This window comes from Ruditapes philippinarum, unplaced genomic scaffold (assembly GCF_026571515.1).
Source record: "Ruditapes philippinarum isolate M1 unplaced genomic scaffold, ASM2657151v2 ctg3697_1_1_1_1, whole genome shotgun sequence".
NCBI lineage: Eukaryota > Metazoa > Mollusca > Bivalvia > Venerida > Veneridae > Ruditapes > Ruditapes philippinarum.
In genome coordinates, this window is record NW_026863274.1 from 24,509 (window position 1) to 96,597 (window position 72,089).

General features: G+C 32.0%; 2 protein-coding genes across 9 annotated transcripts; one reads left to right on the plus strand and one right to left on the minus strand.

The window, feature by feature from the left end:
• Positions 1–14,030: 14,030 nt before the first annotated feature.
• Positions 14,031–56,545, minus strand: LOC132721674 (NAD(+) hydrolase SARM1-like). Of its 8 annotated transcripts, none has more exons than XM_060706018.1 (11): positions 56,464–56,544; positions 41,650–43,214; positions 41,164–41,340; positions 39,491–39,615; positions 36,633–36,868; positions 30,040–30,084; positions 24,565–24,691; positions 23,740–23,929; positions 22,946–23,067; positions 18,897–19,146; positions 16,201–16,357 (listed from the first exon to the last, which is right to left on the minus strand). In XM_060706018.1, the coding sequence occupies exons 2-11, from the start codon at positions 43,189–43,191 to the stop codon at positions 16,346–16,348; spliced, it is 2,826 nt and encodes a 941-aa protein (XP_060562001.1). In that variant the 5' UTR covers positions 43,192–43,214; positions 56,464–56,544; the 3' UTR covers positions 16,201–16,345. The 8 variants fall into 8 exon arrangements, with proteins under 8 accessions (XP_060562003.1, XP_060562001.1, XP_060562002.1 ...); XM_060706019.1 differs by lacking the exon at positions 30,040–30,084 and adding an exon at positions 28,110–28,136 and having other exon boundaries at positions 16,223–16,357; positions 18,848–19,146; positions 56,464–56,545; XM_060706017.1 differs by having other exon boundaries at positions 16,223–16,357; positions 18,856–19,146; positions 56,464–56,545.
• On the plus strand, positions 45,892–50,628 carry LOC132721676 (UPF0390 protein zgc136864-like). The gene is made up of 3 exons (XM_060706024.1): positions 45,892–46,241; positions 49,470–49,525; positions 50,472–50,628. Exons 1-3 carry the CDS (start codon positions 46,151–46,153, stop codon positions 50,613–50,615), a joined length of 291 nt encoding a protein of 96 aa, XP_060562007.1. The 5' UTR covers positions 45,892–46,150; the 3' UTR covers positions 50,616–50,628.
• Positions 56,546–72,089: the final 15,544 nt, after the last annotated feature.

Sequence of the window (72,089 nt, forward strand, 5' to 3'; positions counted from 1 at the left end):
ATATTAAATGTTAAAATCGGTAATATCTCAATAAAAATGCTTTTTGGAACTTACAATATTGACAAATATTTATTTGAACATCATATTTATAATACAAAACCATTAAAATTTGTGTAACAGGATCCTTAACTCAATGTAATATTTCCTGGATGTAGTAACACGTCAATTGCATACTGATAATATGGTCAGTGCACAGAACGTGCAAAACATCCATACGGCCACAATGTCTGTAGCATTCAGACAAAAAGAAAAAGACAAAGCATATTGAAAACAACGCAACGCGGTATTCTAGCTCAATATCGCTTGGTTCGCTTTTCTTTTTAGCCCATATTCGATCTGTTTTACACCTGCAGACACGTATTTTACAATTAAAATTTCAGTTTATTTCATGTATTAAGTACTCTATTGTTCAAAGTAAATTCCACCATAAAAATATAAACAACTGCGATTGAAGATTAGATAGTACTTTTCTGTATTCTGCGTTTATGGTAACTCATGTTAATTCTTTAAAATATCTTTATCATTATATTTACGATATTTCAAAATGATATTCAAAACAAGAGGAACTGATAAAGTTGAAATCGTGATGTTCAAAACGTGTAGCAATTTATTAAATAAAAATCGTGAATCTGTAAAGTTGAAATCGTGAAAGTTAAATTTGTGAAATCATGTAGATGGAATTTGGAATTCGCGATTGTGAAGTTGAAATGTCCCCACCGGACTTTCGTAAATGTTCCCACCGGTCTTTCGTATACCGTATATATAAAATTATTTGTTGTTTATTTCGTGATTCGTGGATTAAAGAAATGCTGTTATAGTTATTGATATGTCCACACAGTATATAAATTTTATGTTTATATATCTCTTACAAATAATATAATACTTGCAAATGTTAAAAAAAACAACAATGATATTTCATTCATTCATTCATTCATTCATTCATTCATTCATTCATTCATTCATTCATTCATTCATTCATTTATTTATTTATTTATTTAATCATTTATTTATTTAATCATTTATTTATTTATTTATTTAATCTTTTGTTTTAATCATTTTTTTTTCCAGGAAACATAAAGGGTTGCGTTTTTGTACACATTATTTGCTTGAATATGGAAAAGAAATCTTATGAATTATGAAATAGCCACGTGCTTTATTGCGATAATCGAAGTCAACACTGATTAAGGACGGATATGGATCATAAACGCAGCAGGGTATAACGAGTGTCGTTTTTTTTCCAATTAAGTAAATTTGTGCATTTTTTGTTGAATGTATCAACGGTAATTTTCGCTGTTAATCATATAAGAAATAAGGAATTAAATTGGAGCCCATAACTTGGTCTCTATGTGAAACGTTTTCCTTTATCAAAGAAGTAAAACATTGAAATTCTGACGTCAATATTTGTAAGATTAACCTGTCTGATTTTGTTCCAGCTATTATAAAGACTCTAAACTGACATATTAAAATGAAACTGACATATATGTCGTATAATTTTCCAATGTTTTTGCAGCGTCGTGTTGTTATTTTTTATCTGGCAGAATTCGTCATTTAAAACAAGAAACAAGTAAGTTCTATCTGCAGTACCCTGCCTCCAGATCCAACAATGTAATTTGAAGGTGTTCAAGCTAGAAACAGACGGAAATCACCGTGGTGTATGTACATGTATTGTTGATAGATGATGTCAAATTATTCTTGGAAATTATCTTCATCTTCATCACTCGTGTTTCTGCATAATTAATGACTTTAACAGCGTTTATGACTTCAAAGTTTAAATAAGGAAACATATCCGTACTATGTAAATTAAATATTTGCACCCTGGTTATAATTAAATATGTTTTGACAGATATCTTGGAAACAGTTTTTGATTTAGAAATTTTCAGTTTCAAAAATGAAAATTGTCGCAGTTTTTTTTTAAATCTAGTTAAGAACATAATAAATAATATATTGATAGTAAAATCACCTTTGACATTTAACTTTGCACAGATAATCAAAATATTCTTATACTGAAAAAGTTTTATTTCAATTATGAAATCCGCTGATGATTCAAATTTTAATTTTGTGTATAAAAATATGTCATATGCTGACCGAAACTCGAACCAGGGACTGAGCTATCCGGCCGCTTACACATCTTCTCCTCTAAATATTGAACAGTTCTGAACCGTGACATACTCTACTGCTATACTGAAATTCACATCCTCTGCTATACTGAAATTCACAGAGTTACAGACAAATGCGAATTAAACTCTGAGCTACATGCATTCACGGTGCCCCGTTGGGCTCAAAAAGTCACAGGGTAAGAAAAAAGCGGATCCTGACTGGCACTCAAACACGAGACCCTCGAAATAACGTTCCGGGGCTCTCCAGTCAATAACACATGAAAAACAAAACGAAAAACTTTTAAAAATGAAAATGTAGTAATGGGTTTATGCTAAGTATGTAACATTATTTTCCATAACTTGAAGAAATTAATTTAAAACTAAATTTAAAGGTATAGGTTTTTCGGGACCAGAAATGAACGTTATTCTCTGAACCACATGAACCTAACATAGATTTACTGAGTAAAATGGCCTTTTGTGAAGTTAATATTCTTGAAGAAGCATCAATCTCCAGACGGACATGTATATACTGGTGGCGTTCATTTTAAACTTAAACAAAATAGCCTCTGGTATTCATTTGAAACTTAAATTAAATAACATCATTTTTTTTTAAAGAAAGCAGAAAATATTCACATGATACATGTCTCTTGGTCTCTACCCAAGCCGCGTAAAATTCTGGCATAGAATTTTGCTGCCCTAGTTTTTGAATTTATATATTTCTTGGTAGACTGATGTTTGATCCTTTTTGAATTCCCTTTTCATGTCCGTAGCACCCAGTGCTTTCAGCACTTTGATTATATTGCATAGCATTTGGCACTATGTTATAAGTGGTGGGGTAAGGGAAACAGTTGTATTTCAACAAAATATATAAAAATATTACCTCTTTCTTAGAGATTTCCACAAAATAGCAATTGTCTTTGTACGTCTGCGTCAGTTAATTCAAAGCAGAAGAATGGGCCATTTTCCGAAGGCTACTGATTGTTTGAGGTGACAAGCGTATTAAAGTTGCTATACATGCTACATATGTATTTCAACACGCGTTTTTAAAACGGAAAAAATAAACCCAAACTCAATAAGATTTAAGTTTTTAATTAGAAAATTATCCATCAATCAGTTAATATATACAATCTTATGTGCACTATAAATTCAGACACTTGGAGTGTAGACCCCCGCCCTTCCCCGCCCCTAAATATTAAAAACTAAAGTATTATTTATTACAAGAACTAGTTTTAATTCTTTTGCATATATAAGTATGAGACTGTTAATTGTCTAACACGTGGACAAGTTTGAACAGAATTTCATAACGTTTTAAAAAAAATCATTTTTTTTACCAACGCTTCAATTTCCTGAAATTATGATATTTTATGGAATCTTTTAAACGTTGTCAAAATATTGGAAAACAAGTTTTATTTTCAAGGCATTTGACCAGGTCGTAATAATATGCAAAAATATTTTGACGTTCGGTTTGCAAATGGTGCATACAAGTGCGGATCAAGAAGGGTGCCACGCACATAACCCCAAGTGTCTGTGCTAGACATTCGGGCTGATTTATTTGTAACGTTTAGTGTTTATTTTTGTTAATTAGACGCGGGAAAATCATACTTGATCTCCGCGTCTGATAGGAATGAAACAATTTAAATATGGTCGTATTTGAACTGTTATAGTATGTCAAATAGTGTTGTTAGTTGTTTAAAAGGAATTCAAAAGAAAGTTTTACATTGGGTTTTAGCTCGACTATTCGCAGAATAATCGAGCTAATGCAGTCAGTCAACCATTTGTCGGCGTCCCTGTGGTTAAGTTTTTGCGTGTAAGCTGGTGTCTCCATAACTACTGAAGGGAATGGATTGAAACTCCACAACCTTGTTTTCTATGATAATCTATCATGATTGGCACAAGTCCCATAACTCTGATTTGCTTGTCTGCATATTTATGCCCCCTTTTCGACTTATAAATTCTTGGATAAGTTTTTGCAGGTAAGCTGGTATCTCCATAACTACTGAAGGCAATGGATTGAAACTTCACAAACTTGTTCTCTGTGATTATCTTACATGATTAGCACAAGTCCCATGACTGGTTTGCTTTTTTGCATATTTATGCCCCTTTTTCAAGTTAGAAAATCTTGGTGTAAGCTGGTATCTCTATAACTACTGACGGGTTTGTGCTTTTTTTTGTGACAATCTTATGCATTCATAATAATCAAGCAGTGATTTACTCGATAAAACTCTTAGTAACAAGCCTTTGTACCTTTTCGGACAATTTTATGTATTCATATAGGTAAGCATTATACACCCTTGTAACAACTTTTTCGGAAAGTCGAACGTCGCTGACCTCTGACAGCTCTTGTTAACATTTCAATTTGATCTATTTGTATTTTGGTTAAACCAACATTTCCTTTCTTCCAAATTCCGGCAAACTATCCTCCAAGTCGCTTCGTCTTTATTCTCTCGCAAGTATGAATATACTAATTCTATTTAATATCAATCAGTAATCCACTCTGAAGCATAAATTCTATTTGTATACTAGTATTTGATAAAATTTTTGATAGAAAATATTTATATAATTTTATATATTTATGAGTGTACTGAACATGATGGCCCTTCGATACATATTAAAGAGGTCCTAATAATGCAAAAAAAATCGCATTTTTTGTCAGTTTTTATAAATAATAGCAACAAGTGCGAAACATTAAAATATATAAATTCTTTAGCGATAGGATTTCTTAGATTGAAGAACATAGATTTTTAATAACAGATTGCATACATGTAATAAGGTCATGTATCTGTTTATACAGGAAGACCAAGAAAATATAAATGTCATGTTCCAATCCAGATCTGTCTTCCATTAATGTCAAACCCCTTGCGGGAACGTAGACATGTCAGCGCGTCATAATCGCAAGGAAGTTAAAGAGTTGTTTAAAAAAAAGGAATAAAAGAAGAATATTAAGACTGTTTAAAACAGGGGGGCTGGAAAACTAGAATGAGACATGTTCAAAGAAAGCTATGGCTGCACTGAACTGCTCTTGGATAGGAGTAGGGTAACTGCAGTGGGTAGGTGGTTTCTTTGATCCATCGGGCTGCTCTTCTTTGGACAGTTTCACTTTGAACTATTTGTATTTTGGTGTAGGGAGACCATACTTTAAATATTTCAAGCTGGGGTCTGACTAACGTCTGGTAAGCAATGGTCTTAATGGATTGGGATTTATTCTTTATGTTTCTGCGTAGGAGTCCTAAGGTTAGGTTTGCTTTCTTGGATATCCTGTTTATGTGGGCGTCCCATGTAAGGTTTGCTTATGTAGGCTACCGATTCTAATTGGACTCCAAGGTAATACTTATTGTGTTGGGATAGGATGTTCATTTTTGGGACGTGAATAACTTGACACTTGGAGGGGTTAAATTCCATATATCCCACTCCCACTTTTCTAACCGATTTAGGTCATTTTGAAGGGTGACTGATTGGTTTGCACATGTCAGAGCAATCTTTATTGCAGTATCGTGACCAGGGAATTAATGTTTTGTGGGAGGGCATTTAAACAGACGAGAAACAGGAGGGTCCTATAACTGAGCCTTGGGGGACACCTGGGGATACTGGGATAGGATTAGAGCAGCTGCCATTTAGCACAACAGACTGCAGCCTGTTATCTAGGAAACGTTTGACCCATATTCAAGTTTGACCTCTGATTCCATAGTCGTGTATTTTCAGCAGTACTTTCTCATGACTGATGAATATCAACGATGACCGAGAACCAACTGATCATTGGGTAAACAGTTAATGCTTCTAACTTCTATCATAACATGTTCCGTTTAGACATGTTTCATATCTTTGATACTCTCGCGGAGAGGATCCCTATAGGGTGAAACACAGCTTTCAATGCTAACATTTAAACATATTCCTATACAAAGGGCAAAAACTCCAAAATTAGGCAAAGCAGAGTTATGTTTTTTTGCACTGCACTTCTATTCCATGAGATTATAATTTAAGAGTAATGTCCCGGATAAAGTTCAAAGTGTCAAAATGAACAAAGGGCAATAACTCCAAAAGTAGGCAAGACAGTGTTACAGTTCTTGTGCACTGCAAACTTACTCAATGAGATCTATCTACCTGCAAAGTTTCATGTTGATATCTCTTATACATTTAGAGTTATGTCCCGGACAAAGTCCAAAGTGTAAAAATAAAACAAAGGGGGATAATTCAAAAAATTAGGCAAGGCAGAGTTACGGTTCTTGTGCACTGCACACCTACTCAATGAGATCTATCTACCTACAAAGTTTCATGTTGATACCTATTATAGTTTTAGAGTTATGTCCTGGACAAATTTCAAAGTTTAAAATAAACAAAGGGGGATAATTCAAAAATTAGGCAAGACAGAGTTACGGTTCTTGTGCACTGCACACCTACTCAATGAGATCTACCTACCAACAAAGTTTCATGTTGATACCTCTTATTCTTTTAGAGTTACGTCCCGGACCAAATTTCAAAGTGTAAAATAAACAAAGGGGGACAATTCAAAAATTAGGCAAGGCAGAGTTACGGTTCTTGTGCACTGCACACCTACTCAATGAGATCTATCTACCTACAAAGTTTCATGTTGATACCTCTTATACTTATAGAGTTCTGTCCCGGACAAAGTTCAAAGTGTAAAATAAACAAAGGGGATAATTCAAAAATTAGACAAGCAGAGTTACGGTTCTTGTGCACTGCACACCTACTCAATGAGATCTATCTACCTACAAAATTTCATGTTGATACCTCTTATACTTTTAGAGTTATGTCCCGGACAAAGTTCAAAGTGTAAAATAAACAAAGGGGAATAATTCAAAAATTAGGCAAAGCAGAGTTACGGTTCTTGTGCACTGCACACCTACTCAATGAGAACTATCTACCTACAAAGTTTCATGTTGATACCTCTTATACTTTTAGAGTTATGTCCCGGACAAAGTTCAAAGTGAAAAAATAAACAAAGGGGAATAATTCAAAAATTAGACAAGGCAGAGTTACGGTTCTTGTGCACTGCACACATACTCAATGAGATCTATCTACCTACAAAGTTTCATATTGATACCTCTTGTTGTTTCAAAGTTATGTCCCAGACAAGAAAAGGGGACGGACGGACGGACAAGGCGGGAAAGCAGGACGGACGGACGGACAAGGCGGCGACTATATGCTCCCCCGAAATTTTTCGGGGAGCATAAAAATAACTTAATATGTAGAAGTTTACAAGACAAGCTACATGTCAAATATCTTAGCTTAAGACATTGTGGTTTTACACACAAATATTTAAAAATATAAGTCTATATCAACTAGAAGACTTCCTGGCGGGACCAATTTTGACAACCGGGACGTGAATTATATTACTCCTTTGGAGGACCACAAGGTAATGCAAGATGCTCAATATCTTTGTTTTCGGGACTGTAGTTTTAGAGGGTAAGATTTTAAGTCATGGTTACTGAATTCTTATATGTCTATGCGAGCTAAGTTACATGAATTGTTGGGTTATTTTTTTGACTCGTGTAACCTTTGTACCAATCAACCAGGGAATGCTTATAGTGTTCCATATTTTCGTAAGAAGACTAAAATGTGTGCTCCTGTAGTTGTCTACGTATATGAAACAAGTGACATCTTGTGAGGGTTCAATTTTGACCTCAAGGGCAAGATTTATATAACTTCTGTACAGGTCCACCACGTAATCCTATATACCAATTTACCAAACATCTAAACTCCAGACAGTGTTTTTTTTCAAACGAAGATTCATATGTGTATACTAAATGAACAAATGGGCAGGGCAAATTTTGACCTCATGCAGGGACATGATGCACATGCCTTATGTATATGCCCTGGATACTGAAGATTAAGAAAAGAAGACATCAAGATATGTTTATATAAAGGTCTATGTAAACAGTAAACAAAGGCACATGGAAAATATCTAAGCTTTTCCGTGTTTTCCAATGTAAAGTGAACAAAGACAAAGCGATCCCGGGGTGGGACCAATTTTGTTACTATTTTTGTTACTTTTTTGTTTAATATATCTTGTAGAGGACCACAATGTTATACTACAAGCCAAATATCATTCTCTAAGAATGCAATTTCTAAGGGTAAGATTTCTTAGAAATGTTTTTCACTTTTATCCATCCACTGAAAGACATAGTGTTTGATCGTCCTCGTCGGATTTGCCAGAGCTATGACGATACTATGAATCTACGAATGTCTGGGAGATATATAGATTTACATCACGGTTTTTCTTCACGGGTTTTCGACTAGGACTGAAGAAAACACTCATTTTTTAACATGTAACATTGTATCAAAATCATGAAGGTATAATGTTTACAAATTTATCGTATGAAATTTTATAATAAACCCGGTGTAACCCACAGGATTTGTGCGCAGTTGTGAGGCAATAACTGGCTTTTAAGGCACACTCACAATGTTATATGGTCATAATTATGGCAACTTTTCAATTTTACAGAGAGAAAGCCATCAAGCAAACAAGATACTTTATATATTTAAATCAATTTTATTGTTAAACAATACATTATATGAAAACATATTCTAGTTAAATTTTCATTACCATCACGCTTTTGGGTGGTAGATATTTAACGATTTATCTACAATGATCTACAATGGAATTATATATGGTATGTAGCATGCATCACACATGTTAATTATTCCAGAAAAACACGTTCTATTATATACCTTATCATACTTAAATATTAATATTTCAATGTTTTATATTTAAAATCCTGTTACATAATTAAATTCCTATTCTATTACCTATTATATAACATGTGGTTATATTTCATAACTGACAATGCAATATGTATTATTTTTAATTATTTTATTTTATATCTTAATCAAACCAGTTAAACAAAGTCATTATATTTCATGCATTAAAAATAATAATGATAATATATGCAATAAACATTACATATGATAATACAGGTTACATACAATGTAATTTTAATCTTTCAAACATGTATAAAGTAACATCATATATCATGGTACATATGATGGCATATGTAACATCACATATAAAGGGATGTGTTACAACACATTTGATAACACATGTTACATCACATATGACACATGTTACAACACATGATGGCATATGTTACAACACATATGATGGCATATGTTACATCTCAAATGAAGACACATTATCCATCACATAATTGTGTACTATCTCACATATGAAGTCACATGTTACACCACATATGCAGGCACATGTTAAATCACATATGCAGGCACATGTTATACCACATATGCAGGCACATGTTATACCACATATATGAAGCTACATGTTATCTGTTAAATCTCAAATGAAGCCACATGTTACATCACATATGAAGCCATGTTAAATGTCACATGATTGTATGTTACATCACATATGATGGCCTATGTTCACATATGGAGCACATATATGGGCAACAGCAAGCATGTTACATCACATATGGAGCAACATGTTACATCCCATATGAAGCCACATCTTGATAAGGATAACAGTGGAGCATGTTTTATGCCATTATTATGATAAAAATCTGTGATGTTATAGGTTATGGTTTTGCCACTTTCATGTACCCAACATAATGTTAAATATACAGTGAACAATTTTATACTTTAAAGTAAATAAACATACATTACAAATAATGGTAAAAGTTAAACATATACTAGTAGCAGTTTGTTTTTACAAGTTATAGCTAATTATAAAGATTTCATCTATCTTGCTCTATGTTAAACAAATGCTGGTATTGCGCTTGACGACTCATAGATATTTTTTTTATTAATTAACAAATTATTATACATTGTATTACCCTGTTTTAAGATTAAAGTATCACACATAATGGTTAAAGTGTGATATATGATGCTCAGTTCTTTATAAATAAATGGTAGTAAAATTAATATACATTAACTGTAACATATTACGATGATGTTTTCGACATTTTGTTTTATGCTCAACATATGATAACATTATTCCTCAATATTTTTGTAATGTAGGCCAATTATTCTTACAGTTAATGCAAGTGTACCGTGTGGCTAAAAAATTTGTACTGGTACATAGGTAACCATTTTTTTTCATAGTAAAAATCTGAGACAGTGTCCAAATAAAATATTTCTTCAAGGTAATAAAATAAATAACATAGGTCTGTGAGTAACAGCAAAAATATGACCCCTCATAAAAATACTATAACCGTTGGATAACACATTGGATAACAGCATTTTCCTCAAGATGATATTTTTACTGTTACAAAAGAATGTGTTATTTAAATAATAACATTATGTTAGCAGCATCAGGTTACATAGAAAACGAATTAACAGTTTAGTTTATTAAGCATTAGGTAATAAAACAGTTATTTCATGGGTGTTGTGGAACAGTCAGAACTGTTGTCCCTCAGTATCAGGATGACATTTGGAACTGTTGTCATCAGTCTACGACCATTGGCAATAGTTCTAAATGTCACCCCTAATACCTGCAGCAACAGTTTTGACTGTTCCACAAATACCCATGAAATAACTGTATAATAACATCACTACATTGTCTAAATGATACAAGCATCATATTATTGTTCTCTTCTTTTTTTATTTTATTTCTTAACAATATCAGATTATGAGGTAAGTGAAATTGTTTTATTTATTGCATATGAGTTATACAACTGTTTCAGTTAGTTAAACCCCGGAGAGCAAATGGATGATGTTAAAAGTTTATACATTTCATGCTATATTAAAGGCCCATTATGCCTCAGAAATCCTATCATTTCTAGTTTCAAAAAATTGTTTATTTTTTTGTATATTGTTACAGTTTCCAAAAAACATACACATTTGCTATATACATGAATTATCTTTTGCATCTTTAGTTTGGTATAATCAAAGCGAATTGGTATTTTGTATGGAAGTCAAAATACTACTTTGTTTACATTAGGCAACAGTTAAGACACATTACTGTAAGTTAAGCAATACTTTTTTCAGTTGTACAACATCTTAAATGTTCTTAATTCGTCATTTAAACAAAATAAAATAAATGTTTGACATTTCTAAAGAATTTACAAAAATATGAATTTCTGAGGCATAATGTGCCTTTAAATAAATGATGGTTAAATCACACAGTCATTATTTCACATATAATTATAATATTGTGATGTTTTATATGAATACACTATTTCATATTCCACACATAACTGTTCATTATAAACATATATAAATGCGTCTCAACATGTCAAAATTATAATACAATTTTTTTTTAAATGCATAAACATAACTAAAATATGTTCTCAAAATTGATACATGTTCTCGCTCTTTTTATAGAGATTTTTATTCTATATTTGTACAAATCAAAACAGCTCACAAATAATCTATTCTACTAACACTACATTTGTCAAAATCATTCTCAAAATTAAAAATATTTCAAGGTGTGTGTTTAAAATTTAACCCTTAAATCAATTCTGGAATCAAAAATGATTAGCCCATGCTACCAGTGTATAGTCAGCCAGGTCTTACCGTACTGATATATACAATCTTGCCAAGCTCTATATACTAATAGGCAACTCATAAAATTATACAAAAATGACTAGATGAAAACATCAGCTACATTGTGTTAAAGGGACTACACTGAGATTGTTTTTTGACATGACAGGACTGAAAATAATTTTTCGAGACTTATTATATATTTGATGTAGGTCTAGACCAATAACTTGTGTGCTAAATTTCAGATCATTCACTCACTATTTTCCAGAATAATTATAATTTTGAAAAATTATTCAAAAAAGGAAAAAGTGTTGCAATGCTTTTCACTCACATCAGGCTAAGAATAACACAAACATGTTTTCAATTTAGTTCTGCTTTAGTTCTTAAAAACTATCTTTTGCATAATTATCTTTCTGTATTAAATGCCCTATTTGATCTATATAAGAAATTGAATTATGATTTTTTTCTATGTTTTGGACCTCAGTGGAATTCCTTAAAAGTGAAGCAGTACAGTATTTGGAGTATTAGATAGGAAACAATCTTAATGTGATTGAACATTATATCATATGATATCAATTACATACAATAAAATAGTCAATCAATTTTTATAACTACCTTGTTTTAGTGACACTTTTGAGGTCATAAAGCATTAAATTACATAATACATGGAGGCAACAATTGTTCGACCACCATGCATTATATCTGGCAAGAGAGGACTAGAGGGTATAACCATCAACCTTTCTTAAACTAGCTGGATTATTTCAGCATGCAACAGATCTAAGTCTCCCTATTGACCCTAATGAAGTCAAACCCACTGTAACAAGTTTTGCATAGCTTGCATTATGATAAAATAACCTGCGAAAATTGATGAACCTTAGTAGAGGTAATACACAATATTTATTCAATAAAGACCACTATTTTAATTCATCATATGTCAAGATTTAGAAACAAAAAACTAAGATGGTTCATAAAGAGAAATTTATCATGGTCAGTATAACAAACATAGAAAATGATTTTTTACATAAATAACTGGCAAAAAACAGAGGTAAAATTATGTATATATCTAAAACATCGCTTGGCAACAAATCAATAAACAACAGAAATTCAGAACTACATTATACATATACATGTAAAAAAAGATTAAAAAAAGAAATAGTTAAAAGGGAGAAAAATAATCATATCATATATGAATTTCAGAATAAAAGTGCTATTTTTTATAAGTTATAAGGAATATAATAGTGACATACTAAAAACATTGTTAGTTACATGTATATCAAGTGTCTGTATGACCTCAAATTTTTCTAGTCAATCTATACCTATTTGTGGGTTACTTGGATGACAATTCGTTATCCCACATTATTATACAATGTATACAAGATATCTCCTTTTTAATATAACTCCTTACCCATGGGTTTCAAACCATGTATATTCACAGTCAAAAACAAATAACTAACAGGTATTTCATTTTGATGAGAGATGTCGTAATTAATATTTAGCATATTGAAAAAAAAGAAATCAAAACATTGAAAAAAGATCTATGTATTGCATAAAAAATATGAACACTTCTGTACCATGGTAAACAATTACATCCATGTGACTTAATCACCATTAAAACACAAAAAAATATTTCTATACAGCTACTTGTGTTTTAAAAAAGAATTGACTAAAAGTACAAGAATATATTTCATGAATATAAACACCATCTTTTAGTATTACATTATTTGTGTGTTGTATCCAGCCAAAGTCTTCTTATTTCCATCCCTGTTTCACTTCTTGTGTTTTCTTCCTATTAAAATACATTATGTGAATAAAAATTTGAATTTAAAAAAACAACTTATAAAATCATAAAAATATACATGTATATATTCTAACAGTTTAATATTTCTGTTTAGGTAGTTTAGCTAAAATACTGATTATATCTCTAGTTTTCTTTTCATATATACAATAGAACATCTAAAAGTTAACAGACTATTAACAACTTAATCTAATCATTTTCAGGGTCATGCCAACATAATGAGTGCAGTGGTTGAAAGCTCATTATTAGTCACTATACAGTAACACTGAATCCCTGAAGAATTACCTCCCTAAATCTGTATAATGAACCTGTCCTGCTTTGGACTTTGGAACAGTCCATTGTACTATCATTACCAAGGTGACTTATTTTACTCCCCAATTTCATAAATTTGACTAGTCTTATTTTGAAATTCGGAAGTATCCATTTTAAACTCGAGAGGGTTCACAATCAGAATCCTTGCTATCACATCTGGCAACAGACCATTGTGAAATTTGATTTAGGTCTATTAGAGACTACAATTGATCAAAACCACTTCTAATTACAGTAAGAATAACCTTTTATAAAGAAAAGCAATCAAATATAATGTAATTTCAAGTCAATAAAAAGAAAAAATTAACAATGTTTCATTATATTGCAACTAATTACATTTTCATTAAAAGATCCAGTTAAGGAAATTTTGCCTTTTTATAAAAATTCAGTTGCAGCTATTAATGGCTAAATGTCAGTGTCATTGCATATTCATATTAATGAGATATAGCTCTGCTATTATATACAATAGCTCTCATTGTGTAAACAAAAAACTATAGGAAATAAATAGTTTACAATCTTCTTACAAGAATAAACATGTTTATACCAAAACAACTACCATGCAACATCTATAATACAGATATATTAAAACAAGTGTATATAAGTAACAAGTAAATTTTGGTGAAGTACCCAGGTTAATTCCAACTATATATCAACAAGGGAAATGCAATATATTTCTGAATAAACAAAATCATGTAGCAGTACATGTAACAACAAAACTTAAACAACTCAATATATGAAACACTTGAGTTTGTTAAATGATTTTATAACTCATTATAATACAGCACATTTGAGCTGCGTCGCGATCAGGATCCATGCTGTTCACTTACAAACTCTATAACAAGTAGAGAAACTGATAGCAAACAGCATGGATCCTGATCAGACTGCACGGATGCGCAGGATGGTCTGGATCCATGCTGGTCGCAAACCCATTATGTTGGTTTTGTCATGACGCGGCTCAATTTTGTAACAATGACTCTCATTGGACAATCATAATGTTTATTTAATTTATATACATGTATACAGCTGATGAAAGCAATAAGAATTTGTTTGTCTGTTTTTATGAACACATTTTCAGTCATATCTGGGTAGTCAGTACTCTTAACATGGTAATACTAGGTAACCAGGTTTCAACTAGCCATCATTAGCAAAGGCCACATACTCTGCTTCTCTTTTTACCATAATTGCTTTAGAGGTCAAAGGTAATATTTGAAAACTAAATATGACCTTTTTGTCCTAAATGATATTTTTTCCAAATCAACCAATATATAAATAAGTTATTGCAATTTGATTAATTTTTTAAATATGTCCTTGATGGTCAGAGAGTTTTTGTCAAGGTCACATCTGATTAATTATTACATTAGGATTTATTTATTGAACAATTTTGCACACTTTAATTTTGGTATTTTTAACACTTATATTACAATTATATATGAAATGTTTGTTACAGACTTCAACTGAATTATAAATTATAACAATCCGAATGATCGGCTATTATGACCGACGAAAAGGTCCAAGAAGTTGCAATTGCCCTTTTACAAAATCTGATTTCATTCCATAGAGGGCGTCACCCTTCGGTGCAGATGCAAATTAGTCAGTTATTATTCAAATTTGCAATTAATGGATTCATAAATTTGCAAAATATTGACAACATGAACATAAAGTAACTTACAATAAACATCACAATTATCTAATGAAAAACATCTTTATAAATGTCCAGTATTATAATAAATTTGATGAAATGAACAATTTAAAACAAAATCAAATAAGAACAATGTCAAATAAATTGCATCTGAAATGATATTTATGCACTATGTGTCTATTAGTTTGAGTGCATTGTTGTTTAAGTGATCATTTTATATACTTTAATATTTACTAAAGTATAACAGGCTAACTTTCATGGTTTTATTTTTCCAAACTGAGCAAAAGCTTGAAATTAAATATTTTAAATTAAAATTCTTTAAAAACTAGAATAACTATAGTAAATAGTTAACAGTATAAAGATTTAACAAAGCATAAAGTTCCAGAACTTTACGATATTGTGTCACTCAATCAGAAAACTTCATCTCAAGTAAAAATAATTCACTTCCACAATTTTGTTCTTATCAGTGATTGCCCATTAAGCAATTAAGGCAACTGTGCTATCAAGTCCAAGCAGTTGTTTCCCTTTAAAGAAGAGCTTTGTTAAGTTATTTTGCAGCAGTTATCTACCCTTCAAAAGTTCAGAGTTATCTTGTATTTACAACATGCCACATCTTTATAATTAAATGCTTACTCACTCAGTATTGGAATATTTATGGTTATTTATCTTCCTTATCAAGTAACCTCCCTTGACCATTATGTTATGAGACAGTATACATGAACAGTGCTCTCCCTTTACCAATACACAATTATACAGGTAAATATGTGAGTACATTCCCTTTGTATTATAACTGTATGCATGTGCTAGAGAGTAATCTCCCTTTAGTCTTCAACCTTTTCAGATTTATTCCCCTTTTCTATAGCTTTCTTAGCTGAAACGACACTGCAGATGGGAACCTCCTTCTTGTCATGTTTTCCATGAACATGTTCTGTTCCGTGTACATGTTCTGTTCCGTGTACATGGTCTGGGCCTGGCAGGGATAATGGCTGTGCTGGAGCAATGAGTGTTTGACCATGGATGAATTTGTACAATTTGTCAATACAAGCATCTTGGTAGTCATGAATCCACCTGTAGAAAATCAAATAGAAAAAGATGAAAGGTAATTAAAAATAAATATTTTAAGTCATAACATAAATTGATTTGTTTAATTACTGAAAACATCTTAATATCTTTTTTTTACTTCACAGGAATAAAATAAACATTTCTTGCAAGTAGCTTCATATATTCCTTTTTTGTAAGTTGTTAGTTTTGAATTAAAAATAATCATACATTACCCTGAACAAAGAAAAAGAATGGTCAATAATAACTTAAAAATTATCAATTAAGATAAGATTTACATTTATTGATAACTAATTAAGATGATAGTTGATCTCACTATTAGGCTTATACATAAATTTAAAAGCAATGCAGTAAGACAAGACTCAATACATCAGTGACTTTATACGAAATCTAAAAAGTTGTTTTAGTTGTATTTTTATTTTGGGTTTGGGTTAACATCACACTAGCACAGTATGGCGTCTTTCCAGCTTTACTGGTGGAGGAAAACCCTAGGTGCCCCTCTAAACATGAACAGGTAAAAAAGTAGAACCACAAACATTAAAATTTTCATAAACTAGCTAAACTAGCTGGATAGCTTTCTCACATGAAGAACCCATAAACACTGAGGCAGCTTGAACCTCAAGTGGTGAGAGGCAAGTGGTTTGAAGTCAATGGCCTTAACCACTCAGCCACAGATAACCTTAGATTTAGTTTTCAGATTTTCAGGTATGATGAGGCAGCCACCCTTCTTGATATTTTATTTCTTAAAATTTTTCTTAATAATTTTATTTTTTTGCAGTAACTGAGTATATGTACCTAAAGAAACACATTTGTATGAATTGTGAAAAAAATGCATAATTATGTCTAATCAAGCACTCAAATTAAAGATTTATGCCAACTGTAAGAAGCACTATGATCAATGTTACTAAAATTCAAAGTAAAAATAACAATATTGATGCAATAAATAAATAATGATGTGAAAATATGGAAATATAATCAGAATTTTTCAGTGGTTGTTAAAGTTTATACGGTCATTTTTGGTTATTAGTTTCAGCTGAATGTTACAAAAATACATTAGCTATTGGAAAAACATGGAGACTTTAACCTAGCAATTGCTAGCACCTTTGCAAATAGCAAAAATTTAGCTATAATCATAAACCTCCTATGGAAATAAAACAACATAATTCTTTTAATCTGTAAGATCAAAGAAAAAAGGAATTAAAAGATGAAAGCACCAAATATTAAATAACTGGTAGTATATATCAAGGAAAAGCAATTTACTGATGAGCCACATTTGCAACATCAAGCATTGTGTATATTGTCTACTATATGTATATGTAAACTAAACATGGGAAATACAGCTTTCTGCAAAATGTTGTTTATGTGGTTAAGTTTATGATGTAGAAATGTTTGCAATATTGCAAGTTTATAAAAATCAGGATTTGCAATGTCCACATGCCAAATAACTCTAAAATTCTGAAATCATGATTTTGTGAAGTTTTTGATTCACAAAAATATCCGTTCATACAGTTGTGTTATTTCTTTCAGTATTTCATCACATACAGCAATTTCGAGCCATCTGTTAACTATATATAATATAAAAGGAGCTAAGATGTCAAGCCAAGCAAAGCAGATATAATGTGAACATCAGCAAAGCAAAGTACATCCAAACAAACAAAAATGCAAACAATTACAAAGTTTAAAAAAGCCTAAATAAGTATGAGTAACATTTTCTTTCAGTATGCATGTATGATTAAATACTAAAGTACATTGCTGATTGATGTTTATAGTATAGTCTTAATTGGACATTGTGTGACTTGATAAATATCACGTGTGACATCTACAGTGCCTACTTTATTTGATTGCCAGGTTTATATTTAGAATGTCATATTGACAGAGGCTTACTAGAAGGAAATACAACTTCAGTGTTAGCTCTCAAACTTACTTATTATTCTTCAAAGAGATAAAGAATCATCATTTTTTATCATTAATAATACTATTAACATCAAGATTGTCACATGTTTTTCTCCTAGTTAAGTATAAAGATTAATTTCTAATGAATAGTTTGACCATTAATTCAGAAATATTGTGAACAAAATCCCTGAAATATGTAATAAGAGGGGATGGGTAATACATGTATAGGGATTTTTTAACTCATGGAACTGGTACCAAATAATAGACCTTTGACCCCTTGTGTATAATGTTACCATTTATTTCTTCAATTTTTAGACAATTTTTAGACAAAAAAAAAAACAAAGAAAGTAAGATAAAATGATACAATTATTACACAGAATTCAGTCCTAAGTATTAACTTTACATCTTTTAGTGTTCCATTCTTTGTAAATAATAAGTATACAAAAAAGTTATATAAATTTCATTAAAGAGAAAAACAACAATTTTATCTTTATAATTTTGTTGTTTTGTTTAATTTCTGTAGGTCCCATACTCAGTATGAGGAAAAAATCCCTGGTGTTGCGACAGACAATTATTGTTCTACATTATGCTTTTAAATTTACATACAAAACTACCAAGGTTAGATCACTTCTACAATTTACTCAAGGTACCGCACCAATGAACCAATGACCGGGGCATCTTCTATTGTCCAGTCTCTTGGTTTCGGAAGTTCGAAGCTGTTTTGTGGGGTCAAACTGCAACTTGAACCACGGCTTGACCTTTGACCTAAAGACACTGATGACACTGCCGATGCCGAGTTCTTCAATGCCGTGGCATGGCACATTTTATCCGGGAGCGATTTAAGTTCACCACGTAGGAAACTCTCTACTTTGTTAATACACGCATCTTGATATTCATGCACCCATCTACATCAAGAGGACAGAAACAAAAAAAATCTTTTTCATTCACACAAACAATAAAAAAATAATTATATAGAAATCAATGCATTCACCAGTAAGAATGAAACAGAAAAATTGTAAACAAAATTATAATCAGTGCTTTCAAACGTGTAAAAAAAAGGGGTCATCATAAAAATAGAAAGATCTCCCTTTAACAGCTTATCCAAGAGAAGACTGCAACTGATATCATTTCATGCATAGAAGAACGCCAGTCTATGACCAAAATACAGAACAAGATTCTGACAACAGGTGACTCATATTTTAACTTGATCTAGCTATTATCAACTCACAATGAAAGTTATGATGACTTCAACATTAACACAAATTTCAGTTTGCCCTATTTCATTAACCTAGTTTTAAACACCATATTTTTAAAAATTTTAATACAGCAAACATTTTCAACAAGTATTATGAAGACTATGTTAATTTTTCTCAGGATAAAACTAGACCTAGTAATCGTCAAGATAAACACTGAACAAAACTCATTTAGGTAAAAGACAAAGTTTGGTAAAGATCACTTACATGTAGAGTTCTTAACCTTAGATGACCTGTTTTCTGAACTTGAACCCTAAAAGCTTAACATTAACTTTGAAACTCGCAACAATGCCAATATTTGAATTCAAATATTCATATCACGGACAGATATTCAGCCATGAAAAAAAAATCCAATATTTGAATAATATGTTTGAATACATTGCAATATTGATTCCAGTATATAATTTCTTCCAAATTTAAGATAGAGTACTTAATCTTCATCAGCATTTAAAATACAGGGAAAATTTATGTGAGCTTTGCCAGATTTCAGATATTCTTATATTTGTGAAAGGCATGTATAGATCTGGTTCTGCCGAGATTGTACAACACATCAAGGTATACTGGTAACAAAGTAAAAACCGGGCACGATTTTGGTTACACATACATATACAAAAAGACAAGGTGAACACTCCATGCCAGTTCCCCATTCTTATGACTGGGGCTTAGAAAATAAACAAACTGGGAAGTGACATTCTTTGTCAGTTCATATGATTGTTTACAGACAATTTACAAGACAATGCCATCTGCCAACAAAAGCATCATAAGTGATATAAAGTCCCTTTTCAACAAAGCTCAAATGCAGCAGTTTGTTATTTCAAATGATAAAGAACCAACTTTGTTAATAAACATGCATTCCAGTCACACCAGACAGATATTCCCTGCCACATTTTCTTTATATATGTAATATATGTATATCACACAGTGTTCATATCTATCTATGTCATTATATTTTAAAACTATGTGTAATTCCATATAAAACTATTCTTAATTCTCGTTAGGAATTGAATTCAAGGATTTTAGAAAATTTCTATTTGAGAAAAGACAGATATGATTTTACACAAAATGTTTATGTTGTTGTTGGTTATTTTTTCATGAAAACTGTTGCGATATTTACCTGTGAACTCAAGATAATTGAGAGAACTAAAATCAATCTTTCCAAGAAAAAGAAGTCAAAAAAGTTTTTAAGCTTATGTAATTTTTTTTTCAAAATATAAAAACCTTGAACATTCATTCCAATGATTCAGTCTAATTTATAAACTGGTAAACAGATTATTCTAATATATAAGATACTAAACATGCAATAAATAATAGTGTTATATTATTTCTTTCATAATGGCATTTCCTCACATTTTGTTTTTTTTGATCTTTTATAACATGTAATTGTAATGTAATTTTATAAATCATGGTGTTTGAAAAGCTTTCACTTTAGTAGTAATAAATCCTGGTGTTCCAAAGGCTTTTTATGCAGTGTTCAAAAAGCTTTTTTTGCAGTTATAAATCCTGATGTTTGAAAGGCTTTTTTTTTTGCGGTAATACATCCTGGTGTACGAAAAGCTTCTTTTTTTTTGCAGTAATGAATCTTTTTAGTTAAAAAGCATTTATTTGCTGTAACTATTATTATCTTTGTAATGTTTCAAAAAAAAAAAAAACATGTGCAATAATAATTAATAACATTAAACAATGTAACAAGAGGGCCATGATGGCCCTGAGGTCGCTCACCTGTATATAGCCCCCCCCCCCCCCCCCCCCCCGGCCAATTTTTACAGACTTGGTAGACACCATAAGAAGATGTTTCATGCTAAACATCTAAGTTCTAGCTCATTGGTTTTTTAAAAGAAGATTTTTAAGTTTTTACTATACACATATAGTTAAAAACAATGACACCCCTGGGGCAGGGCCAGTTTTGACCCTGGGCTTTTATTTGAACAAACTTTGTAGATATTTACTTAAAGATGTTTCATGTATAATATCTAAACTCAAACTATTTGGGTTTTTTCAAAGAAGATTTTTAAGTTTTTGCTATACATATAAGGAAAATCAATGACCCCCGGGCAGGGCCAGTTTTGACCCCAGGGCTTTTATTTGAACATACTTGGTAGACACCCATTAGAACATGTTTCATGCTAAATATCTTAGCTCTAGCTCTTTGAGTTCTTTAAAAGAAGATTTTTTAAGTTTTTACTATATGCATATAGGGAAAATCAATGACCCCTTGGGCGGGGCCAATTTTGACCCCAGGGCTTTTATTTGAACAAACTTGGTAGACACTCATTAGAAGATGTTTCATGCTAAATATCTTAGCTCTAGCTCTTTGGGTTCTTTAAAAGAAGATTTTTTAAGTTTTTACTATATGCATATAGGGAAAATCTATGACCCCCTGGGACGGGGCCAATTTTGACCCCAGGGCTTTTTATTTGAACAAACTTGGTAGACATTCACTAGAAGATGTTTCATGCTAAATATCTAAGCTCTAGCTCTTACGGTTCTTTAAAAGAAGATTTTTTAAGTTTTTACTATATGCATATAGGGAAAATCAATGACCCCCCGGGGCGGGGCCAATTTTGACCCCAGGGCTTTTATTTGAACAAACTTGGTAGACACATTACTAGAAGATATTTCATGTCAAATATCTAAGCTCTAGCTCTTTGGGTTCTTTAAAAGAAGATTTTTTAAGTTTTTACTATATGCATATAGGGAAAATCAATGACCCCCTGGGGCGGGACCAATTATGACCCCAGGGCTTTTATTTGAACAAACTTGGTAGACATTCACTAGAAGATGTTTCATGCCAAATATCTAAGCTCTAGCTTTTACAGTTCTTTAAAAGAAGATTTTTTAAGTTTTTACTATATGCATATAGGGAAAATCAATGACCCCCCGGGCGGGGCCAATTTTGACCCCAGGGCTTTTATTTGAACAAAATTGGTAGACACTCACTAGAAGATGTTTCATGCCAAATATCTTAGCTCTAGCTCTTTGGGTTCTTTAAAAGAAGATTTTTTAAGTTTTTACTATATGCATATAGGGAAAATCAATGACCCCCTGGGGCGGGGCCAATTTTGACCCTAGGACTTTTATTTGAACAAACTTGGTAGACACTCATTAGAAGTTGTTTCATGCCAAATATCTAAGCTCTAGCTTTTTGGGTTCTTTAAAAGAACATATTTAAAGATTTTTCTTTCGGTTGCCATGGCAACCAGAGTTCTGCATGAAATGGAATTCTTTGAACAATCTTGATAGAGCTTCATACAAAGAGTATTCCTGCCAAGTTTCATTAACATTGGCCTTGGGGTATCATAGAAGATGTCCTTAGAATATTTAAAATGTGGACGGACAACAGACGACGGACGCCATTTGGTTGGCCATCCTAAAAGCTCACCTGCACTTTGTGCAAGGTGAGCTAAAAATACAACCAGGATAACAATTGTTTCACCAAATAACCGGCTCTTACCTAATCCCGTTAAAATAGCACACAGGTCTCATGTCATCGGGTAATTGTTCCGGTTCCGGCCAGTCACAGTTGTCTAGGATCGGTATAATGTTACACTGACTCTCCAAGGCCGTCACTATCTCCTACAAGTATTTATAAAGTCATCCTGCATATAAATCTTGATTCTAGTATAAATATGTTGAGAGAAATGATATGAAAGATTATAAAATTAATTCTAGAACAAAGATACCTCAGAATTTATTACTATGACCACACCATGATCAAATACCTTACTGTGTAAAAAAAGTTCTAGAACAAAGGTTTCATAGAGTTTAACACTATGACCACATTATAACCAAAGACTATACTGCATAAAATTGTGTGTCTAAGACTCAAAGGCTTCACAAAAAAACGACAGCATAAGGTAAACAGTAGATTGATGTGTTAGCCAAGGTTGACATCATCTTGTCAGGGGTGAACAGTGTGTTCTATTACCCACAGTGGGATGTGATATTATTTAATTACAATGAACAAATCCAATCCAAGAAAGACATAACTCAGTATGTGTGTGAGAAAGGTTTGGTAATATCAGCCAGCCGAAAAATGATGTTACCATGTGACATTACTGATTGCTACTCTCTGACATCATATCAATTCAATTCAATAGCTTTATTGTACAAAAGGCCTCCAGCCCATACACAGTACGTAACAGATAAGGCTATAATAGTAAATAAATCACCTGACATCAAACCTGATAATATTTGTCTGGAAGACAATTTTCCCAGCAGTCAAAGGGTTAATGATAATTAACGTACCTTGTGAACCCAGTCCTGCCTGTCTGTATCTCCGATACACCTGTCTAGAGCATTGGTGGTCAATACCAGGAGAAAATGTTTGGCAAGTTTTATATTCATGAGTAGATTCTCATCAAACTTGCCAGCTCGTAGTCGATCTATGTCCAGAAAGACAGAAAACCCTCGCAACTGTAGATGAACCTTCAACAAACTGTCAATAGAAAACAATCATACAGTATATAACACACAATAAAATGACTTCTCTTGTCACCTTATTTTAACTCAGTCTCAAGAAATTTTTTATTTAACTTTATACAAGTAATTTATCCTCCATATTTAATTTTATAAAGGGGAGTTAATTTGATATAAAGTGGTTTGGTTTGTTTTTGGTAAGCAGTTAAAACCCTTACTTACTTGAAAGAATTTGACAAAGATAATGTGATTTAAAACCCAGAAAAAATTATGTAAAGAATTAGTGGCTTAACTGTGTCTCTTTCTGAATCCTACAGATTGTAGGTATGAGCCCAACTGGGGCAACAATCTTGTTCCCTTATTAATTTTGACACCATGTTTTCCTCATATGACACCTGGACCAAGGTATGACACAAATTTTCTAAGCTCAAACTCAGATCTCCAGTATTTGATTGGTCAAAAACCAGCTCAGAATGCACACTGACCAATGAAAATTTAGAGATTTCAGACTGAACTCAGAAAAAAATATTATAACCACAAGACAAGTAATGGTCAGTTCTAGGAAACATACACATAAGTTGAAGAAAGAAATAGCTTATAACTTTCTTCAAAAACAAGATTAAATAAATAATGCTTGACTTGTATAGTACAGACCTGGCAAGTTGAGATCCTGTGGATCTTCTATAACTTATGAACACATCAACAGGTCTAGGACAGATAGCCAGGCTGGCTCCACAATCTATACTTGATCTTGTTACCAGACCGCCGGAGCTTCTAAGATCTGAAAAAAACACACACTTGTTTCATTACATTACTTCAATGAATACATCGATATTTAGCCATTGTGTAAACCTTATGAAAATGGGCTCAATTTATAGCTCACTATAACAATAACAACAGATTCAAATCACCACAAAAAAAATATATGCTGTATCTATACTACTTAGACATTACAATTCAAAATTAACAGAAAAACTAGAAAAATAACAAAAAGCTTTAAATACAGAATGGGTTTGAAAATCACATATCCAATTTCAGCCCTGGAATTTTGATAGGATCATAACAATTACAAACTTCAAAATAGCCTAATTCATATGTGCAAAAGCAAAAATTCACAATACGCTATGCATATATTTGTTTATGTACAATTAACTAAAATAAGTAAGATTATAAATAGTGCAAACCTAAAATACACTCAACTATTCATACATGAATATAGAAAAGTCAGAATATTAATAAACATTATATCTCAGCTAAGTGTAAGTTTCAAATACATTTATATCTACATACATCACAAGAAAGTATCATTTATATTCACTATTCAAGCTTATGAACTATAAAAAGAAATTCTTTGAATAAAAAAAAGAGGAAATTGACCAAGCAATCCCTTTTGTTGGGTTTTATCATTCAATTCAAATTACAATGTTCCATCATAATATTGAGGAAATTACCCCTTTTACCACCTCACGAACCCTCCTACAGTCACTAATTGTTCTTAGAAAGTTTGGAATGGAAGTCATTGACTGGAGGAAAATTGGGTTAGTTTATAGAATTTTTGTGTTTGAAGCTATATAAGCCTATTGAAACACCCTCGAATCCGTTCCTGGAACCAACAAGTACTTGGCAATGAATGTAAAGTTTCTTGCTCAAGGAAACAACGGCTTGCCCCTTGAATGGGCCAGCAATCCTTAGATTACTAGTCTGACACGTTAACCACTTTGCCACGCCGCCACTCTAATAGGGTTGAAAACCATTAAAGTGAACATAAATTTCAAAAGGATGAATGTAGTGTGATTGTCCAGTCATCATAGTATCTCTAAAAAATTTCATGGACTGATATCAAACACTAAAAAAATATATTCATATAAAGGAATTCCACTTCTAAAATTGAATTTCTTACATACATCAACTTGGGCATGTAAAACTGGCATATATGCAAAAGACAATAAAGAATAAACTCAGAAATAAATTAAAACCATATTTTTGTGCTATTCTTAGCCCAATCTGAGTGAAAATCATTGCAACACTTTTCAATTTTGGATCATTTTTCGCAATTAGAAGTTTTGCTGGAAAGATGGAGAGGACATTATCTAAAATTTTGCACATGAGTTCTTGGTCATTATACCTAGTATATACATACACCAAATGGAGTATTATTTCTTAAAGAATAATTTCCAGTCTCATTATTCCAAAAAACCTCAATGGAGTCCCTCTAACTATATAATATTTAAAAGTGATAAAACTGAATGATAAGTTGTTAGAATAAAGCATTATCATAAGGGTATGGTAAGTAAGTTATTATTTCTACACTGCATCACAATTTTAAAATCATCTAAAAAAAACAATGTCAACGTCCAACTTACACATGGTACAAAACACAAACAACAACTGGAAGACACTGAATTGTAAAGGACGTGCCACAGTTAAAAAACAACATTTTTTCCAAAAGGTGGGGGAAAATGGAAAGACTTATACATTTTCTATAAGGAAAATAAGGTAAATAGACATGGCACAGTGAATGAACATTATTTACCTCAAAAAGGTGGGGGGAAAAGGGAAGACTGAAATAAGGAAAATAGACAACAAAAACAGAAATAATGAATATTGGGAAATAGAATAAACTATAAAGGACAGTGGGGAAAGTAGAAAAAAACTTTAAGTAATATGCAAAATATCCTCAGACAACACATTCAACTTTTCTCAGTCCTGGATAGTACATGTATAATTAAAGAAAAGTAGAAAAAGGGGGAATAATTCTGCAAAAGCACTTGGCAGACTTACCTGCCATGATTTTGAATGAGTTTATCTTTTTATCATTCAAAATGCATTCTAATTTTGATGATGATCAAATATTGCAAGTTTAAAGTGAATACCTCTTAAAGTTTTTGAGAATTGTACCAAAACAAAAAAAATTAACAAAGAAATTAGAAGTTGGAAAAGAGACATAACTGAGTAAAAAAATAATAATAATAGATTACCTACACTATTAAAATTGCATTCCAATTCTGATACTGAGCAAGTATTCCAAGTTTTATGTGAATATCTTTGATAGTTTTTGAGAAATGGACATCAGCAAAATAATTTAAGTTTAAAAAGAGGCATAACTGCCAAAATGAAATAAATTTAGGTTTGTCTGCCCTTCTACCATGGCTGTGAACATGACTGTACAGCTTGAAGCGAATAACTTTGATAGTTTCAGAGAAAATTGACTTTTATCAAGAAGGTTAACCAATGATGTAGATGCCAATGCAGATAAGATGGTCATGATCATCTAAGCTTCAATTTTTCTCTCTCAATAAAGTGGAGCAAAAATGAGGCAACCAAATTGGAACATTTTTTTTCAAAAATGTGTAATGAATAATTACCTTTTATCTAGATTTGAATTAAAAAAAGAATTTCATGCAAAATCAATGCCTTGATATAAATGTAATAGCAATAAAAATAATTTGCAGAAACATATGGTATGATTTGTGTAACAAAACAGATAATCAAAGTAAACGAATACCTGATTTTAAATTGAAACCACTATTCCATTGGTTATGGAAAATGTGTACTAAACATGAAATTGAGATTGAATATCATTTTTTTATAAAGGTGTACAATACCTAATAATGCCTAATTTGCAGAATGTTGTTCTGGATTTGGAATGTTCCATTTTCATTTTGGGAGAAGGGGGTTTAATACCATAAATTTAAGCAGAAGTTATTTCTCAGGTCAGACTGCACACCTGTGATGTTTTATTGATGGTAGTACTTGGTTCTCAGTACATAGGTATATTACTCATGAATGTATTAAAATGTTAAAAGAAGCTTTTGATATCTTTGAAATATACTGTTGAAAATGTAGCAAAAAATCCATTTAAGTCACTGTGTATATTGCATTACGTGTCTGAAGCCATACTTCATGTAATTAAGAATATATGATTATTTTGTAAATGGTAACAATAAGCAATAGTTCCCCTGACTATGCCTGGGATACATGAAAACTGGATTTTAAGCTCACTAGTTTTGATAGAAAAAGTTCCATTATTCTCTGCAGAATTTGCTGCTTCAGGTAAATACATGTGAAGTCAAAAAAGCAGAACTTTTTAAGTTAGTAAATTATTCTGTCTATCTAAGGCAAATATTATTTCACAAAAACTTAGGGGGTGTGAATTATTAATCAAATCCACAACTGATTTTTCCAATATTAATACTTACACTGTTCTATCTTTGTTTTCATTTCATCTGTTTACAGATTAAATATAAAAAAATGCAGTTAAATATAAAGATAATGTTAATATATAAAAAAATAATTATTTAAAATAAATAGATGGTCAGTTATTTCTATAAATACAGGATTTATTTTCATTGAGTGGTATGAAAATAATTATTTCATGAGTGGTGGTGTAGCCAAAAGTGAAATATGATAATTTTCATAACACAAGAAGTCAGTGTTCTTTTTAGTTTCAGCAAAAAAAGAGAAAAGGATTGGTCATTTAAATTCAGCCTAAAAGGAATGGTCATTTAAATTCAGCCTAAAACAGATTGGTCACTTATTTTCAGCCTAAAAAGGATTAGTCATTTAAATTCAGCCTAAAAGGATTAAAGGATTGGTCTCTTAATTTAGCCTAATTTAGTCACTTGATTTAAGCCTAAAACGGATTGGTCACTTAATTCAGCCTTAAAAGGATTAGTCACTTAATTTAAGCCTAAAACGGATTGGTCACTTAATTCAGCCTAAAAAGGATTAGGCACTTAATTTCACCCTAAAAGGATTGGTCACTTAAATTCAGCCAAAAAAAATATGGATCAGTCACTTAAATACAGCAAAAAAAGATAAATCATTTAATGCAGGTACATAACACAGGGAAGGCGGGGGAAGGGGATATAAAATAAAATCTTGGCTAAAGTGGGGGAATGGGGGTGGTTGATGGAGTGGCTGAATATTGAAAAATCTTTACCAGTAGCTGGAATAACAACAATAAAGTCTGAGTATTCAATTATAGCAGAACATCCAAATAGAGTCAAATAATTATGTGAGATTGTTTGGCTCTGTACTAATGGTAAGTTATAGGTCATCCAAATTCCATTTCAAATTTAACAATCTAGAAAATATGGAGATATGACCACAAACACAAAAATCAATGCAAAACAACATAAACATTTCGTGCAAGGACAAACATTTTACTTCCAATTTGTGAGAGACATCTAATTTATTGTTCATGTATTTACTTAAAAGGTAAGAAACCATAGGTGTATCTGTATGTCCTTTACCTACGGATTGAAATTTATTTTTTTAAATAATAGTTAACTGAATATAATTTATATGATCATACAATTAAAAGGCATGTAATTATAATCTGTGAAGATTAAGAGACAATAAAAATTGTACTGAAATAATTGAATACATCTAAAATCATTAAAATACTTTAATGTAATACATATACTTAAATTTCATTAATACCAAGACTAATTCCAAAACATTCCAAGGAAAATGTCCATTTGTTACACCATTATAAATTAGCTATCTACACTAAAACATGACAGCACAATTATAAATTATATCTACCAAGCACATGCATTCTACATAAACATTCATACACATATGCACCATTCATACACAAATTCACAATCTTATACACATGTATATGTGCATATAATGCATCTACTGTATTTGTTACATTCATGATACACTTGACAGCACTGTCATGCACTTTGTACAATCACTACAGTTATCAAGACTCATGGACATTTATTATAGCAGTTTTTATTTTTAAAATGTTTTCAACGAATACTTCTATCTTAAACCAGAAGGAAAATGTAACTCAGTACAGTGAAACTTGTTTAGAAAGGCCATTTTACAAAAATTGGAAAATAGTCTTTGTTTATGGGTGCTCTATTATTGAAGGTTATTAATTTTCTGCATTAATATAAATCTATTAAGAAGGGAAACTACTTAAACATTGGGACTTCTTTAGTGATAAGGTTTTGTTTAAATGATCTTTATTCAGAAATAATTTGTACTACAGGTTTGACTGTATGTTTAGGAGCCAGAGAGGGTTTTTAATATATATAATCAGTGTCCATAAACCTTCAACACATCCAAACAATGAAAAAAAAAAAATACATGTATGAGCTCAAGACTTACAACTTGCATCGGGTGACACCTCGCTTTCTGTTCCAATAGCCAGCCCTAAAATTGCACATGCTTATACTACTTGCACAAACATTTGTTAATTGCATTATAAAAACTTAAGTTTTAACTGAAAATTAACCTAATAATAAATAAACAACATAAATTTTCAAAACTTAAAAAACAAGGTTATACTTTTTCCTACCAGAGGATAGCATAAATGTTTTTTTATGATTATTATTTTCTTATATTTAAAGGAGCTATGCAATAAACTGCTGTTGTTTTTCCCCCCAATATTTATCAGCTTTCTTATTGGAGTTTAAAGTCTATGCACAACTGTAAAGGCTGTTTGTTTTGTTTGATTTACTGGGTTTTTAACCATGATTTTAACCCAGTTTAAGTTTATATCTCAGCAGTCAATCTACCTGACCGTCTTTTCTGGGTAACTAACCAGTAAATACCAATTTCCTCGTATGTGACTAACTATTAATCCCACATAATTTCTGAGTAAGTGGTGAAAGACATATGACCATTAGACTCAATGTTCGATATCAACTGTCACCAAGAAATTACCACAAACCCAAGGATCGAACCAGAATCACTGTATAACTTATGCGATGCTCTCCCTTTAGTGCTAAGCAGACGGACATGATACAAACTGCTACTTGGACATTAACCAATGGTACAGTAGAACTTCGGTGAGTCGAACTTCGATTACTCGATTTTCTCGATGTGTCGAATAAAAATGAAAGTCCCGATTTTTTCCCCTATATATTCCTTATAAAAACCTACAAATGAGTCGAACTTTTATGTGTCGAATTTTTCGATGTGTCGAGTTTTTTCAGTGGTCCGTGTAGAATAAATCGAGTGCAATTTACCACAAATAAGTCGAAGTCCTTCAATAATTTTTACACCTTTAATCTCCAGATATTTTTCACACCTTTTCCGCCCGCGTAGATGATTGCCGATCATCTTATCTGACAGGTGTTAATAACACACAGCCGCTTGTTTTAACAGCTTTTGCATGCGTTATTATGTGTGAAAATATCCTTTATTATGTCTTTAATCGTAATCACTCTCAATGTCTTATGATTCGAATATAAACCTCTATGAATGTTGACAAATTAGTTCCATTATGGATATTTCTACTGATCATAACGTGTTGGTAAGCGAAGGACCCGGTACCCAACCCGGGGGGATAGCGAGCCGCACAAATGTGACCGAAGCATCTAGTGAAGGACCCGGTTATTCCGGGGGGATAGCTAGATCGGTCGGATCAGAGCGAGGAATAAAGCGTAAACTGAATGTGCAGACTTACGAAATTAAATACCAGGCAATACTAGAAGTAGAAAAGGGAATAAAGAAAAAAGATGTCGCAAGTAAATTTGGTATTCCACCTAATACACTTTCAACTTGGTTGAAAAAAAGAGATGAAATTAAAAAGAAGTTTTCAGAGGCAGACATTGGCCCACAACGCAAACGTGACAAAAAGGCAAAATTTCCAGAGTTAGAAAGTGCCCTCTTGCAATGGTTTTCTAATGCAAGATCAAAAAACATACCGCTATCTGGTGAAATTGTCAAACAAAAAGCAAAGCAATTTGCAGACCAGCTCAATGTTGCTGATTTCGAGTGCTCAACAGGCTGGCTTGACAGATTTAAAGAAAGACATGAACTGTCCTTCAAAAAAGTTTGTGGTGAAGCAAAATCTGTCGACTCTAATTCTACGGCAATGACCGAGTGGAAATCTAAACTTCAAACCTATCTGACTGAATATGAGCCACAAGACATTTACAATGCCGATGAAACTGGCTTGTTCTTTAGAATGTTGCCTGACAAGACCTTAGAATTTAAAGATGTTCAGTGCCACGGTGGTAAAATGAGCAAGGATCGATTAACAGTTATGGTCTGCGCAAACATGACAGGGTCTGAGAAAGTACCGCTTTTTGTGATAGGAAAATCAAAAAATCCTCGCTGTTTCAAAAATCTAAAAACAATGCCAATTGAATATGATGCAAACAAAAAAGCATGGGTCACATCAGAAATTTTCACTAACTGGGTGAAAAAGTTTGACCGCCGTATTTCGGCACAGTCGCGAAGGGTTCTGTTGATTGTCGACAACTGCCCTGCACATCCAGACATCACGGGATTAAGATCTGTCAAACTCGTATTTCTGCCACCAAACACAACATCCGTGACCCAACCTATGGATCAGGGAGTCATAAAAAATCTCAAAGCTCACTATAGAAAGCAAGTCATTCAACGACAGCTTCGAGCTATTGAAACAGGTGGAGAAACAAGCATCTCAGTTTTAGATGCATTGTACATGCTCAAAACAGCTTGGCATGCTGTCAGTCCTCAGACTATTGCTAACTGCTTCCGACATGCTGGATTCCAGCAGTCTTCAGTTTCCGGTATTGAAATGATTGAGGACGACCCTGAGGATGACTTACCTCTGTCGACTCTGAGGCGTCTGACCTCTGGTGTATCATTTGAGCAATACACATCGGCAGATGACAGTGTTCCGGTATGCGCTGATCTCACTGACGATGAAATCATAAATAACGTTGTTTCACAACGTCAATCTCACGATTAAACCCTTCCTGATGATAACGATGATGATGAGCTGCCTTCAAGATCTGGAGTGACAATTTTCGATGCCATGGACGGATTAGATGTGGTCAGGGACTTTCTTCACCAACAAGGAATCGGGAGTGATGCGGAGACAGAAAGAGCCATCGCAAAATTAAGTGACATTAGTTCTATGTTCAGCAGATATTATCTAAGAAGAAGTGAGTGTAAGCAGACATCAATCTCTGATTTCTTTGTGAATGTTAATGATAATCGTTTATAAACATTGTGATGTGTGATATTCATATTCGTTAAATAAAAAATGTGCTCATTATTCTTGTGTATTAAAAAGTAAAATGTATTTATTTAAGTCATGTTTTATTTGCCTGTTTTGTTGTACATAAATAAATGAATGAATAAATAAATAAATTTTGTTAAAAAAAATATTCTTGTTCTGTTTTAAACACGCACGAAACAGTATTGTAGATGATAAGTACTATAAGATGATTTACTTATCGCCCCTTTTCTTTGTAACGCCATTTGTAATGTCCTTTGTAAACGTTGTGTCATGGCGAAATTTTGTCGCAAAATTCGGACCTATATATGAGTCGAAGTCCCGATGTGTCAAACTTTTTACGTAAGTCCCTTGAACTTCGACTTACCGAAGTTCTACTGTATATAATTAAAGTCATTGTATATGAATAAATTAAATTAAACATAATTAAGTAGTCAACTACGATTTCACATTGGCACTAATTGTTTGCTTCTACTGGGAGGACTATTATAATAAAGAAGATAATAACAATTACAGGTATTAGGTATGAACTTTAAAAACATAAAATAAAGCTTCTTTACTATATACATAATTAATAAACATTCTTTAACATAGTATACAAATGTATATAGCATAACAAGTAAGGCTAAAAAAAGTAAATAATTCTGGAAAAGCAGGATTCTTGGCCTAAACAGATAAATGGATTAATCAACTTAAACAAAGCACTCAAAGCAAGCTCTCGACAATTTTGTCAAAACAAAAATGCATATGATTAAAAATACCAGCCATTATAATAAACTAAATAGTAAAATTGTTTACCAGACACTACAAGGAAGAAAAACATATCAAAACATTATCACAAATGTTATATATCTTAATATTATTATAGAATGGTTTGCCCTAAAAGTATAATGTTAAATGAAACGTATTGCAAAAATATAGGAAAACCAGTCTAAAGAAAAACCCATCAATATGTTATGCTTGTTTACCTGTGTATGCAATTCAAACTGACCAATAGGAACCCAACTGATTTCAAATATAGAATTACTTCATGTAACTAATTCCATAAATAATTATTATAATATCTACTATACCTAAACATATATAAATTAAGACAACAAAATATGACACTGGAAACCAAGTTTTGGAAACAAATGACAGGTTTTACTTTTTTCAAGACTGGATTTCTATATGTAAGTAAGTATTAAGATAGCATTATTTGGTAGAAGAATCTAGGTTTGTTTAACAAAGATATTTAAATTTGTAACAGAGTAAAATAAAGCAGCGAAGGAAATGAATTTCACACAATGCAGATAGTTAACTAAGAGGGCCAACATGGCGGTGAATTGCTCACCTGAGATCCAATGTTAGAAAAATTGCATAAATCTTCATTGTAAAAGTTATAAAGAAGACATTGGATCACATTTAGACAGTGCCTATTAGGGACAAAAGGGCTATGATTCATTTTAACTCAATTTATAGCTCGATTTATAGCTCCATGGCCATGAGTTTTCCTAAAGAAATCTTTGTAAATAACTCCCAAGGCTGGGCCAATATTTACCCTAATCATTCCTGTTAAGTTTGGTCATAATCTACCATCAGTTTAAGAAGAAGATGTTATTTAACATGTTTAAAGAACTTAATAATAACACAGGCTAACGGATATCATGCTATCAAAAAGCTCAGCGCTGAGCAGTTGTGCTCAGGCGAGCTTAAAAGCAAGCATAAATTTCTCCTTTTAATTTCTTGTATTTGATAAGCATTAAATTCTCTGGAGCTTTTTTAAAGCATGTTCATATTGCAGAGGGAAGCAATAACTACTGAAATAACATGCTACAACAAAATTATCATCAGTATAAAATAAAATGTTTCACCATAAAATAATGTAATAAATGTATTTGAATAATAAGGAAACTAGAAATGTGTCATCATGCCACGGATGCCCCCGCATGCAGCCAAAATTTCAGATGGTGCATTAATTATTTTTTTCATTTTAAGTTCAAAGCCCTTAAAACTTTAAAATGTTAACACAAACCATTTTCATACAATGTTCAAGACACTGAAATTATTCAGTTTTAACCTTTTAAAAATAACATATTTCATATTTGTAGCCAAAATAATGGCTAAAAGTATGAGTGCTGAAACTGAAAGTACAAAATTTTTCCAACATTCAGGAAAGATAAGTTGAACCACAACCAAATTCATACTTAAACTGCTTATTCCTAAGATGTATCTATATTATTTTCAAAGTGAAAGGGACATAACTCTGCAAAAAAAATCATCAAACCATGACCAAATTTCAACTTGACCTGCCCATTCCTTTGACATATCCATATGTCAAATTTAAGTTGAATATGTAACACTGTTGGGTAGATAATGAACAGAAACTGTAAATTTCATATTATTTTCAAAGTGAAAGGGGCATAACTCTGCCAAAAATCATTGAACCATGACCAAATTCCAACTTGGCCTGGGCATTCCAAAAACATATCCATATGTCAAATTTGAGTTGAATGTGTTGTACTGTTGGGGAGATAATAAACGGAAACTGAAAATTTCATATTACTTTCAAAGTGAAAGGGGCATAACTCTGCCAAAAATCATTGAACCATGACCAAATTTGAACATGACCTGCGCATTCTTTTGACGCATCCATATGTCAAGTTTGAGTTGAATGTGTTGTACCGTTGGGGAGATAATGAACGGAAACTGAAAATTTCACATTATTTTCAAAGTAAAAGGGGCATAACTCTGCCAAAAATCATCGAACCATGACCAAATTCGAACTTGGCCTGTATTTTCTAATGACATATCCATATGTCAAGTTTGAGTTGAATGTGTTGTACCGTTGGGGAGAAAATAAACGGAAACTGAAAATTTCACATTATTTTCAAAGTAAAAGGGGCATAACTCTGCCAAAAATCATCGAACCATGACCAAATTCGAACTTGACCTGTATTTTGTCATGACATATCCATATGTCAAGTTTGAGTTGAATGTGTTGTACCGTTGGGGAGATAATGAACGGAAACTGAAAATTCACATTATTTTCAAAGTAAAAGGGGCATAACTCTGCCAAAAATCATCGAACCATGACCAAATTCGAACTTGGCCTGTATTTTCTAATGACATATCCATATGTCAAGTTTGAGTTGAATGTGTTGTACCGTTGGGGAGATAATAAACGGAAACTGAAAATTTCATATTATTTTCAAAGTAAAAGGGGCATAACTCTGCCAAAAATCATCGAACCATGACCAAATTCGAACTTGACCTGTATTTTGTCATGGCATATCCATATGTCAAGTTTGAGTTGAATGTGTTGTACTGTTGGGGAGATAATGAACGGAAACTGAAATTTCATATTATTTTCAAAGTAAAAGGGGCATAACTCTGTCAAAAATCATCGAACCATGACCAAATTCGAACTTGACCTGTATTTTGTCATGACATATTCATATGTCAAATTTGAGTTGAATGTGTGCAACCGTTCTTAAGATAATGAACGGAAACTGATGATGACGGAATGACAGAATGACGGAAGGACGGAAGGACGGAAGGATGGAAGGACGGAAGGACGGAAGGACGGAAGGACGGAATGACGGAACAGGGTAACACTATATGCCCCGGCCATTACATGGCGGGGGCATAAAAAAGCAACATTTCTCTACACCATATAAAAAACATCTAAGATAATATATGAAAAAGCATAGTAAAGTATTCACAACATGGCTGAAGTTATATATATATTAAAGCAATAACTCACCATTTAAATGCTGCATAATGATCCTTCGATGAATCCCATTATTAACACCACAAACTTCTTTAAGTTCTTCTTCCGTTGTTGTTGACAACAATGTTCGGTCCATCCCGTTCCTCAGCATGGCATATGTATATTGAGACAGTTCCGGTAGAACGCTCATTAACCAGGGGTCAATCTTTGTAGGGTCGTATGACGAGTAGTCAGCAGTCACTTTCAAATTGACCAATTCTCGTTGAAATCTAATTGTTGACAAAAAAATAATTTACTATACATTTATTGAAAAATTATACAAATTGCTTTTATAAAATATTCATTGCAAAAATAGCTACAGTCCGCAAAATTAGTCCTAAAATGTTTGTTAAGATAACTAGATAAAAAAATAACACAATTAAAATTTTATCAAGACATGTTTCAATTTAATAAGCTTCATCAGTTGATAAATTACAAAGGAAAAAATGTTCCTGATAACAACTGATTAAATTGCCAAATGTATTAAAAATTTTACTAGTCTCAAATCTGATTTTTTTTTCAACTTGTTTTTAGGGTTTTTTTTAATGTGACAACAGACACTTTCCGTGGTACTCAAATAAATGTTATTTAAACCAACTTATTTTAGTAATAATTGTTATTTATTTGATCTTTGTGCATTAAATGTTGTTGATCATCATAAAAAATAACATATTTGAAAAAAATGCCTTTGTAAATGATTGATTTTTAATAAAAATCCTAAAATTTTAAATCGTCATATCAAAGTCATTTTTTTATTTTTTGTCATCAAACTTTTGGAAAATAAACATACTTATAATATCTGGGGAACTGTGTCTCAAATTTTTTCTATCTTTTCTCAAAAAAATATTACGTAACGTCAAATATTTCATGCGACTTTTTTCACCATACATATTACGTAATTAAAGATAATTAACCCGCTGATTGAGCAAACAAAAATCCCTGACACGGCTCCCTCCGTAAATGAATTCCCTTTCATGTGCTTTAAACCGCATGTTAATTGCTTGATTATTAAAAAAGTTATGCCGACCCGCATCAAACGAAGTGTCATAAATCGGCTGTTCTGTCTCGGACCCCTACGTTTCACGCTAAATAATTGCATAATACACAAATATCGCACCAGAGAGGGTCACAAGTTGCGGTAACATACTCTAACAACATTTTATGACCCAGTGACATCTGACCAATTAAAAAGTTGCTGATTAATATCAGTTTATAACAGAAATTTCTTCAAATCTTAACGTGATTTACCGTCCGTCTGGTATCGGTCGCACATGTCACGTGACTTTCGGTAAAATTTGAGGCACTTGGTGGGGGGAAATGGAACGTATTTGCGCACCGCAAGCGGGGTATTTAATTGTTTCACTTTTGAAGTTTATTATTGTTATCATCAGCATTATTATTATATTATACCAGTGTCACTCTGTGTATTCGTTTATGCAATTCCGTTAAAATATAAATTAAAATAACAAAAAAACTGAGCTTCTGACGGTCTTTTAAAGTCCATGGTAGATGTACAAATAAGAACAGCATATTATATATTTTTTCCTCCAAATTGATATAAATGCTTAACATATTTTAATAGAAATAAAAGGTATCACTCGATAATTATGATCTGACCTTCTTTACTTCTATTATCATGAATATCATCTATGCATCTAAGCACGGCATAGAGATCCAGTTTCTACTGGGATATACAATAAATTCCATACTTTTTCCCAGGTTTATTAGCACTGTGTTCGATTTACTGGCGAACAATTTATTCAAAACATCACTGATAATATATTTTATTATCTTTTTTTATTGATTCATAGAGACATAATCATCCTTAGACAACCTAAAATGGTTTAGAAATTTGTCAGGGACACCTTACCACAAGTCATATAGGCGTTCACATAAAAAATGTTTTCTGTTTTTGTTGTTGTTTTACTTGACATTGTTAGAAAAAGAGGTTGAATGTAAAGCAAGCCCTTGAATCCGTACAAAGTCCATAAACTCAATGTAATATCTATCAGATTAACGGGACAGACAAATTATTTTCACACATTATGGATATTTTAGCAACTATATTTTTAATCAACCCCGTGGTCGTGCAATTTGCCGCTATGCTTAATTATTTATGTTTCATACATTATGTTACGTACATTTGCCGACAATTTCTTATTTTATAAAAAAGGCTAAAGAAAAGGTAGACGATATTCGGTATTTGTACAATACATGAATTACGAGTAGTATGGACCAGTATTGACTGGTAATTCACGCATATATGGAACTACCGATTTCCCTCATAGATGCCTCAACAGGGGGCGGAGCGTTATCGATAATTGACAGGTTACGCGAATAGCAGATAAAAAAATGGTACAGGTACCATTTTAAAACGTTTAAAAACACGTTTTTTGGACTAACTGCTTCCAAAATTAAATCACGAATGTGTTCAGAAAAGATGGATAAATCTACTAAGCAAAAAATCTCATTTTAGGTATTTTCAGTGATAATTGACTCCGTTGTCACCTTAAACAATGACTTAACCTTTCACAGGAAGTCTTTATTTTAAATAATAAATTAAGATTTATAAGTTTGTATTTTTTTGTTATAGACTATTAAAAATTGCAGTTTTGCAAATATTGATGAAATTGGTAAATATGCCATTTCTTGTATGCATGCATAATTTAGCACAGGGCTGTCTGAAGTCAACTTAAAATTTATTCTAGAATATTCAGAAAGCCACCCTTTGGCTGTCTTAAACACAAATATCAAACCATTGCATCACAAAATAAAATTTAAGCAAGTTCAACATAAGATTCATAGCAAATTAGGAATATTGATGTAGCAGTGAAACATTTGGTGTATCAAACCTTCTCCTGATCATTCCTGGGTTCATCTGAATACTCTCCACCATGTCATCTTCATCCATCTGTAACAGCAAGTCTCCATCTATCTTACAATCTTCAAACTGACTTGCATACTCCTTAAAACCAATCTGCAATAAACAGATACATGATTCAGTTTTCCAAAAATAATCTGCAATAAACAGGTGTGCATACTACTCAAACCAATCTGCAACCAATCTGTATAAAACAGGTCTGCCCAATCTGCAGTTACAAAACAGGCGTGCATACTCCTTAAAACCAATCTACAGGTATTCAATTTCCCAACAAAAAAAAACAACAACAAAAAACAATCTGCAATAGACAGGTATCACTGTATGCAAACTCCTTTAAACAAATGATCAAAATAGTTTTGTTAGTTTCTGAGAAAATGGACCTTAACATGTCACCTATTACAGATATTTATTCTATAGTAACTTTAAACATTGACCTTAACTGGTACAACTCATCAAGTAGCTTTGTTAGTAACTAAACAAATGGCTAACCTGACTGCACCAAGTGTGTCATGTCAGTAGTTTTACTTTTTCTCCAAAATGTGCAGCTTAAAAAAAACTACTGTAAGAGATAACTGTAATCAAACATGCATTGTGTGTCCAGGTAAAATTGATGGCAGCATGTTTATAATTTGCTTTTATAAATTGATAAATATATCATAAAGCATTTCTGTTTTCCATCAAGCTGTAATTAAACATATGATGTTATAGGTAATACATAAATACTATACATCATTATTATTATATTATATCACAGTTACATTATGCTAGCATATTATCTTCATAACTATGTAATATAGATTACAAACATTTAACAGATCTTCACAAGTATGGAAGGAAATAATAACCATTTGTATGACAATTATTATCGATTATACTGCCCTAGTCTGACAATTACTTCTGTGATGACCGAAAATAAAAATAATTATGTTTCCCCCTTCTCAACTCAACCAAAATAATGATAAGTAGATAGGAAATACTTCTTTTGTAATTTTCATTTTTTTACTTTGAATCAGAATGCATGCATTCAAAACAAGCTTTATTTAAATTTACAGAAATTGACGTCTACAATCATGTACTTGTGATTTATTCAACTGAGAACAGTGTACTAAAAGACAAAGCCAAAACATAAGATCATTAGATGGAAAGGTCTGCAGCATATAAACCTTATACAAATAGCAGCAACTGATTCAATGGTCCCATTGGCCTCCCAAGCATCAAAATAGAAAACATCACAAAATTCGACTTACATAATATATTTAGTATCATTCAGTGAATTACTGATTAAAAATTTGTAGGTCACTTTTTTTGCATATGATAACCTTTAAGTAGATGAATGGTGATATGTCCAGGGTTTGTACTCTCAGTGCCTAGACTTACACACTCTCAGTTGTAAATATCATGAGAATAAAAGAGAAACGTTACAACAACATTCAATAAATAAAAGGCCTTATGTATTATTTCATGTGAAGGAGTTGTCCACCTAGGTTACAAAATGTTGGTGGTTCTACACAGATGCCCGGTCATGCCTGAAATAATGCACAAAAGTGCACCGGAGATTTCCTTGAAAGTCACTATTGGACCTTTACAATATCTGTGTTACTTTAAAACCAACCAAACAATCAAACAAACATTAGTACCACCTACCTCTGACACCCAGTGAGACACATCTTCTGTCGTCCACAAGGGAACTTGTTGTGAAAGTTTATGCGGAGTTTCCTCCCCTATAGCTTGTAAGGCTTCTCTAGCGAGACGCGATGCCACAGCGTTCGGACTGCTTGCTACTTTCCTGAGTGGTTCTATCACACCAATTTCATAAAATATCTAAAAATCATTCAAAATGACAATAATTTGATACTTATTCTAATATATTGTATATAACCATGATGTTTATTTGTATACATGTACATTCATTTAATACAAAACTATCAATATACCTTACAATGAACTATAACTTATGAAATGAATGTGGACTTCCAAATGCAAAATATAATAACTATACGCCTAATGATTAAAATACAGCATGAACAATGATATAATTTTAATGTTGACTTATATCTAATTAACTGCAACAGTCAATTCAAATTGTGATATTGTATTAAGGTATGAAAGCTTTACCAAATATCTTCCTACCTCATTTTTGCCTTGTTCTGACTTTATAGCAGCTTCCATAGCAAAATGGAAAGCAGCTAACGCTTGGGCTTCTGGCCGTCTGCTACATAACAAAGGTTTCAACTTTTCCAGCCAAACAGAATCTCTTCCCTGCCTATGAGCATAATCACTTTTGGCGAAATCCTCCGGCTTTTCAGCAGATACAAATGGGATCACAAGTTCAAGAGTCCCTGATTTTATAACTTGAGCCTCTAGTTCCTTATTAGCAACAAGAACTGCGATAGACAAACATGCATAATATTTCACATGTTTGTCTTCTGAAAATGCTAGTGGAAACAACCATTCCGGAACTTTCTGCTGAGTCATCAGTTCCTGGTTTTCCGGTCCACCGAAAAGTGACAAATTTGACAACGCTTTTGCACACTTTCTTAACACTTTTGAGTCATTACTACGGCACCAGTATAAGATTGAATCAAGACCACCATAGTCAATCACCTTGGTTGAGATGTCTGTGCTAACTTTAAACAAATTTTCCAAAATTCCTACAGTACTTAAAGCTAATCTTTGATCTCCAATTGATCTCTGACTCATTCTGACAACTTTTTCTAACCCTTCTTTGGTGACTTTCTCACGATTTTTCAGGGACATAACTTGTTCTAACAAGGCAGCAGATGCTTGGAGAATATCGTGACTTTCATTGTCACAATTTTTCACCAGCAGGCTAAGAACACTTTCATTTCTTATTATATCACAAAGGCCGCAAGCCAAATCCCTTCCATAGACTGGAAAATTCCATGCATCGGTCATGGATTCCAAAATGTTCTTAAGCGGTTTGATTTCATCAGTTCCAGTTGCTCTTTTAAGATCAGATATGTCTTTCTCAAGTGAAAAACAAAACTGCTGATATTTCAATTTGAGGTTATTTTTATTCTGCCAGGATGCATGGTTTTCAGACGCTCCTGGACTTTGGCTTACAAGCAAAGGATATTTACTATAAAAACTACCCATTTGCTCATTATGCAATGTATCTATAAATTCCGGTGATAATTCCGGTTCGATAAAGTCGCCATGTTCATTAATATCCTCAAGAGCGTCCGATGAAAATGACCTTGTACTCATCGAACTGTATGAATATTTTGACGTCTGCTTTGTCACTAAGAGTTCATTTTGAGGTATTGGTTGTAATGCTTGATTTCTTCGTAATTTGTATCGGACATCTTTCATTGCACTTGACGCCTGGGTAATACCTTCTGTTTCTGAGTCAATATTTGACAAATCAAAATAGACTCGAGAACTTTCTGACACACGTTTTCCTGACAAAGGTGGCTCATCATCATTATCATCATCCAAATTTTCAAATGACATTGAATTTCCTAATAAAACATGACGTATATCTCGTGAAGTTAACTGCACATCTGACATTGACCTTTGAGGAACAATCGAAGAATCAAAACTGTCTGTATGAACTATATCAACATTTTCATCATCTAAACCATTTGTAAGACTCTCCTCTTCACCTTCGTCACTATTCACATCAGCTTCATTTATGTCAGCTTCTGCCATCTTCAGAATAATAGTAACCTCATCTGTAAAGGAATAGAAAAACATTTTTTATATTTATAATAATGTTTCAGGAATAATTTTGCTCTATCCTTAGCTTCTAATCAATGTAGTCAATATCAAGTATATATCATTCCCTATGTACACAGTTACAGACCCATGCTCATTATCACAAATAATTGCACTATTACTTTACTTGTTGGCCATGCACCATTCACCTATATACATAAAATCAGCATAATTTTCAGGTAATTTCACCAAACTTAAACCTGCTCTATTGATAAAGCAAACTTCAATTGATTTCAATTTATTTTTCCATAGAGAAGTATTAATGTTATTGTGTAATCTTTATTCCAGAAATTGTTAATAAAATAATAAATTGATGTCATTTTGCTCTTAATTTTATTTTGTCCTCATTAAAATTTTCCATGTGCTTTCCAGTGCATGCAAAGAAAACACTTAATGTGACCATAATGCATGTGAAATATGCATACTAGGAAATATTTTAACATAACACAGCAGAATATCCACCAATCAGTATTGTTCAGAATCAGGACCCAATAACAAACAACAAAAAAACTCAATAATTTTTTTTATATTTACATGGATTATGTGAACACTTAAAATTGAAAAATCTGCTAAGAATAATGAAGAAAATATGCTAAGAATTGAAAATAAAATTTGCCTGTCATTCTTAATCTGATTTGAGTGCAAAGAATTGCAACTCTTCATTTTTGGGTCATTTTGCAAAATAATCAAGTTAAATTGGTAACCATAAAAGATGAAATATTTTTTACAGAAAGATTGCTAATTAAAACACTGCCAGCTTGTACAAATAATATATATTTCATTTAAAAAATCTGGAACTTTGAAAATGTAAATCTCTCATCATTATGTCTAAGACATGGTGGAGAAAGATTGGCAATAGTATAATTTTATTAAAATTAATTAATATGTTGTTCGAGATTTTCTTAAGTGGTGGTTGCCCATGCAATTGAAAAAAGAGAGAGTAAATCTGTGTAATTCAAGCTTTAAAGGCAAGATATTAATCTTTGTGACTTTTATTTTGCTTTGGGCCTTTCATTATTGGTTTACGTCTAACATTACATTTACATTTAGTTCATGCTGCAAGCTGGTCAGCTTTTAGAAGCCCCCCTCAAAATCAGTAACCCAGGAAATATCCAATATTACAGTGTACACTGCCGACCTATTATAATGCTTATTTCAGTATAATGCTCCCAAAATAATATCATATATTTTGCCAAATTCATTTCTTTTTTCATGTATATTTATAACCACATACATGTATAAACCACAGAAGCTTAAATCAATTAAAAAAAACATACATTTTCTATCAAATGGCAGAAAAAGTACCAAGAAAGGAGATAAATGGTGTTTGATTCACTTAGGGGCACAACTAAAGCTAGAACTGTAATGGCAACTGTGTTTACATTTGACACTGCTTCATGTTTTTCCTTCAACTCAACAGTTTTCTGTTTCTTTCAAATATAATTTGTTATATTTGACAAAATAATATATGTTTACATTATTAAATTGTTTTAGAAAAAAAATGTTGATATTCATTTAAGTTTAGACAGTCATTTTTAAAATAAATAACCTAAAATAATAATAAAAAAGCAAACTTGTGTTTCTAAACGAAGATTTTATTGAATATCATGAAAACTTTATCAGTTACAGTAGATGAATTAATTTTTGGCATTTGATGATCAGAAGTTTTTTCCTCTGTTTATACACGGATTTTAATTGAAATCAACACATAGTCAATTAAAATCCATGGTTAATAATCTGTGTGAAGATACAAAGACAAATAAACTGAAACATTATTTAATCATTTCAAGATGTAATACAGTTGTTATAAAATTCTTATGTTGATCACTTTTAGTGGGCATTGAAAATTTCTTTTAATGATGCAGCACATCTGTTTTACAGGATTACATAAGCACACTTTTGGGTCAGTCACAGACTTTAATTTACTTGACATTAATTAAAATTGTGGGTCTATTTCCAGTGGTTAGTTAGATTATTAATAAAATCTTTTTAACAATTATAACTTGTAAATAATACATAATTTACATCTGCTTATGAAAAATACTAAAAGTTAAATTTATTTCAGACAGACCTATCTGATATCTTGTCATAATATAAATGGCTGAATATCATCCATGAAATTATTTAGAAACAATATATATTACCATTCTGTGTGAACAAGTAATTTTAAGACATGCAAGTTAATGACTTCATCATTGCATTCAGCTAGCCTAAACAGTGCGTATAGGCTAAACGAAAATGACTCACGTACGGCTAGAAATTTTGGCTAGCAGTACGGGCCGTTTAACAGTAAGTAAAAAATCATTTGTGTTAATATATGTATATATCAGTGGTGGTAATGGGGTAATTTCACTAATTATTAATATGAGGGTTATATATCAATACCTGGTTATAACAGGGTGTTCTGAGACCTTGGACCATAACATGATCATGTTAACGGGGTTGCAGTGTATTTCTTTTCTCCCAAGATATAATTTGTCTAATGTAAATATCATAAAAAGATGATACCTCTTATATTTTGGACTGTCATAAGTGGTCACAATTTTTGACTTAGTTAAACACAAAGAGATAACATAATACGTAATCAGGATCTTCAAAACTGTATACAACTTGTGATTACGATCTTACAGCTTAACAGATGTCAGTCTGACTAAAATCCGAAAGTTTTTGTTGCTGTTTGTTTAGGTGATTAGGAATAATGATCAATGAACAGGAAAGTAACAATTTATTCCGACTTACCAAAAGTTAAAAACTGACATGTTTCATTTTTGAATGTCCTTTGAAAAACGCTGGCAAAAAATCAATTCTAAATTTGGTAATTTTGACACTAATCTCCTTTGTGAAGAGTACTCCGAACCGGAAGTAAAAAAAGTAAACAACTCGGACGAAAATCATGGCACAAGGAGCAAATAAGCTGAAATCAAAAGGTTTCAACTTAAGAAAGGAGAAAAATAGACCAAAGAAACAACAAATGAAGAAAGGAGGTTTGTTTATTAGTTGCAAATACATTTGAAAAGACATTTTAATGCGCAGTTTAATCTAAATGCAATCTGTTTTCGCGACCTTTTATTTTTAAACAAACAACATTCTGAATATATAATACTCACAGGGATAAGGCGCTTTGTCTGAAAGTACCGCTAACCTCAACCCTCCCCCCCCCCTCCTTCCCCCAAAATATCATTTAAAGTCAATTTCCATACAACAATAATATGAAACTATTACACAAATTATTTTCATTATAATGTATATAGTATGTATATTAGTTATAACTAAGATAAGATAAAATGTTGGTTTTGTTATATTTATGGGATTAAGTTCTTTATATTTAAGAATAGGTATTGACCATTTTAACTTTTGGGTAATCAATATTAAAACTGATAACGATTAACCGGCCAGATCAGCGATGTTTTGGGTAGACAGACGTTTCACTATTGAGACGGTTCACACCAAGATGTTTCACTCCCAAATGGGAGTGAAACGTCTTGAAGACATTTCACTCCCATTTTATTCCAAAATTATTTTGATACTTATGATATACTACAATAGACCTTAATTTTACTAAATTTTACTAAAAAATTAAAGTTTGTATGTCATAATTGTTAAAGTTTTATTTTTTTTATTTTTTACTTGATTAGAGAGATCTTTGATCTGATATCTTTTCAGATATTTATTCTTATTTAGGGAAGGATATCATATATGACCGGATATAATTGTATGAAAGTTGCAGTTCTCTAAAGATGTTAATGATAATAAAGTGATTTTCTTTGCATTAAGTATATTTTTATATTAATAATTAAAAAAATTTCTGTAGATACAGTGTAAGAAATTAGGATTTGAATCAACTAGGCTGGTCGGACTACCAGATTGGAATATTCACTAGCCCAAAAGCCATTTCACTAGCACGATTCATTTGTTCAAAACAGTTGTTTATATTGCCTCTGAAATTACAGTTTGTTACTGTAAAAAGTTGGTAGCCCGAGGAGAAATTTAGTAGTCAGGGGCTATCGGACTACTGCTAATTTCAAACACTATAGATAATCTTACATAATATATTAAATATGATTATCTGATTAAAAATATTTTATTTTTCGTTATAATTTATAACCAAAACTTATGGAGGAGTTTCTGTTTCCATGATTTTGGTTTTAATTGGCTGAACATTGTCTAAAAATATTTCAATGGTCCAATAAACAACTAATTAATAACTGTTGATGCTAAAGTGCAATGTTTATACAACTAATTTAATAGTGATGTCAAACTGTTAATTGAATGTCTCAGTGTTTATACAACTAATTAGGTGATGAGATTACTGTTAACACCACAATTACCTAAGTTTGTTTAATGGCTACTGTTCAATAAATTGATAAAGAAATAATTTAAAAGAATATTTAATTTTATGCACATTTTCTGCATTTCATTGATAAATATATTTACAAAAAAATTAATAAATATATTTTATACATGTATATTGATATTATTTAATTACTGTACTGGTGGTGGTTTCAATATTCAAACTGGTACTTACATAATTTTAGAAAGCAATAAAATACTTTGGCATAGGGGGGCCTTCACAGAATGAATCAGGGTCAGCTCAGCCATAAAACATACTCGGCCCCCGAGTCAGATCGGCCCTATTCCAACTCGGTACGGGTCAACTCGGCCCATAATTATATATTACTTTTATTACTTTTTATATGTTTTCATCATAACTTTCATTGTTTAACATTTTCACAGTAACAGACTCAAGGATATTGAAAAGTTTAATTGATGAAATTACCAATTTGTACTGAAAGGATAAATTTACAATTTATATGCATGATTTGTCTACTTCAGATGTTTTTAGTAAAAAAATATTGTTAAAACAGCATTGGTCTTATTTAAAAAGAAACATTGTTAAATACAATAACATTTATTGTCATAAAAATTCAATCCAAAAGCTTTATTTATGGATCAGTATTTAACATATACTGATATCTCTTCTTAACAAAAGATAATTTTAAATAATACCTACATGAACACAGTGTCAGCCTTTTCAATTTTTGTTTGTAAGTGATGGCGTACTTCTGAATACTTTTATAGTAATTTACTCCTTAAATTTCTTATTAACTAAACAATATATATCCTAATATAAGTTTTTAATAGAGGGCCGAGTTGACCTGTGCCGAGTTGACCCGTGCCAAGTTGGTATAGGGCCGAGTTGACCCTTTACCACACAGAATTACTAAAATCAACAATGTATGACAATCTGCTTTAACCCTTTCCCCCATGAGCATATTGTGAAAAATAGCCATTTTCACTGAAAAGCCTCCTCTTACAAGTTCAAACTGCTATGAAAATATGAAAAATGCTTCAATACTAATCAAAATTGGCACAAATGTTGACTGGACCATTGCCTTTGTAACGACATGCTCAGTCTTAAATTTCCTGTTACCATGGCAACGAGGGGACATCTCAAAATTGCCAAAAATCACTTTTTTGCCTCGATTTTTTCCATCAAAATTTATTTCAAAGTGCTGCAACTTCTCAAGGGATTGAGATAGAGTCAAAGGCTTTTCAGCGTTGGTTACACGTTACCTTATGATCAACCTGAGGTCATTTTAAGCCTCTCACAAGTCCAAAATTTTCTTGGCGATGAGGGGGACTCCGCCCCCCTTCAAACCCCCCAAACAGAAGGGGGCACATCCCCCTTCTGGCAACCCCCTGATGTATTATTTGGATGGGGGACGGCGCCGAAAAAATGGTCACTTTTTTTAACAACATTTCTCAAACGAAAAACAGTGTTTGGGGTCTAAATAGGACATTTTTTCACTGTTTGAGGCCTCAAAAAAGGGGGGGGGGCAAAAAGCCGTCGAAACACGCTTATATAAGGGAAAAGGTTAAGTAAAGAATGAATTTGTGTTGATAACTTATAAATGAGAAAGTTAGATAAACAATATACAAATGGGATTAGTACTGTAATTGTTAGTTCTTTTAAACGTATATTTTTCTTATTCTAAATCAATTGTTATCTATAAAAAGTATACGAAAATAAATGCAAGAACCTGAACCATAAATATTTTTCAACCCAAATAAAAGATGTTTGATTTAAGGTGGGCGAATGGTCATTTGAATCATTATATTACCCTCAGTACACATAGTTAATTGCTACAATTTTAGGGTATGTGAATAATCAATAAATGTTTTGAAATGTTTGTTTTCTTTCATTTTTTTAGCAAGATATATAGCACCAAAGAAAGCAAAAGTAATGGAACAAGCAAAACTTAAAAAGGTACAGCCTTTTGATTGATTCTTTATCTTATTAAAAAATCTCATTTAGTTTTATTAAAGATTAAATAGTTAGATATTAAAGATTTTAAAGCTATATCAGATGAAATATTTCTATAAAATTTATTAATAGTAAAATTTTTTTCTTTCCATAATTTGATGGTTAATTTTCCAAAAAATTGCAATATACAATGTCTCTGTTAATTAAAACACGCGAATAATAAACATGAAAATGTTATAGAACAAATTATTTTGATGTTATTGTGAAATCATTAATTCTGCTGGCATGAAATTTCGCACAAATGACTTGAAAAGTAATGGGGAAATATGCTATTACTATTTTAAATTGAATTTGTAGAATGATACATGTAGAACAAAAAATCAATAAGTATTGTACAATTAGCAGGGTCCATTTTGAATCATCAATACATGCGAAGCTGAAATGAACCATCACAATGATCTACATAAAGTTCATAACATGATTGTTTATAATCAAATAATATGAATTCAGTGTTCATCTTTGATAAAAAATTCTTAGTGAGAAAATCTGATTAATTAAAACTTCGCATCTATAGTAGTAATCACTTTTTTTTGGACACATGAATAAAGAACTTCCTGACTTTGTAATAAAATATTTGCTTTGCTTAATTTACAATGTATTAGCAAAAGGGACACTAATAAAAATTATGATGAAAGTCGTAGAAGACTGACATGGGTTTATCTTTGAATAAATCAGTTTACAAACCATACTGATGTTTGACATGTATTATCTCTGCTTTCTGTTTTATAAAAAAAAAGTATTAAGATTGAAAAAAAAACAACAAAAACATGGAATTTTGCTAAACACATCAGAATCAAATACTAGCTTGGTTTTATACTGGTGGCACAGGCAAATCTTTATCTTAACTAGTATTCGGAGATTATTTTGATAATGAAATTCTGTATTACAGGGTTTGGATAAAGCAATAAAGGCAAACATAGAACAGGAGATAACACAAAAAGTGAAGTCAGTCGAGGGGAAAACATTCAACGTTGTCACAGCGCCATCTACTTCTAAACAATCCAATGATGCTGTAAAGACTAAACAGAAATAAATATGTAGAAAAACACAACAGGTTTTCTTTTTCATATATGAGTATGTTGCATAATTTCTTTAACTATCCATTGAAAAGTAGGTCTCAAACTTTGTTTCTCAATGTGCTGCCTGAATTCATGTTATGTCAGGAATGGAATGTCATGTATATTATTCAATTAAAGTCATTAGAATATTTTTCAATTATGAGCTTTGGAAGTTCAGCAGCCAGCCTTACATCTCCTTGTTTTGTTGGGTTTTTACATTGAACCAACAGAGTAGAGGTCATATCATATCATATGTCAGCTTTCCTGTTTTACTTGTGGAGGAAGACCTTGGGTGCCAATCTGTACATCATTTCAGGTATAAATGGGCACCAAACTGAGTAGAACCACCCAATTTCCATAAGCTCAGCTAGCTGGATAGCTTTTGCACATGAATCTAAAGTCTCTTGCTGAATATAAACCTACAGTTGTGAGGGGCAAGTGGTTTAAAGTCAACTACCTTAACTACTTGACCACAGACGACTTGCTATGTTAAACAGTTTTATATGTATGCACCAGTCAATTGTATACCATACCCATCTTTATACCCCACACCAACTAAAGGCAGTGAGGTTAATAAGACATTGAGCTAAAACATCCATCTGCACAATTTAGTGGATTTTCTTTTGTTACAAAAATATGATTCCGGTAAGTCGTGTAACTCCCAAAATATTGCTTGGATTACAATTGATTTATGCATGATAATAATGAGTGAGGGGTTACTTGTGTCAAGGGCTAAAGATTTTTACACTTTGGCATACCTGCAGGTTCTAGAACATGCATTGCCTTACGTGATATATTTTGTTAATCCCCTGCTGTGTAGTGGGGAGGGTTTATAGCAATGGCCTCCATCTGTCTGTCTGTAACATTTTTGTGTCTGCTCCATAACTTTTAAAAACTAATGAAAAGTTTTTAAATAACTTAGAATAAATGATCACCATTATGAGACAATGTACAGATGTGCAACAACTCAGTCACTACCCCAAAGGTCAATGTCACCCTTAAAGTTCAAGTGTGAAATGTCAACATTTCTTGTCTGCTCCGTAACTTGTTGTGCCCCCTATAAAGGGGGGTTTTAGATTTACCCCTGTCCATCCGTCAGTTCTCATTTTGTGTCGCACATAGCTCAAAAGGTATTTGACCTACAGTCCTGAAACTTTACAGGAATGTTGCTCAGCATGTACATGTAGTTGTGCACCTGGGTATTTGCCTGTGAATTTTTCAGTATTTTTTTAGAGTTATTGCCCTTGACTAAGTGAAAATTTGGAATTTTCAACTTGTGTCACACATAGCTCAAAAAATATTTGACCTTAAGTCATGAAACTTTTCAGTAATGTTGCTCAGCATGTGAACTTGTGCTCCTGGGGTTTTGCTATTCTGTTTTTGTCAGAGTTATTGCTCTTGACTTAGTAAAATTTGCAATTTGTGTGGTGCATGGCTCAAAAAGTATTTAACCTAGATTTGGTTTTTTTGTTCAATTGGGTTTTACGTCACACTGACACATTAAAGGTCATATGGCGACTTCCAGCTTTACTGGTGGAGGATGACCTGAGGTGCCCTTCAGTACATTATTTCAGGCACGAACGGGAACCTGAGTAGAACCACGATGTTCCATAAGCTAGCTCACAGGATAGCTTCCTCACATGAAAGAATCCAAAGTCCCTGTCAGGATTTATTTAACATAGAGCCATGAAACTTAAAAGAAATGTTGGTTAGCATGTGTAATTGTGCACCTGGGGTTTCAATTGTGCATTTATCAAGTATTTCTAGAGTTATTGCCCTTGACTTAGTAAAAACCGTTCCATTATGTTGTGTTACATGTTTCTTGAGTGGTCAAGTTAGAATCAACCAACTTTACAGGAATAATGATCAACATCACCATGAGGCTGGGGTTTTGCATGTGGAATTTTTCAGTTTTGTTAGAGTGCTTGCCCTTTACTTAGTAAAAAATTTGTAATTTTCAACTTGTTCATGCATAGCTCAAAATGTATTTGACCTGTAGGCCTGAAAGATTACAAGAATGTTGGTCTGCATGTGTACTTACATGCACCTTGGGGTTTGCTTGTGGATTTATTCAGTATTTGTGAAGTTCTTGCCCTTTACTTAGTAAAAGATTTTTAGTTTTCAACTTATGCATGTGTAGCATAAAAGATATTAGCCCTGGAGTCATAAGATTGACAAAACAGTAGAGTGTGGGGGGCACCCGTGTCTTATGGACACATTTCTAATTAACAACTATAATGTTCATAAAATAAATTGGTACAAAATTTAATGATCACCATTCTATTCTGTGATGATGTGCAGAGTGTTGTGAAAAACTAGGTCTCTACCCCTAATTTACTTATTAAACAAGTAAAATTACTGCATACTTTGACAAGTTGTCAGTAATATCTTTGTAAAATCACTAAAACTGCAGTCTTGATAAAAGTCATGCTCTTAACATTTCTTTTACTTAAAATCTTAAAATTTAACTCAAATCTGGAGTTGTGCAGCTTTAAAGATGTTTAATTATTAGACTGTTGTAATTTGAAGCAATAATTATTTACATGTTTATAATACATACTGCATGTTTGTAACTTCACTTTTCAATGGATAATCATGACATTTATATAGATTGACATATACACAGCTGCTGTCAATTTATGAAGGTCACCTTTCTCTCTAAAAAAAGATGCTTGCTGTATTATAGATTTGTTATAAATATTTCTGATCAGTTATATGGCCGTATATAATGATTGTTTGAAATATAACCCTTGTCTAGCAGCTCAGGTTATAATTTCAAACGACCATTTATATAGGACTAGATCTATAATTATAACCTGTCAAAAATCTATATCCATCCAACATATATTTAGATTATAAACTCAAGGTCACTGAATTTTTCTTTAGGACATAAAAAGTTATTAGGTTCATTCACCATTTGACAGTTTGTTGACTTTATAACATTCCAGTCTTCGGAAAAAAACTAGACTTCCAAATAAACAAGTGCATTAACTCAATATGTTAACTTTGAAGACACAAGTGCATCATATGATATAATTACCAAACACTTGTTTAAATTACAGTACATTCTCCTTTACATCGCCATGGTGACTTATGGTAATTCTATCTTCTGAGAGAAAATCAACAAATATATTGTGTAAGATATCATTTTTGTGAAAGTTTTTGCCATTCTTTAAGCTAGTAGTCGGCTACTTCATGCAGTGTTTGTGAAGTTAATTTTTGCAGAAACTTTAAGATATACAACTTTGCAGCTCTGAAATATGTTATCCCAGTTAATGACAAAATCATGCATTTTTGGATTATTTCATTGATTAACTTGTGTAAATGAGTCTTGTTTTTATATGCATGTTGGGCATAAACATTTACCATTTAGAGAAGCAACTTTTTATAAGCTATAAAAGAGATGTAAATGTCTGCGGTAATTTCTTGTTGATGTTCATGTTACAATTAAGGGCCAGTTTTTAGCTTAATTTCTCAAACAATACAGTTAGAAAGTTACTCAATTTTAACTTGTAATATATGTTCTGTTTTCAAATTGAAATGCATTTCCAAAGGGCAGGTACATTTATAATTTATTTTTAAGAAGAGGGCTATATTGTTTTGCTTATGTCTGTTGGTCTGTCCATCTGTAGATTACATGGTTTCTGCTCATTATCTTGAAAACTATTCATCCCAAAGTCTTTACAATTTCACATATTGTTTAGTCATATGCAGTAGGGGTCACAATTTCAAAGGTCAATGTCGAAGGGGCCTTAAGTGTCAGAATGGTTTCAGCTCATTGTCTTGAAAACTTAATTTATCACAAAGTCTTCATATTTCACATATTTATTGGTCATAACTAGTAGATGTCCCCTATTGATATTGGGATCACTTGGTCAAAGGTCAAGGTCACGGGCCTTAAATGTCAGAATGGTTTCTGCTCATTATCTTGAAAACCATTGATCACAAAGTCTTCATTATGCCAACCAAATCAACATGCCAGATCTTGTAGAGTTCTTAGAGCAAGGGATTCAAACATGATAAACAATGGTCAATACAACTTAAGCATGATGATCACAGACTTTAGTTACATGTAAATTAAAGTCTATGATGGTTATTTAGATCAAAAATAGTGGAAGGAAGTGAAGAAGCACCTGAATCTTCATATAGAAATGTTAAATTTATCTCCCTTTAAAATCCTTTTTACTGACTCAAGTAAATGTTTTTTTGTTGTTTTTTTTTCATAATACAAATTGAATGTAGTTTCAAGTTCAAACTTTTGATCATCACAGTGCCTAATGGAAGACAGGTCATTCTGACACATAAGAACCCCCCACCCCCAAAAAAAATAAATAAAAAAATGTTCACTTATATTTAGTCACATATACAAAGGAATTTCATTTATTTGTTGAGTTTAATGTCTTATTGACATACTGGTACATAAACTTTAAAAATAGTAAACTTTAAAAGTCAAATGGCAGTTTTCCAGCCATTCATATTAAGACATATGACAAGCATCATTGTGACATTATTTCAGTGACTGCCATGGATCCATTGTAGTGGTTTTTGAAGTTTAACCTACAGATAATGGCAGTAAAATGATTTGAATTCACCAGAATTATCAGCCACCACATTGTTTCTTAGTTCAGTCACTACAATTTTCCTATGCAGGCTGTGAAGTAGTTTACCTGAGAACTTAATAAGTGCCTTCACTTTCACAAGGATCTGAAATTACTTCTGTGGCATCTGCATGTCAGAGCTGATGTACAGTTTGAATGACCAGTGAAAGGATTTCCTGACCATTTTCAAGGAAAAAGACTCACACTGTCAGGAAATCGAACCCACTCCGGTTGTCCAGTTCACAGTTTAATGCTCTACCCAATAAAGCTTACAGAATGATTTTGATTTGGATGAATTTTAAACCCTTGTATGTTATACTTGTAGACTCATCCGAAGTTCGTGATCATTTTAGAACTTTCAGTTTTTAATTGTAGGGGTTTTGATACATTGTATCGACTGTCTTGACTATCTTGTCAGACTGTACAGATGTATTGACCGGAGTCCAACTCTATACTGGTGAAGCTGACAAGTGGCTTTTGAATTTGAAGCATAATTATTTATGAACAGTTACTTAAGTACAGTGTAGAGTTTTCTTTTCCATATAATAATTAAACAAGGTCAAAATGGAACAAGATATTTTAAGTACTTATCTAAGTGCATATTGCTTTATACGAAAGCGGAAATGTGATACATATACATCATCGTTATTCTTGTTTTAATTGTCACACTCATTATCATAGAAGATGATAATATTACATTCTTTTCGTATTTTATGCATGTTTATTTCATGAAATTCATTTAAATATATATGTTATGCGCATTCGTTGTACAATGTATAAAATGGTGAAACTTTAATTTTTTACAAATATTTTTTTATATCATTATCGTTGATATGAAGCTACATATGAAGAATAATCTTTAGACACAATAATATTATAAACATAATAATTATGATCAAAGATATTTTAAAAATGCAAACTACATTTGTATTGTTGATTGATTATAAAGGTGACCTGAGTCAGAATCACAAACATTTAACCATTGGTTAATTTCATAGGACTGACCTCAAAATAAACCAATCAGAATTATAGTTTAATTATCACTTCTTATTTATAGAATAATAATTATTATATTTGTGTAGGCAGTGATGAGAGAATGATTATCATAATTGCCTTCAAAAAATGCATCTGGCATTTAATCTTGCATACCAAGACAGAAAAGACCCCTCCCCACAAAAAAAAGAAAAGAAAAAGAGAACATAACTTTGTAACATTCAATACATACCATATGTGCTGAATCATTTAATACATCCTTACAAATATATTAGTAAACAATGTTAACAAGAAGTAAAAATTTGTGAATATATAATAATACAAGTACTAATGTGTTATGAGAATGTGGCATCTGTTTATTTTTGCAGTGTCATTAAACTTTGGTTAAATCATATTTCTCTAGCCTATACTTTAATCTTCAGAGATTTTTGCAAAATTTAAAAAGAAAAATATTTTTTTTATTTAAAGTTTCATATCTTTACCACTTTAATGATTTATAATTACATGTAATGTGTTAAATAAACTATATTATAATAATAATATATATAATAAACAAGTATACAAAAGTGTTACAAAACCTAAAATTTGAAAATCTTACATAGATCAAATGGGGCTCAAGATGAAAAAGTTAATATTTCATGTAATTTAATTCTTATTAGATCGGTTTGCATTAAAATGTTTTTTTCTTTCATTTTTAGGTGATTTTTGAACTATGAAAATGATTATCATGGAGAAAGGACCTGAAACACTGCATTATATTTTCCCCATCATGTCAAAAAGCCAGATTTTATTATTCTTTGACAATAAATTGTTTGGTGCACTTTTCTAGCTGTTGTTTAGTCTACCAAATCTTGTACAAAGTCTATCAGAATTAGGAATATGATCAATAAAAACATCAAATTTTGAGCTCTTCTCAATTGTTCAAAAAAGACAGGGGGAAAAAGTCTTTAATATGTCAAAGTAACTCATCAAGAGACTTAATTAAAATAAACTAGAAAACTACAATTTTCAGATCTGACATTGTATTACAGGGTACTGCTCATCAATACTACAGAATATATTATATATGTTAAAATAAACAACCTTAGACTTTGATATCAATTAATCATAAAGTGTATCCTTTTATTATTATGTCCCTCTTTGATGTGAGAAAGTACATGTACAATATTTGCATTTGACATTTTATTCTTTTAAAATGTCATATTGTCATAGTACATCTATATATACCATATTGTAAAAAGTACTCCAGATCATAGAAAAATACTATAGTATCTGAAGTGTTGGTGAGCTATAGGGTTGCCTACAGTTGCAATGTCAGTCTAGTTGATTTATTTATTAGCTGAACCAAATAGCAGGAGTATAGTGAATATTTTAATATACAAGTAAGTATATTTGATTATATCTTGTGTATGTATATACCAGCACTATATTGATTTTAATCAGTATCTTTTTTTATGTAAATTGAGTTGTAAGTATCATTACTTTCTGCAGCTGTACTAAGGATCATTTAAGTCATGAGCTTAGTGTACCTTTAACCTAGAACAGCTGATTTAAGCTAGCAGCATTCCTCACAATCGTGGGTGGACAGCGCATATAGCCAGTTCAGTAACCTAAGTACCCCTGCACCCCTCAAGCTGCCAGTACAACCTAAAAGAATTTTTTATTTGAATGAAATCATTTAAACTAAATAAATATCAGGTTTCAAACCCACAACTGTCACTGTTTAGAAATGAAATCACTGCATCAATAACTGCAAGCCTATTCAATAGATAATATCCATAACTCTGCAAATGTGGGTTTTTTCCAAGCTGATCCCCGGTACAAACATACAAACAAGCTATTACCATTACTGTTATAGCTGTACTACTGATCACAATAGATAAGTCAGCAAGTTGCCCTTATTTTGGAAGCTCACAGTAACTGTAAAAGTTAGCGTGTACCCCTGGATTAGCCGAGAAAACCCCAGAAAAATACATGTAAGTCTATTTAATGTGTTTATGAGATAACAAGCACATTTTACTTCAAATCACTGTATGCAACTTATACAATTAAACTTGTGTTATTTTTTTACTGATCACTTTTCTAGTTAGCTGTGGCGGGGGCCACCCCCAGATTTTTGATAATAACCATAGAAAGTAGGTCAAGAAAGTGAATTGAAATATGTTAATGAATTGCTAGCAAATATTAGTAATGGCCACTTATTGCCACTTGTTCAGTTTGTCATCATTTCCTATCAATTATAGACTGTTTGTCTATTAATTGTGTCAGAATTTATCAAAATTAGCTATTGCAATTATTTATTTGATAATATATGAGCCGCGTCATGACAAAACCAACATAGTGTGTTTGCGACCAGCATGGATCCAGACCAGCCTGCGCATCCGCACAGTCTGATCAGGATCTATTCTGTTCGCTATCAGTTTTTCTACTTGTTATAGGGTTTGTAAGCGAACAGCATGGATTCTGATCGGACTGCACGGATGCGCACGCTGGTCTGGATCCATGCTGGTCGCAAACCCATTATGTTGGTTTTGTCATGGCGCGGCTCATATGTTATTTTGTGATGCTTTTTGGTTTCAACATTTATGCAAAATTTGTATGGATGAAGCTTCACACTTTTTCCGAAACTTGTTCATACATATACATTTGTCCTTACATATCAGAGCATATTCTTTTGTTTATACACATAAATTTGTTCATACATATACATTAATTTGTTCAAAGATGTACATTTGTTCATTTTGTTCATACATATACATTTGTTCATAGATGTACATTTTTTATTTTGTTCTTGTTCAAACATATACATGTGTTCCTATACATCCATACATATACATTTGTGTTCATACATATACATTTGTTCATACATATACATTTGTTCATATGTAAACATTTGTTCATACATATACAATTGTTCATACATATACATTTGTTCATATGTAAACATTTGTTCATACATATACATTTGTTCATACATATACATTTGTTCATATGTAAACATTTGTTCATACATATACAATTGTTCATACATATACATTTGTTCACATATGAAATGTACATTTGTTCAATATATTTCCATACATACATTTGTTCATACATATGCATTTTTCATGTGTATACATTTGTTCATACTAATTTGTCACACTAATCCACATGCTTAGTTCTATAAGGGGTCCAAGCATCGGATAGGCAATCCAGGTGTCACTGCCTGGTTCTCTGGATTCTCGGGTGTGGCCTAATGTCTCTGTGATAATTAATCTTGGACATTTAAAGTCAAATGGTCATTTTTCTCTAACAACTAATTAAAAATGCATGTGCAATGAGTATCTGGTCACTTGCAGGGAAATTGTGTAGTTAGTAAGTGGTAAGTACATGTATTGAAATTTTTAAGTGGATGGTCCACCAAGTTATTAAATTTGTGAAATCGGTATAAAAAATAGACAAATATTACTATGAAAACAATATTAAAATTTATAGAATTGTTGATGTAAGTTTAATATATTTTGTATTTATGTTCTGCTCTAGCAAAAAATAGCAAGGTGTCTGTTTTTATGAATTCAATGTATTTGTAAATGAATTAAATAGATATTATTTGAATGTGTGCATTTTACCTTAGTTATTATGAATGAAGCTTCCACTGTATAATGAATATATTATACATTTTATTCAATAAACATTGTAAAATTCTTTTGTACTGGAAACTATAGTACAACAATGAATTCATATGATATCTTTCTAAGACTGAGACATTGCAAAGCTACAAAAGCTGTTTACAGAAATCTGTATTTCTCAAATAATATTATTAAAACATTTTGAAACTTTAAATGTCTTTGCTTTATATACATACATTTACATACACCTGTAAAAGTGCAGTTCTTATTCATATATTCAATTTTCAGACAACAACAATAATATGAATTGATGGTTAAATAAATATTTCAGAAAGCTTTCATATATCTAGGTTGTGCTCTTGACTGACGGGTTTTATTAGTGTTTCTTGAATGAAGGTGCCATTATTGAATGCAGAAATTTACCATAAACACTTTTCAACTCCTAAACCACTAGAAAACATATTGGTTGTTTTTTTTACTTTACACCATTTTCTTAGATTATCAGTTAATTGATAGATAAGTAGATAATTAGAATCTACTGTAAGGTTGATGGAAAGTGGCAAAGATTTAACTGTACAGTAGAATCATAGTCCAACTAATTGTACTGGGTGATGAGATATTGTGCTATTTTCATGTCTGGGCAACAAAAGCGAGATTCTGCTCCTGAACGAAAAATAACTCAGACTCAAACTTTGGCACATCAATATATTTTGACAAAGTAGATACATATAAGCATGCACATACTTTTTATGCTCCCCGAAAAAATTTCGGGGGAGCATATAGTCGGCGCCTTGTCCGTCTGTCCGCACAAACATTTTAGGTATATGAGCTAACTAACGGTACACTAGGACATAAGAGAACAAAGGACTTCATTCCGTAAATAATAGTTAGCTCATAAGGAAACAATAGTTAGCCCACAAGGAAACAAAAGAAAAGAACAATAGAAATAGCTCATAAACCTAAAAAATTGGTATGTCCGTCCGTCTGTCCGTCCGTTGTCTTGTCCGGAGCATAACTTGAAACCCTTAGAGATAATTTGTTTAAACTTCATACAGTGGTAGAGGGCATTGAGGGGGAGTGCAGTGTCAAAGAACCATAACTCTATTTGGCCGGTTTTTGAATTATCACCCCTTATAGAAAAATCTTGTTCGGGACATAACTCTAAAACTATAAGTGATATCAACATGAAACTTTGTAGGTGAATAGATCTCAATGGGTAGATGGGCATTGCATAAGAACAATAACTCCTTTTTTCCTAATTTTGGAGTAATTGCCCTTTGTTAATTTTAACACTTTGAACTTTGCCTGGAACATTACTCTAAAACTATAAGAGATATCAGGATGAAACATTGTAGGTAGATAGATCTCATTGAGTAGAAGTGCAGTGCAAAAAAAACATAATTCTGTTTTGCCCAATTTTTTAATTATCTCCCCTTTTAAAAAAATCTTGTCCGGAAAATAACTCTCAAACTACAAGAGATATCATCATGAAATATTGTAGGTAGATGGATCTCAACGGGTAGATGTGTAGTGCACAAGAATTTGAACTCCGCCTTGCCAAATTTTGTAGTAATTGCCCTTTGTTCATTTTACATTTTGAAGTTGTCCAGGACATAACTAGGAAACCATAAGAGATATCAACAAGAAACTTTGTAGGTTGATAGATCACATTGATTAGAAGTGCAGTGCAAAGAACAGTTACTCTGCCTTGCCTAATTTTGGAATTATTGCACTTTGAACTTTTTCCAGGGACATAACTCTGAAACTACAAGAGGTGTACTTTCCTGTGTCCAAAACCTATTCGGGAGCATCACCCGGCTCAAACCGGGCTCTTGTTTGATTTTTGTTAACACCCCTTGGCACTATCTTATACTGTTGTCATATGATAAAACATGGTTGTGACCCCAGTGGAGCTTGAACTAATGCCATCCCTTAGTGGGTTGAGATGATGTGTGAATTATCTTTATATCAATTTTTTTTTACAGAGGTTAAACTTTCAAAATTGATAAATTGAACTTAATTTTCACTTAATTAGACAAAGTTGAGAAAGAAAAGCTAAGTGTTCAAGACAGGTAGAGAAATATTTAATGTGAAAATTACGTAGATTTCTTTGCAGGTGGTGCATTTTAGATATCGAATTTTAACGCCCAGTAAAGTTATTTTAATTTTGTTAACTTTATATGATTTTTTTTATGAGAAAGGTTTTTTTTGAATGCAACGTTTATTTGTGTTATAATTTTACAAACAAAAATGTTGCAGTAACTGTTGAAAGAAGAAATATAGTTACACCTGTCTGTTGGAACCTTGAGAAATGAAATATGGTCTTTGTTTAAAGCTGTAAAGTTAATTGTTATTATTATTTTATGATAAAGGAAATGAGGATGAGGATGTGTGAAAAACATAAAAATATATTGACACATCCTCTTCAATTTAGTCTAGACAGTACTTTTGTTGTGAAAATAAGAAAATATTACAGGATATTAAGAAAACTTTATAAAGATCATTAAATTTGTTTACATTTACAGTTTAGGCCTTAAACTTCTGAATTGTCTTTTTAATAGACTTGCCCTGTAACCATTTTTGGAAGTGTCTATTATTAGTTTTTTGGGGATAGCGAGATGAAAATTTAAGATTAGTCAGGCAACAGTATCAGCTTGATTAGGCAGCATAGTATGGCAGGCTGGCCTGATACTATACCAGTGGCATTTAAAGGCTTGAATCCCTTACCCTGGAGCAGCCGGTAATTGAGTTAAACATTGTTTGAGATATAATAACTTTTGAATTACAAGTTAAGCTTTGTTAAGTGTATTGAATAGAGATAAGAAATTTGGTCAGCATATCAGGGAGGTGTTCCATTGATATTAATAGTACAATGTATATAAAAAAACACATAAGTTCAAAAATATCTTCCTATGGAAAAGTACTGTTACCTTATATAATATAATGTAACAGTATAATTTTTTTAGTCATAATTATATGATACGCTTGAATTAACAGTGAGAATATAGGTATTGCAAATTATCATTACAGAAATAGTGTCGGATAATATTGAAAAACCACATTCATTTAAAAGTGCAATCAATGTAATCCATTGATATATTGAATATTTACAGATATAAATCAAAGAAATCCTGAAGTTTCTTATTGAATTATTCTACTTTAGTATTGCAATGGTATGCAATTGAAATTCCATGTGTACCATTGAAATTAACTTACTTCCGGAATAAAGAATATTAGGTTTTTCCCAGCTAATCCAAAGGTACAAACAAACTTTTACTGTTATGGCTTCAAAAGTAAGGTTGACTAATCTATTGTGATGTGTTGTGCACCCGATAATGAAGCTTTAACGGTAAAAGTTTTTTGTACCTACAGATTAGCCTGAAAAAACTCACATTTGCAGAGTTCCGAATAACATCTATTCTCCTAATATTCCAGTTGTATACTATTTGAAATTCCTCTAGTATCCATTAGTATACCAGTGCAAGTATGCTAGTATTACACTGGTAAACCAGTGGTGGAAAAAACTTGTAGTATAAGCCACTCAGGTATACCACTGAAACTTTGCAAATATTTCACTGGTACATGTGTATAGGGTTGAAATAATGCAAGTATTACAATGGTAAACCATTGGAAAAAGTGTAATACGTAATAGAATCTACTGGTATACCACTGAAACTTTGCAAATATTTCACTGGTATACTGGACTGAAATTATGCTAGTATTTGACTGATATACCATTGAAATTAATTATGCATAGCTGGCATAGCTAGACATCACCGCTGGCATTCAAAGGGAGATAATATTGTCAGTAGTTTACATTAATAAAACATACTATGTATAAACCCATACTGTATAATTAGTGAACATATTCTGTTTATTTCTGAATGTAACTACAGAACATCATCAACATGTGTTTTTACTTTCTATTAGAATCACATTGATGTTAATGATATACTGAAACATTATCAGAGGAAGTCTTATATTCTGTTAATAAACCTTGTTAAGTTTCCTGATAATCAAAATAGTGCTCGAAAATATTATTTATGCGAATATACAAGTAATACTAGTATATATTTAAGGTTTTAAGAGTTATTTAAAATGTTGAGTTATTTTGGAAAAGAGGAGATTACTAAGCCTTGGTTTTAATGCGCTTGATAATGTAAATGTTCTGCTGTGTCAATAAGGCATTCATCAGCCTCATTTATATTTCCTGTTTAAATGTGTAATTATACAATTTTGAAACTGATATTTCAACTATGCAATCAATAAGCATGTGGCTAATTGACTTAATATGGTAAAGTGAGATTTAATATTGATTGACTTAGTTCAAATTACTTTAAAGTATGTCAAGTTTGGACTTGGAGTGAGTATATTAATAAACACTTGAATTTTATAGGATTGTATTTGGACTTTAAAAATTAAGCTGAACTTTTTCTTTAATGATTTCTTGACAAGCAATCATTTTCATTAGAACAAATGTGATAAAACTGTAAATTCATTATCATTAGTCGTTTAGATTAATCTACTGTGTGTATTTTTAAAAAAGTCTCATTTTAAGCTCTTATACATAGAAATTGATTATTTATTGTAATTAAGAAGTGACATAAATTTTGACTTGCCATTTCTGAGACAAGAATGTGTAAAATATTATTATTGACTTTATTTGATCACAAGACAACAAAATTTAATGATTGATTTCATCACAATTGAACTACCCTTAGATATACAAAACACATTCTTAAGATTACTATAAGAATTGCTACTTTGGTTATCTTCACCCAGTAAAGCTGGGAATGTAGCCAATGTCACTTTACCATGTGTCAGATTGTTACTTTAAAGACCCAGTCACATACAAAATATATCACCGCTGTAGGTTCGATCCTCACTCGGGTCGAAATCTTTCATGTGAGGAAGCCATCCAGCTGGCTTACGGAACGTCGGTGGTTCATGATCCAGGTGCTCGCTCGTGCCTGAAATAATGCCCGGAGGGGCACCTGGGGTCTTCCTCCACCAATAAAAGCTGGAAAAAATCGACGAAAATATCTTGGCGGTACGCTCTATGATGGCCCGACTTGAGTGTACGATCGCCCATATGGGCTTTCCGGCAGCGACCTTAAAAAAGGCATTAAAAAAAATATATATATATCAGTCAAAGTTTTATCTTCATTCACATTTTAGCACATCATTATTATGTCACCTTTATAATATATACATACATAATTATATATATTTACTTTTTATTGCCAGCATTATGTATAACATAGGTTACATGCAACATAGGTATCTCTTTGATCTATTTGTTTACCTTGGGAATCTAATTTTTTTCCTGCCTTCAAAAAAATCTCTATAGCAAATCTCTTAGGGTTTACTTGCTTCCAATGTCAGCTACATATACAACAGTCTTAGACAAAAAAAGACATCATTCTTTTAATCCACTTTCAGGATTGTATGAGAGGGACAAATATTTTGTACGAAAAGAGCAGACATGAAAGTTTGAAAGGTGGACTGGTTAAAGCTTTGTTATCATAGGGAATCAATATGTGCTAATAGTAAATGAGAACCAGACAAAAAAATCAATGTTCTGTCAAGTACTGTGGTGTGAGTGTGGTATCCTGCAGTACTAAAAAACATGTAGTAATCTATTGTTGGAGTATAAACACTGGAAAATAAAGGTATGTTATTACTTATTCATTAATCTTTTGTTTGCAGGTTACTTCATTGACTTATTATCTATTTATCCATGTATATATACATCTTTTCTCATGAGAAGGTGCCCTCTGTGGATTTGGAAGATGACATGTACATTGTGTTAGGGTCAGTTTTATATTAAAGTTGACATTGTGTGGGAAAAAAATATTCCAATGGGATTAAAGAGGAAAGTTAATTAACTCTTCTGATGACAGACAGTCCAAATATTCCAACATTTCTGAGATATTTTTTGTTGTGAGTCAGACTCTGGGTTTTACATTCTGAGTATCTCAACTAATAGCAAAATCATTCTTAGAAAACTTCTACAATTATTTGAAGTTGGCATTTAACACTACTTTGGATAATCTGGTTAGTTATTTGCATGTGCAGAATATAGAACACTCAACAAAAGTAAAGAACAAACAAATTATTAAAGTTAAAAAAAAAATAAAACATCAATTTTTAACTACAAATAATTGAAATCCAGCCATACTTTTTTTGCCATAATTAATTAAAGCCAAATGATGTCTAAACATTGAGTAAACCTTAAACAAGTAATAAAATGTGTGAAGAAAAATTTTTGGCCTGACCTTTTGTTATTTTATTTAAAAATGTTTATTTATCTTTTATTATCTTTGGTAAAACATAACACATTATACATCAAAAGTACTAGACTCAAGTTCTAATTTTGCCTGTTATGTTTTTAACTGAGGTCACTATCTATGTTCAAGATATTTCAATTTCAACCAAATCTGTTTCCTGGACTAACCAGTACTGATGTGATACGAGGAAACATGGTTGTGACTGAGTATGGCTTGCACCCACAATCCCTGGGTCAAGAGGTGGGTCTTCCCAAATGTTTTTCTTAAACAGAAACAGAATTTTCCACTGGTATCTAAATTTCTTGAATATATAGAAAATGATCAAGTGACTTTAAATTTAATTTTTATACTATTCAGATATGGTGTTCCCCACATGTTTTTTTCCCAAGAAACAGGATTATTGACTGGTATGAATGATATTCAAATTCTATACTTGCATTTATTGATTTTGATTCTTTCTGCTCTTTAATGGAGCCTGTATTAATGATAAAAAAATACCAGAGGGATCTGTAGTTCAATAATATTGATATCAAATATTTAATGAGTCTAGCTCCTTATATGAGTGTTATAATTATAATAACATAATTTTATCTCTTTTCATTGCAAAAAGGAACATAGTCTATGAATAGCATAAATACATGGCAATGTAATGTTTCTGAAGATTTCCCCTATTTATTCGCCAGTTTCAAGAAAAAAACAGGAATGTATAATTGAATAAATGCCTCCTGGTAGGCAGAAGATAATTTGTCCGAAGTATAATTATCTTCTACATGCATGGAGGAATTTGAATTTTAAATACTTGACACAAATGTTCACAAGCATCTGTCATTGTCTGTGTTGAATTGATCAGATTTCTAGGTCAAATGTCAAGGTCACACTTAGAGATCATATTAAAACTCTTAAAGGAAAATGCTAAGTCTTGCTAGCATTATAAAGATCTATATAATGCAAGGTCAAGGCCACCAGGAATAAGGCAATATGTCCAGTTTTATCCTAAGCATATCTTCTTGATGCATTGATGGATTTTAGTGTTATTTGATGCAAATGTTCTTCAACATGAGACAAAGTGAACCGGGTTTCATTTCACACTTAAAGACAAATGTTTGTTAGGGATAAAACTTCTAAATTATACATAAAGGTACAAATGGTACAAAGGTTCTTCAGAGGTCAGTCCAGAGTGTTGCATACAAAATGTAGGTCCCTGTGGTTAAGGTCAAGGTCACATATTCATGAGACATTTCAAGCTGTTAGAGATTTCATTATCATAATACAAAAATTCAGCTTACCAACAGACAGACCATGCAGTGTGGATCTTAAATTGCTCGTAAGGTATCTCAGTTTGTGAAGAAAAAAAACTTCAAAAGCATAATCTAGGCATTATATCAGTTTGGGTAGATTTACACCTTTAAAAAACATATTTCTAGCATATATTACCCTCAAACTGTAAAATTCTTTTTTTTAATAGGCATTTTTATTCATTTGGAAAAGTATTCTAGGGATTTTTTCATAGTTTTGAAATTTAAAAAATTGTTAAAAAAGGGGAGGGATTGGTTTCAAATGGGCAATCCCGCCCCCAAAAGCCCTTTTTACAACCAGCATTTATATTTCACAACCAGGCAGTATTTCAATTCATGAAGATGGAAGTACCTATTTAAGGCATCATTATTTCAATTATGTGATTCTAGTAATAGTAGTGTACAATACACTAGATAAGAGGAAACTTGGTAAATATTTGCTGTAGGAAATAGGTTATTGATCCACTCTCTGAACTTTCTGAATGGGGATGTTTTCCATTGATTATCAATCTAATTGCTGCCACAACTTATTTCACAGCTGCTTTTCAAAAAATGATATATTCATCATAGAAAATTGATCGTAACGGGCATTTTGATCATTAGCAATAATTATTGTAAATGAAAAACCTATGTTACGATTATTAAGCAAGACCAACCAGCACACCCCTATTGTCTGCATGTTATAGTATCTTATATATGAATTTAACTCCCTTAATAATCTAATAATGGACTGTTTCAATTTTACTGCAGGACAAACCCATTTTTACAAGCAGAGGTAGAGTTAACAAATTCAATTTCACTGTTAAGTTGATATTTGAGGTACCACTCACTGAAGATTGATATGTTTTGTTACTTAAATGTACCGGTATGCCAACTTTTGTGTTTTCTCAAACTTTCTGGATTTTTAAACATTCTGACAATGGTTATAATAATTCATTTAGTTTCAGAAATATGTCATTGGCAATTCTATTGGATATTGCATTTTTGCAACATTAGCGCCATATTGCATTAAAATGCCACTGAATGTAAATTTGATGAATTTTATACTATCCAAAAAGGAAATTAAAGCAGTGTTGCTGACATTTTCCTTCGCAGGAAGATTTCTTTTTTCATGAAATGCATTTCCCTTCTGTTCCATTTTGTTGGAGAGGTTTTGTCAATATCATTTGTATATTATGTCCATATTGTACAAGGAAGCTTTTATCATAGGCTCATCTGAGCACAAATTTTAGAAATTTCTACCATAACTTATCTTGTGCCACATTGCATTGACTTTTTTTGTTGTCATACCTTACAAACTTCAAGAGTTGAAAATGGTAAAAAGATGAATTATAATATTTAACTGATCTACCATCATTTGTAATTTGCCATCTAAAAATCATGACCTAAAATAATTTAGCCTCAGGTGTGTGATTAATGAACCTGTAAACTTGTCAAGGAAAGTATAAAGGTTCTATTTTCATATCTCTCAAATAACAAGAACTTAGCCAGCATACATAAGTAAATCAAGTGTAATTTTACATCCTTTTATATTTTAAAATAATGCAGCAATTATACCCAGTACCCTTTTTTAATTTTTCCCCACAGGGATACCAATATCATATTTTGACACCCGGGAGCATCTAGCAGCCGGTAAACAGTCAATACGATGTATTGATTTGTCGTTCAAATAATTCCTCATATCTCAGTATCAGACCTCTATTGCTCTTCTAACTCATCTGTTACATTTATAACCAATATAACCACTTACAACATGCGATTTGACTTTTGTTCGATAAACCGTATTTTAGCATAAAACGGAAATTTTAACAGTATGATTATATGCTTTATTTAACTGATGGGGAAATTGACAATGTAATTGATTACATAGTGCATTTGATCTGTGAAATTGTTCTTACATTTGCATGAAGATAAAAAGGAGTTGAATTGTTTAATGTTTATAAGGTACAGTAAATGTAGTAATATTTTTTAGAAAATTGTTTCATTATAATTATTATCTGAGTACTGGCAATACAAATTAAAACCAGATGTATATTATACAAAACATATTTCATCATAAGACACATAATATTGGTAGCTATGATCTAGATTATATTTAGTTAGAATTTGTAACATTGTCTTTTAATATGAAAGAAGAAATTTTAAGTATGTTATGCCCTCCAAAGTTTGTTTCCTATGTCCCTTTTGGTCTTGAATCTTGCCATTCTCATATTCCATTTTATTGGCCTCATCAATATTGGATATTTCCTTTATTTTCACCCTTTAATCATACCAATTCTATTTTATTTATCTGGTCATAACTATATGCCAGGCCTTAAATCTTGCATATTCCAACCAGGGTCCTGAATTTATCTATTCCCAGCCATTTGCAGTCCAACAAACCTTTAACATGCCATTTCTAAAGTTACTGGGCTTAAATTTTGTCAATTCCATAATTATAAATTATGGTCAGAGTTGTTAATAATACATTGAATAATGTCTCTGTTATTTAATTAACACACATGAAAATTGTATGTAAACAGAATAAAATGTTCCAAAACGAAATATGCTAATATTATGTAGGGTCTGAATAGTTTAGCATGTGTCATTCCCTCTTTATGAAAAAAAACACAAACATATATCTTTCATACACCTAACAGGTATTTTGGTATTATTCTTTTTTCAAAATTCAAACATTAATTTTATACACTAATGTTTTACTATTTTAATTTTGTCATTACTACAATCTATTGTCAGCCTTTAATATTACCACAATCTGTTTAGAATCAGCCCCTAAATGATGCTGCATGTAAACCGATATAGGAAGATCTGAACTTTAGTCAGATTGATGGTTATTACAATATCATTTCTATTTTATCAATATTCCAGAATGAAATGATGGTCTTGCCTGAGTCCCATTATTGTATATCAATTTTAAATCTTGCCAGTACAATATTCCAACATTAGCCTTAAATCTTGCCAGTTCCATTTAAATCTTGTCATTTGAGCCGCGACATGACAAAACCAACATAGTGGGTTTGCGACCAGCATGGATCCAGACCAGCCTGCGCATCCGCGCAGTCTGATCAGGATCCATGCTGTTCGCTATCAGTTTCTCTACTTGTTATAGAGTTTGTAAGCGAACAGCATGGATCCTGATCAGACTGCGCAGATGCGCAGGCTGGTCTGGATCCATGCTGGTAGCAAACGCACTTTGTTGGTTTTGTCATGGGGCGGCTCATTTTACTAATTATCCATATACCACTTGCTTCAGATTTTGCAATGTTCTTGCACTAAATCACCATTCCAAATCTTACCATTTCCATCTTACATCTGGCCATATCCATATTCTAACAGCCATAAATCTTTCCAGTGACAATGTTGTTTTCAGACCAGCTAAAAATCTTGTTATTCATTATTATTCTTAACCAGTATTGCCGTCAGAGATTTTAACTAATTGCTACCAATCATAGTTTTACACTTTATACTTTAAGTCAAAAGTTTTTGAATCAACAAGTAACTCATCAGAAGGTATAAGATATTACTAATGAAAAATATTAGAAAGGAGAGAGAAAATCATGTGGAAAGAGTCATTCTGATACATTGTACACATATATTATTTATGCCTGAATTTAAATAGTGCAGTGCTAAATTGTATTGACTTATGTAACATTGGCTGTCTTATTCTGACAAAAGCAAAAAATGAAGTTGTATAAATAATGCTAAAGATTTCATTTCAGTTTTAGTAGTTTCCTTATCATTCTAATTTATCAAGAATATTTTTATCTCTCATCTCTCATTAACCCTTACCATGCTAAATATTTGAACTGGACACTTTTCAATCTGAAAAAAAAAACATCCATCACTGTAGGGAAAATTTCAAAATATGTATTGATTGAATAGCATGAACAGTGCAGACCATGAATCAGATAGCATGGATTTGCTGTCTGATCTTGGTTTGCTGCACTGGTCACATGCCTATATTCAGTTCCTGCTAGAAGTCGAAAGGTTAATACCTGTTGTGTCTAACAATCTCTCTGCCTTTATTCATTATACAGAACAATACAAAGTTGAACAAGAGCTTAATTGAGCAGCGTCATGACAAAACCAACATAGTGCGTTTGCGACCAGCATGGATCAAGACCAGCCTGCGCATCCACGCAGTCTGATCAGAATCCATGCTGTTCGCTATCAGTTTCTCTACTTGTTACTAAGGGTTGGTAAGCGACCAGCATGGATCCTGATCAGACTGCGCGGATGCGCAGGCTGGTCTGGATCCATGCTGGTCGCAAACCCATTATGTTGGTTTTGTCATGGCATGGCTCAATTGAGCTTTTATTACTGGCTCTCCCAGCTGTCCACCAATTATTGTAAAAGTTTCACAATTCAGATGATTTATTACATGATGATATAGTATTATCAGGAGTGTTTTATTGTTATATATATGGTTATACTCCTTCAGTGAAATAATATATAAAAGCAACCTATTTGTGAGATGAAGATGCTAAAATCATTAAGTACTTGAAGGAAAAATGTCTTGTAAGTAAGAGTAATTAATTATTGACCTTTGAAGGTTTTCAATGAGAGTCCATCTGCCCTAGTTGAAGGTCAAAGATGTAATGGAGTAAAGTCCCCGGGCTTGTCACCATGTTGGCAATAGTTATTTTTGGAACAAAATGGTGG

Coding starts and splice junctions, on each gene's coding strand:
- LOC132721674 (XM_060706017.1), bottom strand. CDS start 43,191: ATGGCAGAAGCTGACATAAATGAAGCTGATGTGAATAGTGACGAAGGT. Junction 39,616..41,163: donor TGTCTCACTGGGTGTCAGAG/GTAGGTGGTACT, acceptor TGTTTATTGCAG/ATTGGTTTTAAGGAGTATGC. Junction 19,147..22,945: donor TGCTATTTTAACGGGATTAG/GTAAGAGCCGGT, acceptor CTCTTGATGTAG/ATGGGTGCATGAATATCAAG.
- LOC132721676 (XM_060706024.1), top strand. CDS start 46,151: ATGGCACAAGGAGCAAATAAGCTGAAATCAAAAGGTTTCAACTTAAGA. Junction 46,242..49,469: donor ACAACAAATGAAGAAAGGAG/GTTTGTTTATTA, acceptor TCATTTTTTTAG/CAAGATATATAGCACCAAAG. Junction 49,526..50,471: donor AACAAGCAAAACTTAAAAAG/GTACAGCCTTTT, acceptor TCTGTATTACAG/GGTTTGGATAAAGCAATAAA.